Consider the following 71,791-nt stretch of genomic DNA (forward strand, 5'->3'; position numbering starts at 1 on the left):
CTCCCGTAGTGTAACAATCGTGTATTTTGACCCGCATTTGTTTAGTGACTAGGGTTCTCTTGAATTTCGGGACGAAATTCCCTTAACGGGGGAATGATGTAACAATCGTGTATTTTGACCTTTTGACTACGTGTACAATTTTACTAACAATTTAGTTAGCTATTAAATTTCAATGTGTTAATATGGGTCAATTTTGTGATTTAACTTGAGATTATGTGCTAATTGAGGTCATTAGTTAGTGCAAATCGACTTTCATTAGATGACTTTTAAGAATTTCTAGTAAAAATGAATGTGGATCCTACTCATGGGTTCTACCCAACCCATGACCCATTCAAGTCAACCCAACTCTATCCTTCTCTCTTTCACTCATTCTTTCATCCATACTTCCATCCATTCATTCATTTCTCTCATTCACTCTCCCTATCTACCATATGCAAGAACATTTAGTTCACTCCCTCTTAAAAATCCTAGTTCATCAAATGTTGTTTCAAGTGGAATAATAACAAAATCATCACCCTTATCATCATTCTAGCACCATATCAAAAAAATTCAAGTTTCAAAGTGCAAGAAAATGGTTCAATCAGGTCAAATTCGGGTTTGATTGCTTGTGGAGGTTTTAGTAAGTGTTTTCTAGCTCAAATTCATTATTTCAAGTTGTTAAACATGTATTTTAACTAAATCTAAACACTCTTGGTCCTTTTTAGCTTCAAAATCCGAAATTAGGGTTTCAAGTTCTTCAACTAGGTCAAAAATCGATTTGGAGTCAAAGGGATGTTATGAAGTGAAATTAGCAAGTGGGTTATGATCTAATGGGATGGCTATGTGTAAAAATGGATCAAAGAACTCCTCAAAACGAATTCTAAGCCAAAAACTAGAATATGGGTCAAATTTGAGTTCAAATGGGTCAAGAACGATTTAGACAAGTAAATGTGTTAAGGGATTGTTTTGAATGATAAAACATGTTTAATTATGTCTAACTATGCATGAAATTGAGTCTTGGGGTTGAGCAAATCGATTTCATGGTCTAGATGTCAAGAAATTAGGGTTTTGGGTCGAGTTTAGTGCCAAGAACCTGCTGCTGGTGTGTTTGTTCAGAACCTGGCGTAGGTTACGCCCATACTGGCATACCTTACGCCCCTCTCCATTTTCATTACGCCAAAACCCATCTGGGTTACGCCCATACTGGCATACCTTACGCCCCTTCCCAAAGTTCCATTTCCTGTTTTAGTTTCAGCTTGAGTTCTAGTGTCCTTGGATCGAATCGAACTTCAAAATGAGTCCCTTCTTGTATTCTAAAGTATCCTACTCGAGTCATAATACATGTGCAAGCCCCGTGTTCAATTCAAAAGTTCATAAGAGTTAAATGAGGACTTAATTGTATATATATTGATACGTACATGTATATCATGATAGGTTGTGATCGCTTGGCAATTTAATTGACGTTCTAGCTCACTATAAGTTCGATTATCAAGGCAACGGTGAGTTTTCGTAGCTTCCCTTACTCTTTTAAGAATCGGGCTGAAAAGTGTACTTCGCGCATGATGACATTTGTGATTTTACACGTTGTGTGATGGTTTTGTAGACGTGCAAATATGTGTTTCGTTGTATGGTTATTGTATGTGTATGTTGAGATGTTTTTAGGTTAGTTGTGTATATACGGAAGACGGTAATGCCTTTGTAAGGTTGGAGATGTGGTGGGAATGCTGCGGGTGACCCTATATATAAACATCAAAGGCCTTTCAAAAGTAGTATCATACGAAGTATATACACACGGCTTTTGGTTATGTGTGGACAATGATGGTCATGGATGATCAATTTATGTGCAATGAATGCAAATGAGAGGCAAGATGACAATACAAACGGGCACTTTTAGTGCTTGATGACATTATACGGGTACGATACGTACTTGATGACAATTATGGATGACATGAGAACAATTGAGGGACATTGTGTGCAAGTGTGAGATCATTGGTCATGTTAGATACTTAATTGATGTCTAAATTCTTGTTTCCTTATGTTTGTGTATGTGATGGATGGCATTGGTACGTGTTCTTGTACCTTCTTTCCTACGAACTCACCAACCTAGTGTTGACATTGTTTAGTACACTTTTCAGGCAACCAAGAGAACCCAAGAGTTTGATGTGCTTGCTAAATGTTGGACTTGACCATGGATCCGTGATTCATTACCCATTGAACGGACCTTGCTTAGGATCATGAGCCATCTTTTGATGTTGTCTTTTTTGTAAACTTTTGATGGTTGTATGCTCCTTATGCTTTTGTGACATTGTAAACTAATTGTTGGGTTCACGAAATCCTTTTAAATTCATATAGTCTCGTTCTACGATAATTCCATCTTGTGTCATGTTCTTCGGTGCATTTCGAGCCTAGCTCGGGGTGTTACACGTAGCCAAAGCACCTTACCGCTTAGCCCTCACCGAAATGCAAGAGTTGGCCGCCCGAATCAAAGAACTTCAAGAAAAGGGTTTTATCCGCCCTAGCCATTCACCGTGGGGTGCACCGGTCTTATTTGTCAAAAAGAAAGACGGTTCCTTCCGTATGTGCATCGATTATCGTGAACTAAACAAACTCACAGTGAAGAATCGTTATCCTCTTCCTAGGATTGATAATCTATTTGACCGACTCCAAGATGCTCATTTCTTTTCAAAAATTGATTTGCGATCGGGTTACCACCAACTACGTGTTCATGAAGATGATATTCCCAAAACGGCTTTCCGTACACGTTATGGGCACTTTGAATTCACGGTTATGCCCTACGGATTGACAAACGCACCGGCGGTGTTCATGGACTTGATGAACCGGGTGTGTTCGCCCTACTTGGATCAATATGTCATTGTTTTCATTGATGACATTCTTATTTACTCCAAGACAAAAGAAGAACATGCCGAGCATTTGAAGCTAGTTTTGGAGCAACTCCGAAAAGAGAAATTGTATGCCAAGTTCTCCAAATGTGAATTTTGGCTTGAAGAGGTCCACTTTCTTGGTCACGTGGTGAGCAAGGAAGGAATCCATGTGGACCCAAGTAAGGTGGAAGTGGTAAAGAATTGGAGACGACCCGAGACACCAACCGAGATTCGCCAATTTCTTGGTTTGGCGGGTTATTATAGACGATTCATTGAAAATTTTTCTAAGATTGCCCAACCATTGACCTTATTGACTCAAAGGGAAAGGAAGTTTGAATGGGGCGAAAAACAAGAACAAGCATTCCAATTGTTGAAAGACAAGTTGTGTGATGTACCCATTTTAAGCTTGCCCGATGGAGCCGATGATTTTGTTGTTTATTGTGATGCATCCGGGCAAGGATTGGGTTGTGTCTTAATGCAACGGGGTAAAGTAATGTCTTATGCATCTAGGCATTTGAAGGTGCATGAGAAGAATTACCCGACACATGACTTGGAGTTGGGAGCGGTTGTATTTGCTTTGAAATGTTGGAGGCATTACTTGTATGGCACTAAAAGTGTGATCTATACGATCACAAAAGCCTTCAACACATTTTCGATCAAAGTGAATTGAATATGAGGGAAAGAAGATGGCTTGAACTTTTTAGTGATTATGATTGTGTTATCCGGTATCACCCGGGTAAGGCAAATGTTGTAGCCGATGCCTTGAGTTGAAAAGAACGAATAAAGCCAAAACGAGTTAGAGCCATGAGCCTCACCGTGATAAGGAGTGTTCGTGACTCCATTATTGAAGCACAAAGAGTGGCAAATAGGCCGGAAAACTTCATCAATGAAGCATTACACGGCTTAGATGAACAATTTGATAGGAAAGAGGATGACGGGTTATACTTTGTTGAACGGTTGTGGATACCCGTTCTTGGCGGGTGGCGGTTAAAATTGATGAATGAAGCTCATAAGTCGGCCTACTCAGTTCATCCGGGTTCCGACAAGATGTACTTTGGCTTAAGAGATTTGTATTGGTGGCCGGGAATGAAGAAAGACATTGCTAGATATGTTAGTGAATGCCTCACTTGCTTACAAGTGAAAGCCGACCACAAGAAACTGCCCGGTTTGCTAGTTCAATCGGGGACACCGAAGTGGAAATGGGAAGAGATTGCCATGGACTTCATCACGAAGTTACCTAGAACGAGCCATGGTAAGGACACTATTTGGGTGATAATTGTCCGGTTGACTAAGTCGGCTCACTTTTTAGCCATCCGGGAAGGCGATAAATTTGACACCATGGCACGCTTGTACATCAAAGAGGTGGTATCCAAACATGGAGTGCCGATTTCCATCATATCCGATCGGGATGCCCGATATACTTCAAAGTTTTGGAAGGCGTTCCAAGAAGCATTGGGTAATCAACTCAACATGAGTACGATTCAAACCCTTGAAGATATGTTACGAGCTTGTGCCATCGATTTTGGTGGCAATTGGGATGCACATTTACCATTAGTTGAATTCTCTTATAATAATAGTTATCATGCTAGCATTGGTATGGCGCCATTTAAGGCATTGTATGGGAGAGATTGTAGGTCACCGGTAGCTTGGGCGGAGGTTGGTGAAAGCCAACTCATTGGGCCCGAGATTGTTATTGAAACGACGAAAGTGATCTCGCAAATTAAAGAGAAATTGAGAGTGGCCCGGGAAAGACAAATGAAGTATGCAAACGTTAGGCGACGACCACTCGAATTTGAAGTCGGTGATTAAGTATTGTTGAAAGTATCCCCGTGGAAAGGCGTAGTTCGGTTTGTGAAGCGTGGCAAGTTGGGGCTGAGATACATAGGCCCATTTAAAATCCTTGAACGAATTGGCCCGGTGGCTTATGTATTGGAACTTCCTCAAAACTTGAGTGAAGTTCATAATGTTTTCCATATTTGTAATCTTAGGAAGTGTTTGGCTGATCCAACACTTCACGTGCAACTTGAAGAAATCCGGGTCGATAAAACGTTTAAATTTGTAGAGGAGCCGATCGAAATCTTAGACCGGGAAACTAGGAAGCTTAAGAACACTCGATATACCCTCATTAAAGTGAGATGGCGAGCTAGATGTGGACCCGAGTTTACTTGGGAACGAGAGGACTCCATGAAAGCCAAGTATCCTCATTTATTCGACGAGTCTAGTTAGAATTAGAATTTCGGGACGAAATTCCTTTAACGGGGGAATGATGTAACATTCGTGAATTTTGACTTGTTTAACTTTTTAATAAACGTGAATTAAACATGCTTATTTGTTTTAGATCATTGACCCGAATGTGTTAAATGATTTATTGTTCTAGTTGATTTAAATAATTTAATTATTTGTTTATAAACTAGAAACGTGTATTTATGCTAATCGGAGCCACGTGAACGTATCGATCGGTTTAAGACGTAATACGACTTATAAGTTAACTAGAAACGTAATCGGGTGATCCATGGGTCGACCCATGAACCACCCATTTGACCCACCCTCATCCAACCACCAATCCAACCCTTCCACTTTTCATCTATTCATTCACTCCTACATCTCTCACGAAATGCACCAACTACTCATCTCTCTATCTCTCTAAATTCTTGAGTTAATTTAATGACATCCCAACTAGATTTGCAATAAATTCATCATCTTTATCATCATTTGATCATCACATCCAAAGATCATAAGTCAAAGTGCAAGAAATCATATTTAAAGCTTAAATTTTGGATTTTGAGGCTTCTTGAAAGTTTTGGTAAGTTAAGCTCAGCTCAATACTATCATTTCATGTTTATAAACTTATTTTTAACCATATAGAAGCATTGTTGAGCCAAAAATCGAGTCAAAATGTTGAATGGGTCGAATTAGGGTTTTTATGGGCAAAGTGGGTCAAAAACCGGGTTTTAACTCATTAGACATTATGAATCGAATTTATAGAGTAGGTTATGTCTAAAATTGTGTTTTTAAGCTAAAACAAACCATCTCTGGTCAGATTTCGGGTTAAAAACCCACGAAGCCCGAATTAGGGTTTTTATGTATAATATTTAGGTCAAATGAAATTTAAATGCAAGTTCTTGATCTTGAATCGAATTATAAAAGGGATTTATGTTTGTTCTGGTTCATCTCGACTGTCAACACATAAAACATGCTTTAATTCCGTCCCAAGTCGATCCCTTAGCTCGAATTTAGGGTTTGTAGCACGAAAGTCAAAGTTGACTAAAAGTCAACTGTATTGTGTTCTTCATTTTCCTGCCCATAAAATTGCCCAAATCGTCCCTGTTTTGAACCAACGTACACTACGCCAATCTGGGCGCCCTTTACGCCCCCCTTGACCCTGCACCAGCGTAAGATACGCCCCATCCAGCGTACCTTACGCCCCTCTCCTTCTTTGATTTTCACATTACGCCACCCCCTTTTTGTTTACGCCTTGTTTACGCCGAACCAGACGCCAAAAACCTCACTTTCCAAGCTGTCGTAGGTTACGCCCCCTTCCCACCGTAGCTTACGCCAAGCCAGCCATCAACTGCCGTAACTTACAGCCATCACCACCGTAGGTTACGGTGGTGTGGAACTCTTGATTTTTCAGAAATTCTTCTAGACTTCTTTCTTACTCTTGATTTGAATCTGGTCACACGTGGGGTTCTTGTAGACTATGTTGGATGTCATGTGATGTTGGGAGGCATAGGGGGAACCCAGAGCAAATTGTTGACTAAGAATGAAAAATAGTTTTTTTTGTTTCTTACAACAACAAATATATATATATATATATATATATATATATATATATATATATATATATATATATAAGTGTATTTAAAGTAGCATGTTTATATTAATACACATGCCATAAAATGTAATGATAGGTCGTGAACTTTGAAGATTTGGATATACGTAGCTCGCCGAATATTTATAAACTCAATTGTAATTTGATGTGCAAGGCAAAGGTGAGTTTCGTAGCCCCTACGCTTACTTTATTTGGGGTGGAAAGTGTACTCGTTTGTTAAATGCTTGTCTCGGTTGATACGATTGATTATGATATTGAACGAGATGATAACTACTTAATTGTTTGCTTGTGATATGTGTTATTGAAACGTTTATTACATATATATACTCACATTATGGATTGTTGAATCCACGTTATGGGTTGTTAAACTCACGTTATGGATTGTTAAATCTACGTTATGGGTATCTTTATACTCACGTTATGGGTTGTTAAACTCACGTTATGGATTGCTAAATCCACGTTATGGGTATCTTTATACTCACGTTATGGGTATCTTTATACTCACGTATTGGGTTGTTGAGCCCACGTTATTGAACGTATTAATCCTCGTATATCGTTAACAGTTGTTATCCCGACACACTTGACTTTTATTATTTAAAGCTATGAATTCACCAACTTTATGTTGACCTGTTTTAGTACACTTTTAGGTGAACAGGTGAATCAAAGACGTGTTGGATGATGATTGATTGTTTACATGCTAGGAATTGGACTTGGACTTTATCATGGATCCGTGATTTATAGTTCCCGCTTACGGGTTATGCTTAGGATCATATGTCATCTTTTGTGCTATCTTTTGTAAACGTTTGATGGTCATGCTCCTTAAGCATTTTTGTATGATCTCGGGATTGTAACTGATTGAATTGTATGGATTTCCAAATCCTTTTAATGCATTTAGAGTTGTCTCTACTTAATTTCCATGTCGTGCTGTGCTTAGTATTTAACCCTCTTAATTCCGCCTTGTCGGGGTGTTACAAATGATTATTAAGATTTTTAATTTATAATTAAATTAATAATGACATCATCAATTTCTAATTTGATAAAATTGAGAGCTATAACTGATTAATAAGATATTAGGTCATTTGTCTTTTAATATAAGTTATCTAATACCCGATTTTATATATATTTTTATTATTTATTTAGGTTTCTAGTGAAAGAAATATGATTAAAAATACATTTGTTTGCTTTAATATAACGTCATTTGTAGATATAATTTAATTTGCTTACTCACTTAAAAATAGGGATACGGTTAACACCAATTCTCTAGTTATATAGCACAAATTAAGTAGTCGTCCGGCAAAAACTATTGGACGAGTGATTGAATAATTGTTGGTCCGCCAAAATTTGAATCATTCAATTCTATAGAAAAACAACTAAAACTTGGATAAATGGTGATTAATTGACAAAAGTATAATTAAGTTATATGTTGGTGCTCAGAAACTTCCATATATGCTTTTGATACCGTCTGTTTGTGTGTTTCCATTTTATAGTTTTGATTCTTGGATTATCTACTTGTATTGTTTAGACATTTCTATTCTTAATTTCACTGATGTCTTTTATGGAGAAACTTAATGCTGCCAAATGGTCAACACTGCTTTTTAATAGGAAATAAGTTTAAAAAAAAATAATCTTCACATAGTTGACATATATAGTATACTTTATTCTATCTTTTGACATATTATCCACACCTTCAATACACTTACTTGGTAAGTATCGATTAGGTGTTTTCGTTAGTTACTATCGGTATGCATGCTTCTTGATTCCCAATCTAATACATTGTTATACTCGAAAACTTGATTGTTTTTTAAAGCGTGATATGCTAGCTCAATTGGTTGTCGAGCAGTTTTCAAGATACCTAAATCTTGATATTATCATCTTTAAAGAAAGATAAAATTTTAAATCGGTAAAAGATCCATGTTTTTGTGCATTTAGCATAAGTCCCTTGTTGAGATCCTTGGGTTGTTTCTAGCCAAACCTTCAATGTGAGACAACCTCTCATTTTATATTAATGACCAAAGGCTAACTTATCTTCTCTTCAATGCATTAACTAAAACCTCGTGTTACTTGCATTGGTTGTAAGCCTCGTGATTATTATATATATGGGCTGCTGACTACATATGTATTTTCCTTGATCAAATTTTAGTCTAACTAATTTTTGAGAGTTTTCTACTTGATCACCAAAAGAAAAAGATCGATCGAGGATGTGGGAGTTAAAGATAGCCGAAGGTGATGGCCCCTATTTGTATAGTACAAACAACTTTGTTGGTAGACAGTTTTGGGAGTTTAATCCGGACGCTGGAACTGTTGAGGAGAAACAAGAAGTCGAGAAGATTCGTCTGAACTACAAAAATAATCGAAGAAATGGAGGATTTCATGCCTGTGGTGATCTCCTCATGCGGAGGCAGGTAATAAACACGTAACTTTTCACGTTAATTAACTTTTTTCTGTGGTCGTTTCCATGCTGATAATGATCGTATAAAATGAATAGCTAATAAAGGAAAATGGGATAGATCTTATGAGCACATCTCCAATGAGAATACGAGAAGGCGAACAAGTTAGTTTTGAAGCAGTAACAACGGCAGTAAAGAAAGCTGTCAGACTACACCGTGCCATCCAAGCAAAAGACGGACACTGGCCAGCTGAAAATGCCGGCCCCATGTTTTTCACTCCTCCACTTGTAAGTATATAAATGCCGGACACTGGGACTTTTTGAAGCAAAACTCCTAGAGATTATATGAATTTATTAAAATCAAATTGAGTTTCATTCTGTTGAAGCAAAATGTGGTTTCATATGTATCATTTGGGCATCATAGACCCGTTGGTGTTCAGATATTGGATATAAGTGTGGCGGTGTGGTCTTACCTGCCTGTGCCAGTATGAAGCTGAAATAAACAAGAATTGTCAAATATATTGCTATATTTCCAGTATGATTAGCACCGTTAACATAGATGTCATTGTTTCCTTTCATTGTAGGTAATTGCTTTATACATCAGCGGTACTATTAACTCTGTATTGACAGCAGAACACAAGAAAGAGATGATAAGGTACTTTTATAATCATCAGGTTAGCAATCAAACCCTTACTTCATATATCTCTGTTTTTGCGCTGCGAAAAATGAATCACTCTGGATTTTAGAAGTTTTTCATTGAATTTCAGTAGTTCTCTCCGGAAAGCTTCAACTTTAGGAAATACTTACTCCTACTCTACTCATAAATTACACGAATGTATAGATTGGAACCCAAGACATCTGGGAAAAAAAACCCATTAATCCATGCCCACAAATTTGGGAAATAAGACTCGAACCCAGGTGGATCCTACTAAGGTTAAAGACTTTACCAATGGGCCACCAACCCCATTAGCTAGAAAATACTTTATTACTTATACATTTCGACTCTTTTTATGTTAATTTTCATATTTACTCGATGGATTGGAAAGAACTCAATTTATTTTAAATAACTCAAGTGCTCTTACATCTATGCAGAATGAAGATGGCGGATGGGGGTTTTACATCGAAGGACATAGCACGATGATTGGAAGTGCATTGAGTTATGTAGCTTTACGAATATTAGGAGAGGGAGAAGAGGACGGAGATGGTGCAATCTCGAGAGGCCGCAAATGGATACTTGACCATGGTGGTGCAAGTTCAATTCCGTCTTGGGGAAAGGTTTATCTTGCGGTAATTGTTTGCTCCATATTCCTACTTGGTGGAAAAAGATATCTAATGCAGATACGAACTTACAAATTTTTAGTTAATATTTCTAAGCTCACACACCGAACCCAACAACTAGCACACAAGATCTGAAAGGAATAACAACACGAAACCCATACAAATTTTACCTGCAATTTTGACAAGCTATATCTCCTTGCTGAAACCTCTGATGGAAGATCATTCTAGTCACTTAGTAGATCTATACTCCTTGAACCTACCGTTCAAATTTGGTAATGATCCAGCGGTTAACAAATCCGCAACATTATTTCTCCCATGGCTGCATCGCATGGCTTTAGAAAATACTGAGTGCAAGACAAAGTTTATTTATTCATACTGCAGTTTAAGGCATGGTCGACAGTAGCAAGCACTATGCATTCCCAGATTATATTCTCCAGTTCTTTCGAATATATTTTGTTATTCCCCAATTAAATTGCATTCATTTACTTATACAGGTGCTTGGAGTGTATGAATGGGAGGGTTGCAACCCATTACCACCCGAATTCTGGTTATTCCCATCAGTGTTCCCTTTTCATCCGGGTAAATATAATAATTTAAATTGTTTACTGCTACTTCCAATGAACTTCCCGTTGAATTATATTCAAAAACTACTTTGGAAACAAATTAATTTAGTCTCTTTTGAAGCTTGGTCTTGCTCACTTCTTTCTCATGCTTAATCAGCCGAGATGTGGTGCTACTGCCGGACAACCTACATGCCAATGTCGTATTTATATGGGAAAAGAATCCAAGGACCAATAACACATCTTATTTCATCATTAAGAAAGGAGATTCACCCCACTCCTTTTGAGGAAATAAATTGGAATAAACAGCGGAATAACTGTTGCAAGGTTGGTACCCTTTTAATTATCATTCTTAGCACTCCAGATATCTACGAGATTATTTTCCTTTTTATTGCAATGAAAATTAATGCATTCTTTCCATCCTCAATAGTGTTTAGTATTAGATAGTACGAGTATTTAATGTATGTAAGAGCTAAAGCATGAAAAATGAGAATTTATATGTTATATTTTGGCAGGAGGACTTCTACTATCCACATTCACTTCTTCAAGATGCATTATGGCATAGCCTTCACTATCTTTCTGAACCAGTTCTCAAATACTGGCCATTTTCTAAGCTAAGAGACAGATCTCTTGAAAGAGTTGTTGAACTGATGCGTTATGAAGCTGAGGAGACTAGATACATGACCATAGGATGCGTCGAAAAGGTATGCTAGCTTCTCCAACAAAACCAAAAAGGAAAACAGCTAATTAGATATGATACCTTAACAGAATAATGATAACTGGAATTTTCCTCTGTTTTGTACAGAGTCTACAGATGATGTGTTGGTGGGCGGAAAATCCAAATGGGGATGAATTCAAATATCACCTGGCCCGAGTACCTGATTACTTATGGATTGCAGAAGATGGAATGACAATGCATAGTTTTGGTAGTCAAGTATGGGATTGTTCTCTTGTGATTCAAGCAATTCTTGCAAGTAATATGCCTGAGGAATATGGTGATTGTCTCAAAAAAGGACACTTCTACTTAAAAGAATCACAGGTAATTTCTTTGCAGTATGCATTACTTGTTAATTATTCAAGTTTGTATAGTACCCGTATCATGCAACCAAATTATATGTAGGTAAAAGAAAATCCATCAGGAGATTTCACTCAAATGTGTCGACAGTTCACAAAAGGATCATGGACTTTCTCAGATCAAGATCAAGGGTGGACTGTCTCAGATTGTACGGCAGAAGCCCTAAAGGTAAATGTAAATAGAATTGGGATTTTCCTTATGCAAATTGATACAGTTTCGGTTCAAAACAGCAAATAAGGTATCACTTATCTCATCTTGCAGTGTCTACTCTTACTATCTCATATGCCAAAAGAAGTTTCTGGAGAGAAAGATGACACTGCCCGCCTATATGATGCAGTGAATGTGCTTCTTTACATGCAAGTAAGACATAACTGATATGTATTTTTAGAAATAAATGCTTCATTCGTCCCAATATAAGTGTCCATTTTCACAAGTAGCTTATTGATTTTACCATTCAATTCTTAATACTCTTTTTCATGAAATCAACTCAAAATTTTTTTGCAAAAAGTAAAGATAAAACCATCAGCTACTACAGTTAATTGACATAATAACTATTAGTAATTCCTAAGAATATGTATTGTTTCAAACTAGACTTCTGATTTGGGACGAAAAAGTATTAAACACACGTCCATGTAGCGTCTCTAAATTTTATTTTATTTTTTGAGCAGAGCAGTCTCTAAATTTTATTTCATTATCATTTAGATTGGCTATAATATTGTTACTCATAGTGTCATTGGGGAGCATTGATGAGAAATTAGAACATAGGTGTTTTTTTTCTTATGTTTATTCAGAGTCCTATAAGCGGCGGATTTGCTGTTTGGGAGCCACCAATTCCAAAACCATTTCTACAGTTACTTAATCCTTCAGAAATTTTTGCAGATATTGTTGTTGAAAAAGAGTAAGTGTCCAAACCATTTATTACAGCCCTTTTATCATTTACATACAGATAATGATTTAACATATTTCTGGTTATTTTAGACATGTGGAGACGACAGCTTCCATCATTGGAGTTCTAGTAGACTTTAATCGTGTCTATCCAAGACACAGAAAGGAAGAAATAAAAAATTCCATTTCAGAAGGGATACGCTATCTTGAAGAAACACAATGGAATGATGGTTCATGGTATGTAATTAAACCCGGCCACTAGTCCATCTGCCCAATTTCTAGTGATTTTATATCGTTTCTTCTTATACCTTTTAGGTACATGGTTCTTAATCTCTTTATGTGATCGACATGTTAACTTAATAGGTACGGCTACTGGGGAGTATGCTTCATCTACGGAACTTTCTTTGCCCTTAGGGGTTTAAGTTGTACCGGACAGACATATGAAAATAACAATGCAGTCCGTAAGGGTGTTAAATTCTTACTTTCAATACAGAACGAAGAAGGAGGTTGGGGTGAGAGCCACATCTCCTGCCCTACTGAGGTATGATTTATAAATAAGCTTACAAAACGCTCAATTTGTTATAGTTCTTAAGGGTATGCTACAACCCGTGTACACGGGGAAGTAGGATTGCCATACTACAAGTTGTTCCTTATCTAATGTAGCGGGACCCGGTTAAGACAGCCGACTACCCTGTTGTAAGTAGGTCCTCACATTTGGATGGTGGGGGCACGTTCTATTCGACAGTTACGATTCAAATAATATAATACTAATGTATTCCTTCTGTTTCAATTGGTCATCAAGGTGTATACACCTTTGGATGGAAACAGGACAAATTTGGTCCAAACCTCATGGGCTATGCTTGGTCTTATGTTTGGTGGACAGGTTAGTTTCCATGATATACTTTAAAGGTTTATTGAAGCTCATCCTTTTACTAATCCTACTTAATTTGAAATGACTAGGTGGATAGAGATCCAATGCCATTGCATAAAGCAGCTAAACTATTGATCAATGCCCAAATGGATAACGGAGATTTTCCTCAGCAGGTAGACTATATAATAAAATGAATCTAATAATTTAAACCTACTAATTCATCTGCTCGATTAATGTAAATTTATCAATTTTAGAACATAGTCATGTTTGACAATGATACCAGCAGTGTAACACTGATGGGGGCGGGTTAAGGTCCCCGAACCATTATAAGGTGTGTCGGGGGCTTTCTGGGGTTTTTCCTTGGAAGGCTACTCAACATTGGATGTAGCGGACCCGATTAAAACAACCGACTAATCTAATGTTGGTGGCCAGGATGGGTTTTGTTGAACGGTTGTCGTTCAGAAAAAATGAGCACAGTCATATTTAAATTCTAAGGATGCGTTTAGTTGGGGATCACACCCCTTGTTTTTCATTTTTGTTTTCCAAGAAAGCATGAAAAATAAAATACGCATTCAAATCATAATTTTCCATGAAAAAGAATACACTATTTTTCACTTTTATATGGAAAATTAGAAAATACTTTTTTATTATTTTCCACATTTATTTTTCATTTTCTAAAATATGAAAAACTCAAATTGATTTTCATAATCTAGTTTTGAACGCGTTTTAAAAAATTTTATTTGTTTTTTAAAATAAAAAACTCCTTTCATTTTCCAGAAAATTAAAAATAGAAAACCTGGAAATATTTTTTACAGCTAAACGCATCCTAAGTTTTTAATGTCTGGGCCACATGACAAGTAGAAGCAAAAACGACCTTTTCTGACACCCTTCAAATTCATCAATGGAATCCTTTTATCACGTTAAGTTAACCAATTAATTAGTTTTATTTATTTGATGACGACGCTTTATCCTATTTATGTTTTCGAATTACATGCATATTTGAAATAAAATACCTTACTAATGTGCTACCAACATCATGAATAGTTAACCAATTAGTTTCCATTAGTTGGTGTTGATTAATTTTCTTATTTATTAAATTTGCTATTTAATTTTGGAGGATAACCATTTACTCGAACTAAAATCTAATTGAAAATTTTATTCATGTTGCGACAATACGTTGTAAAAAGAGTGAATTCTTTAAAAAACTATCCTAACTATTCTCCTAATAAAATGATCATGACACTAATATAAATCAATAAATAAAATTAAAAAAATAATAATAATAATAATAAGTGCATTTCGCATGTCATGGTTTAATTATTTTATGAAGATATAATTAAAATGTTTATATATAGAAGAATAACAAAAACCACATTATAGTAGTTTTTAAAAGCTCTATTTTTTTGTTGAAATTTAAAATGTTAGATACTTTTTATTGATATATAAAATAAACGGTAGGATCCATAGTATTTAAAATTTTAATATATTTGGATACCTTTTTATGCTATTTGCCCTATTAAGTTAAGTATTTTTTTAATTTTCTTTTGTTTGTTTCAGGAAATTACTGGAGTCTACATGAAGAACTGTTTGTTACTTTATGCACAATACAAGAACATCTTTCCACTCTGGGCACTAGGGGAGTATCGCAGACGTCTTTGGTAGCAATGCCCAAACAAAAAAAGCTACAATTATGCATGGTACTCTAGCTAGGAATATGCAAATCATACGAAAGTCATACAGTGGGTATAGCAATACTTGTATAAGGTGATAGGCTTGTCATAATGTCCGAATAAGTTTAAAACAATGTAGCCCCACAGTGACAATTATGAATCCTTGTGAATGGTATATGTCTATAAAGCTCCCCATCCTGCTCTAAATACTCAATGTTCTGATTATTATTGTGTGTAGGATCGAATTGTGTGTTTAGGTGAAGTAGGTGTTGTGACAAATATGTTTTTTTTAGAGAGAAATGTGAAAAGGAGTAATTAGTTGTAATCTCAAGTGCAGATTACTCCAAAGTTGTAATCTCCGTATTACAAATGTCAGGGACAGGGGCTAATATGCCTCTTTAGAAAATTACATGATAATCCCTGAACTATAACAAATATACAATTCAACATCAAAGTTATATTTTTAATATTCTCTCTCTTCATGTGAATTGTGTATGTTCTAATTTTATTCAGGATTCAATGTCTTCGGTTTTTATTATGACGCTTGAGCTTGAATACTAAATTTTCTATATTTGAGAATATCTTTGAAGCTTCACTTTTATGTTAGAAATATTCATGAATCAATTTTCATATTAATCTTGAACGCTTGAGATCATTTTTAAGACAATTTTTATTTGGTTTTTTTTTTGAGGTTTGGGGAATTTCTTATTTATAAATGGGATATCACGAGATTCAGGTTTCTGTTCTTGATTAAAGATTTACCAACGTAAACTGTGGCTGGCATCATGAACATGGGAAATTTTTTTGGTAATGGTATTGGTAAACCTATATTTTAAGATTGGGAAAGGAAATTGTTGATGAGGTTTTAAGATGAAAATCTTTGATGATGTTTGGACATATATTTGGCCAACATAAAGTGGTAATTATATTCACTATGAATCTTTTTGCTCTTTTCAAACATAAACCACTGTAGGAGATTATCAACAATTTAAATATTTTGTACTATTTATACTTAAAGGTGTACCAAATATCCGAATCCGGAATCTAAAAGATTTGAAAACTACCCGATCCCAGATATTTAAAGGTAATCTGAAATATTTTCAGGTTTGTATATCGGATAATATTTCGAAATAATATAATAGAATAGTCGAATATCCGAGTTTACATGCATGGAATTGGACCTACTTGTTAAACTTAGGGATGAGCTAAAGACCTACAAACCCGACTTGGAATCGGTCCGAACCGACCCGTCCAAAGCACTCACAGGTCAGGGCACGGGTCAAGTTTTTATTGCATTCTCAGGTCACGGGTGGTTGGGGTCGGGCCGTTTGGGTGATGGCAAAAACCGAAAAAATGTGAAGGAAACCCACGACCCGTCCAAACCCACCCCCAAACAAAACTGGACTGACCCCAGCCTAAAAATTAAGAAGTCGGTCTTTTATAAAATTCATTATTCATATTTACATACTAATACCAATACTAATATAAATTTATCATAGTTAAATTATGTTTTTACTATTTTAATGTATTAAATTTTGTTTTTACTATTAAAAGTTTTACTATTTAATGATCTTAATCATCATTTCTAATCATAATCCTAATTATTAACATTTAATTTTGAATTTTTTTTATATAAAACAAAGATGTTTATACACTTTATACTATGTTTTATTTAATTTAATAATTATTATTTTTTTACAATGAGATTGTTTATTATATTATGTTTATTTTTTTGAAAAGTAGTGGTACTGCCATCATGTGACCACATGGGCCCACAGATGAAGGTTAGAGGTCACATGTTCAAAACTTGTCAAAGGCAAGTGGAGAAACTATATCTTGTGATCCCATGTGTGAAAATAATGACTTACCGAGCATGAGTTTTATGCGGTGTGCGCTCTAAGTACCAGTTTGATATATGGGACCAGAGGATTTCCACCCATTTATCCATCTAATGAATATATATTATAAAAAGGATTTTTATGATTTATAAGTACTTATGTTTATTAGTCATGCTTTAACATATTTGATGTATATCATATATTTATAAACTATAATTTTATTGTTTGAATCAGTCGTAATCTGACAGATTTTAATATTATCATAAATTATGAATAATAATGTAACTATCAATTATAATATTTTTTATTTATTTTCTCAATTAATCCGCACAACATGCGGGTTTAATCTAGTTGATTAAATAAATGATAATGAAAAAAAATTCTAAAAATCGTGCTGGTAGGACATGATCCTTGTTAAAGTGCTGGTTAAAACTAGCAAATCAACTAGGTCTATTTTTTTTCTTTTTATTTTTTATTAAGCTATAGTGAGGATATAATTTTCCTCGTATATATATAATTTCTTTACAGAAAGTCCTTTTCTTGTAGTGATTTATGGTTGATCGAGGATATTGCTGCTTCAATTATTTGGTCAAATATATTTTTTAAAATATTTTAAAAGTCTTAGAAGAGGATAACTATGTAGTATAAAAATAGATATAGATATTATTTCCAGGGTGTCTTTAATTGCTATATATCCCATCTTGAATGACTTATACATTTATATCTCTATTTTCACAAAGCAACGTAATGCTATCAAGATGAGTCATGATCATATACAATACTCTCTGATAAAAAGTTGTGACTTAGCTAGCGGTGCCTTCATCGCCAACCTCCACGTAAGGAAAACACATTAATGAGACGACCGTAAAGAAAATACATAAAAGTTCATTTAGCGTTCACCTTGCCTCAATGGTACTATCGATATCAAAGAAATGAAAACAAAGTTTCGATATTAATGATTTGGCACAACTATTATTTACTTTCTTAATTAATTAGAATTTGACTTGCATATAGAGTTCGACACTAGAAGTAGGGATCATGTGGAAGCTAAAGGTGGGTGAAGGGAATGGGCCCTACTTGTATAGCACCAACAACTTTGTTGGTAGACAGTTTTGGGAATTTAATCCAGATGATGGCACTAAGGAGGATATACAAGAAGTCGAAAGAGTTCGTCACGACTTCAAAAATAAACGAAGAAATGGAGGATTTCATGCATGTGGTGATCTCCTTGTACAGATGCAGGTATTTTATATAATTATTTCGAAACTCGAAAGAATTAAAAAAATATATAAAAAACGAAGAAGTAATTAAGCTGTAATAAAAACTTGTAGGGATACAATTTGACAAAATTTAAATAGTAGTATGGGATGCATGCAGATGCGTATATAACATCTATATATTTGCCCCAAAAGTTTTCTTTCTATAATAAGAATCAATACAAAAAGAAAAATGGTGATCGATCGTGACCTTAAGTATTTGCCATGAGAAAAACATCTTTGAGCATGAAATTGCTTCTATCTTTTTTCCTCTCAACTCTTTTAAAGGCTTTATGGGGATTAATAAATTAATTTTTAGGTCATTTAAAACCTTTAACAAAAATCCTTAATTTTTTTATTAATGATACATATACCAAAAATATTAGTCTTTCAGTCTCGTCTAATGGACGGATAAATTCAATACATATTGATAGTGATTTACGGATATAAAAAAGAATTAAGCAATAGAAAAAATAGTTATATTGATTATAAATTTAATAGATTGGATTTTAAATAATTTGATAATAGTAAAGTTTATTTTTAAAATGATAAAGATGAAAATAAAAATAAAAAAAAGGATAAAAAAGGAGTAGCAGAAAAGGAGGAAAAATATAATTTCACGGGTTTTAAAAAATATTCTCAACTTTCTCTCTTAGTTTTGTTTTAAGAAGTGTCAAATGTATTCCAACCTACTCTTTTAGTTATAAGATAGATAAATGCCTAAATATATATATATATATATATATATATATAGTTTATTCATTTGTTGACACATGTAATGTACATTTTCTTTTTATAAATCCTTATCATTAATTTTGTCATGCATATACACATCTTTGTCAAGCATATTTTTATGGGCTAGTGTTTTATCCACCCTGGAATGATCTGATTCCTAATTACGAAGTCAGTTCGACCATGGCATTTAAATAGTCAAACTTAAAAATCAGAATAAATAATCAATTAACAATAAGGAGAAGATGAAACTTGTGAACTTACTAACTTAGTGAGACTTCAATTTTAAATCACATGAGATGAATGTTGTCATAATTTTTATCTTTACTCCTTATAAAGAAAATAACTTTTTTTATTTTAGGTAATTCTATTTTTAAATTATCAGTTTTACATTTGACATTTTATGTTTTGTCTTTAATTAATTATAATTTACACTCTAAATCTTTATTTTAATAATTAACATTTTGACCTTTTACATCAACCTACACCATTTGACACTGTCATCACACCAATAGTACCATCACCAACACCACTAAACTGCTTTCCCCACCATTATCGTCGTATTGCGCGGCTACCATGTTCGTTTCTTAAAAGAAAATTCACGTCTAATCAATTTCAAGGACTGGATGTAACTTTTGTAGAAGACGTACAATCGAATAACGGAATAAGTGAGCCTATTTACTCTTTTTTTTTATTACAGTACTTAATATTATTATTTTGGTTAATTAATATGCATTTGTGCCTTTGTGGTGTCCTATTATTTATATATAACAAAAGAAGTAGCATTAACTACAATACCCTGTTGACGTAAGTTATTTTGTCCTTTTCTGATATTTTTTTTTCGCCATAGTATACGTTTGGAGTTTCTTATTTTTAACACTTGTTTTTAAAGCATGCTTTGGACATATATGTAATTATGCTTTTAAAATGAGACATATATGTAAATCTCTCTTTTTCTTTTGTTTTACTTTTGATCTTTTATTTTAAGACATCTAACTTTTATCATTTTTGAGTTTCTTATTTTTACCACCTAAATTTTGAGTTTTTTAACTTTAGTTTAACTTAAGTATAGTTTACTTTTAAAACTTTAACCATCAATTTATTTTTATTTTTTTTTTGCTTTTTATATCTTATTTTAAGAATTCTAACTTCTACCATCAAACTACTGGTTTTTGGCACCTATTTTTTTTTGTTTCTACCCCTTATAGAAAACTTTAAATGTCCAAACTTTTAAGTAATGTTGCATATATGTTTGTATGACGCATTGTCGATCCCGAGGCAACGCCTGAGGGTCAAAATACTAGTTTTTATCAATCTTAGTCTAGAATGCTAATCCAACAATAAAATTGGAAGCCCTAACCATTTTGGGGGCCTCGGCAATATTTTCTAGTCCGCACACTATATAGAGCCGGCCTTGAATTGGGCTGGTGATTGGAGTTGTTTGATGATACTTTTCCAAGTCTTGTCGGTTGGGTTGCCCACATAGGCTCCACACAGATTACCAAATATGTAATATATATAATTTAATTGTTATGAACCGTCACTAATATAAGAGATGGATTGATCGATATATATATATGAGAACTTGAGATCTCGAGATAGAGATCTTGGGTTTAAATCTTGTTATGAGTCCTTAGATGTCGATGTTGTTATAATCTTTTAAATCTCTATTCGGACCATACTTAAACCATTAGAAAAAAAGAGGAATTTTAAAAATTGTGATAAGTCATTTGACAAACTATTAGTTCTTTTTTATTTTACTTTGTAATTTCGATTTTAAAGTTTGGGATATGCATTAATTTCTTTGTAAGGGGTACATCCCTTATGGGTATTCCATAGTATTATTATGTCCTAATTCATTTTATAAGTAAAATTTTTAAAGGGTAACTGCCCGTAAAGGAAAAAAAAGAAAAAAAAAAAGAAAGAGATGGAGAAATGTGTGGTTTTTTGTTTTTAATTTATTTTCTAACTTATCTTTATAAAAACACTTTCCAAAAAAACAAAAAACAATAACATATTTTTTGATAATCGTACGATACAGGGTTTCGCCTTAAGGTTTTAATAAAGGGTAGTTAGTAGAGATGATAGGTCATAGAGTTTTATATAAATAAAAAAAAAAAAAAGTGAATATAGTTGTCCGACACTTAAACTTAGGTGTGGAACCCTCACATACAAAATTTTTACTATTTTTTGATTAATGAATAAATATTTGGGCCCCATAAATTTTATAGATTAAAAAATTATATGAGAGTGTTTCACACCTAAGCTTAAGTACCTAACCGACTTATGTTCTCATCCCCCTTTATTTATATGCAATCCAAATATTATGTTTATCAATTATGAAACTTTTAGGAGTTAACAATCCGATTTTATATAATGAAGTTATTAAAAGAAAGTGGAATCGATGTTACGAACATACCTCAAATAAGACTCAAGGAAGGCGAAGAAGTGACTTTGGAAGCCGTAACAGCCGTAGTTAAGAAAGCAGTGAGGCTACACCGAGCAGTCCAAGCAAAGGATGGCCATTGGCCTGCTGAAAATGCTGGTCCCATGTTTTTCACTCCTCCACTTGTAAGTATATATAATAAAGATAAAGATCAATTAAAAAGATAGAAAATTCCTAGTCAGTTCATAATTCATAAACATATCTCTAATATGCTAAATTAGTGGAGTATTATCTAAAGGATATATAACGTACTGCTCCCTTTCATTTTTCAGTTAATTGCTTTATACATTAGTGGTACTCTTAACACGGCATTGAGTGAAGAACACCGGAAAGAGATGAAACGTTACTTCTACAATCACCAAGTAAACAATCAAATCCTTCATCATAAAAAAGGATATGATCTTATTTGAAACATACTTATTTTGTTTGTAATAACACTTTAACGAAAAATGATCATCCATGTCACTTGATGATAGTTTGGTATTAGGGGACATGTAACATAAAAGTTAGGATATGTTCCTTTTAAGGGAAAACAATCTGTGTGTATATATAACTTGTCTTCGGCTATTATTGTAGGAAAAAAATTTTGTTTTGCGTTCATTGTACGTAGATTTGTCTCAAAACTGAACGAATTGTGTAAGAAATCGGTCGGATACTACCGTGACATCCTCAAACATCTGATAGGTGGTCCAATGAGAGACTACTACATCAGCATTTAGCAGATTATTTACACGATTCGTTCAATTTAACAAATTACTTATATACAACGAACCAAAACAAAGTTTTTTTCCTACAATATTAGCTAAAGACAAGTTACATACACAAACAGATTTTTTCCCCTTTCTTTAACTACAATTTCATGTAGTCTCCTTTTTTCATGTTAACATAGTGACATACACAATGATATCCTTATTAAAGTTTTAAACAAATATTACAAAAATATACAATTTTACTAATTTTTCAATGTTGGGTACAAAAATTCCATTTTTTATGAACAATTTTTTAAATCTATATTTTACATTATAGCTTAATGATTGAGCACGAGCTATATATGTTGTATGTCTCGAGTTCGAGACATTGAAAAGACATTCCAAGGATTTTCACAAATTTTTAAAATTTCAAAATGAAACTTTTTTCTTGTGGTTAATTTTTTTATAATACTCTGATATTAAAAAATCTGTAAAATTGTATACATATTTTTTTATTATTATTTTCCTTTAAAAAAAAACTAAAAGGAAAAGAAACTATAAAGATAATTCTGGTGTATTATTGTAACACCCCAACAAAGCGAAAACTTAGGGCATTAATAAATAAGCTCAGCGTGACATGAAAATTAAGTAGAGGTGATAAATGCATTCAAGGATTAAGCATTCAAGGAAAATGAATGAATGGGAGGGAGAGAACCGTAAGACTTTGGTTGGGATAGGGTTGGGTCATGGTCCATGGGTATGGGTCTAGGATATGGGTTGACCCATGGATAGCTCATTTATTTAATCAATCTAGTTACACCACAAGTTAGCAATCGACCATTACATTAACGACCATTCGGTCTCATAAAACACCTTAAATATCATGCACACAACTTGACTAAAAACGATATATATATATCTATACTATCCATATAAACAAACTACCTCCCCTAAAATTTAACACTCTACCTTTAAAATCTCTAATTTATCCTTTTAATTTATACTACCATCAAACACTTTATTCTTGAAATTCCAAAAATATCCTTAAAAAAAAACTTACGCGTGTCTCTTCCCTTCCGTGAAGTTACTCACATAGTATACCAAAAAAACACACATGCATGCATTATCGAATTTAATAATCAATCAACATAAACAACGCTCACTCTAAAACAACAACGACGGTTTGCACTTTCAGCCAGACTAAGAAACACTTGAGTTGAATCATACATTCATGTAATAACACGGTACAACTACTTAACCAACGTTTTTTTTCTTTGCTCCGCCGCATCGCACGGGTACAAGGCTAGTATATATATATATATAAATGCATATTCACCTTGAACCTAATTAAATCATATCCAAACTCGATCATATATTGAGTAAACGATCATCATTAATCAAATGTACACAAAATTAACGGGTCAACAAAAGTAAAATTTTCGAATGTTACAATTATAATGACAATTCCATAGATTTGTAATTGTTTTCATTTATTTACTTTTCTTTAAAAAAAACATTCCAATCGAATCTTGAACTGAGAGGAGATTACTTAATTGATGCAATAATATAATTTCCAATTCTGCATCAATACATACAAGTTAAGTTAAGTTGGTCTATACACAGAATGAGGACGGAGGATGGGGATTTTATATTGATGGACACAGCACGATGATCGGATCTGCATTGAGTTATGTAGCCTTACGAATACTAGGCGAGGGAGAACATGATGGAGATGGTGCGATTGCTAGAGGCCGTAAGTGGATACTTGACCATGGAGGTGCAACTGCTATTCCCTCGTGGGGAAAGGTTTATCTTTCGGTAATTATCACAACCATATGCCTTGCTATATCAAGCCTATGTATTAAATTTACACAATATACAGTTTTTTTTTTAATATTATGTGTTACAAGAAAATATGTTAAGAATGAACTAATTTAATGGTGATTAGTTGTAATTTATGTTTATCCCCGGATTCCGAGTCCGAGTTCTCGGCCGAGTTTTACCACACTAGATATTCCACACACTAGCTAAATTCCCAAGTCCTTCATTAATCTTTTAGTGATATTCCACACACTAGCTAAATTCCCAAGTCCTTCATTAATCTTTTAGTGGGGAGGGAGTCAGACTCCGCAAAGGTAATGACCAATCTGGTGTCGGACGGTAACACCGCTACTGGCGGTTTATCGAATACCAAAAATAAAAGAATGCGGGGTGTTTCACCGAAGAGAGAGAGAGAGAAGTGTGAAGTGAACTATGGGGCCTCCAACGGTAAAAAAAATCAACCGTTCACCTTTTTCGGAAAAAAAAAGTTTTTTTTAAAAATTTTCCCAAACCTTTTCGCCGTTTAAATACCTCACATTTTTTAACATTTTTAAACCACAACTCATTATAAATCCACCACACCTTTCTTTCATTTTTCTCACCAAACCGACCCTTTTATCATTGCTTGAATCAAGCGGGTAACACTTTTATCTCTGGAAATAGAGATCAAAGGTTTAATCCTCACTCCTTGCAAGGAAGGGGTCTCTTTTTCAACCTTAGGTAGAACCGGAAGTAGTCTTTCAACATTAGGTAAGGGTAAGGCTCCCATACACCATCGAAGATCATATTAGGACCCATAACACGTAGAAGATGGTATTGGGTGTTACTTACGAACTCTTTCTTTTTCTCCCCACTAGTAATTAAATTTCAATATCTAATTGTCAGTGAAAACCAAAGTAATACCTTTACAACATCTTCAACCGAAATTGAATGTGTTTCAAATTTATTTTGTTCATTTTTTGCTTTATATAGGTGCTTGGAGTGTATAAATGGGAGGGTTGTAACCCATTGCCTCCAGAATTCTGGCTCTTTCCAGCGAGGTTTCCTTTTCATCCTGGTAACTTTCTACTTCCACCTTCAAAACAGTTTTTTCTTAATGTGCAAACACAAATTTACTTCTAGCTATCTATTTTTACAATGTATATAGCTGAGATGTGGTGCTACTGTCGTACAACCTACATGCCGATGTCATATTTATATGGGAAACGTTTCCAAGGACCGATCACAAATATTGTTTTGTCGCTACGAGAAGAAATCCACTGCACCTCATTTGACAGTATTGATTGGAATGCACAAAGGAATAATTGTTGCAAGGTTAATTGGCTCTTGATACGCTTTCTGTAGACTATATATGTAGATGATACTGATCAAGCAAGTGGAATTATTCATTTCATACATTAAACTAGAATTCGGTTTGAATTTGAGATTTCGAAACCATTGCAGACCTTACAAGGTTATAGTTTCGTGTCTCCATTATATACTTAGTGGTTGGGTAAGAGCCCGTATACTTAGTGGTCGGTTTTTCATATGCAGGAGGACTTCTACTATCCACATTCATTTCTTCAAGATATGCTGTGGCATTTTCTTCACTATTTTAGTGAGCCAGTTCTCATATACTGGCCTTTTACTAAACTACGAGAGATATCTCTTAAAAGAGTTGTGGAGCTAATGCGCTATGAATCTGAAGAGACTAGATACATGACTATTGGATGTGTAGAAAAGGTAATCTTGGTATTCATAAGTTAAGAATGTACAAAACTAGATGACTAGCATGGATTTTGATATTTTCTTAAAATACATATTTATAACCCATAGTCATCTTGCCAATGGAGTTGGTGGCCCATTGGTATGGTATTTGACCTTGGGGGATTCCGGTCATTTCAGGGATCGAGTCCCACTTCCTACATTTATAGGGGTGGAATATTGGGGATTTTTAGGCATTCATGTAATTTAGAAGTATGCCTAGAATAGTTTGCCGTTCTATAAAAGAAAAAAAAAAGCCCAAAGTCATCTTATGTTTTGAACAGAGTCTCCAAATGATGTGTTGGTGGGCAGAGAATCCAAATGGGGATGAGTGGAAATATCACCTTGCCAGGCTACCAGATTACTTATGGATTGCAGAAGATGGAATGACAATGCATAGTTTTGGTAGTCAAATGTGGGATTGCGCTCTCGCAACTCAAGCAATCATCGCAAGTGATATGGAAGTGGAATATGGTGATTGTCTTCGAAAAGCAAATTTCTACATAAGAGAATCGCAGGTTCAATAATAGTAATTGATATGAATGAATCTTTATCCAAGTTTTAATTTCGTCACGTGATTATAATTAAGGCTATATATGCAGATTAAAGAAAATCCATCAGGAGATTTCACTAAAATGTGTCGACACTTCACTAAAGGATCATGGACTTTTGCAGATCAAGATCATGGATGGACTGTCTCTGACTGTACTGCTGAAGCAATAACGGTACATGTTCTTAGCAATGGGACTTTATACATGTAATTACTGTACCTTAATTTTGTATGTCGATATAAATTATGGTGTACCTTATCCTGTAGTGTTTACTCCTATTTTCACAAATGGAGAAAGAAACTGTTGGAGAGAACGCTGATGTTTCACGACTATATGAAGCAGTGAATGTTCTTCTTTACATGCAAGTAAGATGCATTATCTATGATTCTAAAAATGTTGATAACTTGTGTATATATATGTATATATGTAGTTTTCTTTCAATTTTTAACAAAACTTTATAGGTGTGAGCCAATTTTATACAAAAGTACTTATATGAACTTGACGTACTCATTCGCTTTTCTCATCTGTTGAACCAGAGTCCTGTCAGTGGTGGGTTTTCTGTTTGGGAGCCACCAGTCCCAAAACCATTTCTACAATTTCTGAATCCTTCAGAGATTTTTGCAGATATTGTTGTTGAGAAAGAGTAAATCTCCAGCACATTCGTTACTGCTCTCCCCCCAATTAAGGATCAATAGTCGTAACAATCGATCACCTAAAATAATAGTTGCGCTAACCGACATGAATTAATAAACGTGTATTTTTGGGTTATATAGGCATGTAGAGACAACTGGCTCCATTATCGTTGCTCTGGTAGAATTCAACCGGATCTACCCACGACACAGAAGCAAAGAAATCGAGGTGTCCATTTCAAAAGCAATTCGCTATCTTGAGGAAACACAACGTGATGATGGATCATGGTAAGATAATATGACTTATGACGAATAGTACTATTTCATGGCAAGCTAAAGTAGCTAATAATCAAGAAATTAGTCTAGACCTTGACGCTATTGCAGGGGTGGATGTGTTTTGGTGATACTAATAATGGTGATATTATCGGTAGTCTTTGATCGTCAATCCCATCTCTGTCTTTACATTCTGATAAGCTGAACCCGGAGTCTTTAGTTTCAATTACTCTTTCATATTCTTGTTACTGTAGTATTGATCTGTTTTTCTGTACAACTGTAGAGTGTAGACTGTAGTCCTCCTTCAATTTTAGTTAACTATATATATCTTTTGTGTTGATACCCAAAATCACCAACTCTGGTAGGTATGGCTATTGGGGAGTATGCTTTATATACGCAACATTCTTTGCCCTAAGGGCCTTAAGTTATGCTGATAAGACGTATGACAACACTGAAGTGGTTCGTAAAGGTGTGAAATTCCTACTTTTAATACAGAACGAAGAGGGTGGTTGGGGAGAAAGCCACAAGTCGTGTCCTACCGAAGTATACACACCATTGGATGGAAACCGAACAAATTTTATGCAAACTTCATGGGCAATGCTAGCTCTTATGTTTAGTGGACAGGTTTGTTTCCTATTAGTTTACAATAAAAAGCTCTATCAAGCTAAAAGTATGCGATACAATAAAGATTATCAGAGGAGTTTGTTGCCCGTTTGCCTTCTAGGTCTATGTAAAATGTTATTATTCCCATATATTAGCTAAGTACATTATTTCAAAAACATGTGTTCCTAAATTTTTTAAATAACTAGGTGGAAAGAGACCCAGAGCCTTTGCACAAAGCAGCAAAGTTGTTGATTAATGCTCAGATGGATAAAGGAGATTTCCCTCAACAGGTAAACCTTAAAATATAAGCCGAACCATGAAAGCAGACACACTCTAGATTTCCAAAATTGTAATCTTTTCGAATTGAACATATTATGATCGATCCGTTCTTTTTGGCTCCAACCCATTTGCACAGGAATATGGAGGAGCATACATGAAGAATTGCCTGTTGTTCTATGCACTACACAGGAACATTTTTCCACTGTGGGCACTTGCAGAGTACCGTAAACATGTTTGGGTAACTTAACAATATTTATTTAAGTATATATGTTATGTTTGTGTAACAATTTTCAGACTTATAAAGTTGTATAACTCTTTAAAATATGATTGACTAATAGTTACATATCTATATCTATAGTATATTATAAAGCAGATTCCCAAAATTGATTTTAAATACTTTCCTAAAATGTCCCTCCCATTTATTCAATATTTTAAAATAACTATAATACCCTTTCTCTCTCCTCAAATCTCAACCAATCCTTTTTTTTTCTCTTCCTCCATAAATCATTTATTCCCCAATTCATTCAAAATCTTTTATCTTAAAAACCGTACATCGATAAATCATAAAAATTATATGGGTATTCTTAAAATTTCATGCTCTTTCATTAGAGATGTCATTCGATATACTTTCGACGAATTTTTAAATCTAAGGGCGGAGCCCGTACAGCTAAGACATTTGGCTATCACACTCTATGACCTATCTCTTTCTATGACCTATCACACTCTATGACCTATCACCCCACCATTTAACCGCCGCAACGCACGGGTACTTGCTCTCGTGTTTATAAATGGATACAATAAATGAAATTTAAGAAAAAGAGACCAAGTATTTGATCATTTATATATAGGTGCAACCCATATCAGCTGTGTAACGACTCGGTATGTATGGCACTACAAATACTTAACAGAATGTAATAATGTAGTTTAGAGGTTAGTTACATTTACAGTTAGAGTGTTTGTTACATTAGTTTTCTTAGTTGTGTATGTATACTTGTCTCAATTTCACCTTGTAAATTAACTTCATTTCTTCAATTCAATATTCAAATATACCTAAATTATTATATTTTAGAGAAAATGTCACAAATGGTCCCTGTGGTTCTTCATATTATTAAATTGCTCCCTACACTTTTTTTTCGTTGCAAACAGTCCCTTAGTTTTTCATTCTTATTACCAGCAGTCCCTGACACTATCTTCCGTTAGTTTTAACCCGTTAGTAAGGGTATAACCGTCCATGTAACTCTATAACACTCATTCCTACTTCTTCCTTTTTTTTTTCAGATCTAACAACAAAATCTCTTTTTTCTTCCCATTCTTTATAAGATCTAATAACAAAATCAAAATATTTCACACATTTCTAAATCAATAATATATATATATATATATATATAAATCAATAATATATATATATACTATTATATAAAAATTATACTCCCATGTTGAAAAGTTTACATTGTTGGGACATGCAAAATAACCATTCTACCCTTAATGAATTAAATCACTACAAACCTTTAATATTAAATTACATCATTAGTCCCTTATATTATAAAATATCTCTATTACCCCTTTTAAATCAAACACCTCTACATCAATTACCTACACCATTTGACGTTGCCGCCACCATCACCATCTGTCGCCGCCATTACATCACCGTCATCTCCGTTGCATTGCGCGGATTGCACGGATACCATGCTCGTATATATATATAGTTGCTGCTAAGATCTAACAACAAAAGCCTTTGTTTCTTGCTGCTCCTTCGATCGCACGCACAAAGCCACAAACCACCACCCTCAATTAATTATCATCTCTTTCTTAATTAATATAACCTAGTATTAATTGTTGACCTGCTAATTAATGTGTGCCGCTTTTCCTTCTCATGGCCGCACGAAAACACCAGCAAAAACAACTTATTAAATGTGATATATGATATACGTAATTGTTGCTGCCAAAGATTGAGAATCGATTCCTCCCTTTTAATTCCACATCCATAAAAACTTTAATATATCAAACAACCATTAATTAAAAAAAAATAATAATGAACTTCAAAATAAAACTAGTATAAAAAATTAAAAATTTCCTGCAATATCTTAACCATCATAAACGCTTCAATAAACAGTATGAATTATAGCCAATTTTGATATATTAATATCCTGATTTTTTTTTTGAAAAGAAGAAAAGAATGAGAGAAAATAAATTGGAAGGGGAAGAACTAAATTGAGGGATGTTTGTGCATTTTCCGAAGGGGGTATACCAGGCGGCCGACGGGGTGATTTTTTCTAGCCGGTGGGCCTTTGGGAGGATATGGGTTTCGGTTTGGTTATTGATTTTGAAACTGATGATGATTTCTAAAGATGTAGATACTCAAATAGTTAAAACTAATGGAAGATAGTGTCAAGGACTGCTGGTGATAAGAATGAAAAATCAAGGGACTGTTTGCAACGAAAAAAAAGTGTAGGGAGCAACTTAATAATATGAAGAACCACAGGGACTATTTGTGACATTTTCTCTAAATTTTAATTGGCCTTATATATACAGTAAAACCTCTATAAATTAATAATGTTGGAACCGGGATCTTTTATTAAATTATCGAAATATTATTATATCAATAAATTAATAAATTATTAATTTAAAGAGGTTCATGTATTACTTTTAAAATTTTCATATCCAATGTACATTCACACATTAAATAACATAAGAGTCCAAAGCGAATTGTTTCAACATGATAAAATTTGTTCCATGAATTTAATCGGCTCAAGTAATTTCAACGATGTAAACTATGGAGAAGACATTCGTTAGCTTGAGAACTTGATTACGGGTATGCATTATTAGCAAAAAAACCGGATGTGAATGAGTTGCGGGATTATCCTGGTGAAAAGAATGAATGTTATGAGATTCAAAGCATTGAAAAATTTGTGATGGATACCGTTCAAAATTTAGTTGATGATGAAGTTGAGGATGATACAATAGTTTTTGAAAATTATAAGCGGCTAACAACTCTTTACAACTTTTTATTGCGACAATGTCTAAACTCTTAAGTGCAATGTAGAAATTTAAAAATATATATTCAACATAGATATAAAGTTTTAAAAAAAAAACAAGTGAATATAGATTCATTTTAGACTAAACGATATTAAAATTTTGAAATATTTAAGGAATTATTAATTTATAGTTTTGATGGGACCTATATTTTTACTTAGGGTTTCAAAAAAATTATTATCTTATTATTTTATTGATTGGTGTCCTATTTTGTACTGGTCCCAAGTTGGGACCAGACAAATTATTAGTTTTATCGAGGTTATTAATTTATCGAGTATTAATTTATATAGGTTCTACTGTAGATTGTACGAACCACTTAAAGCATTTAATGACAACCCGTAACATCACAATTCGACACTAAGATAAAATATATAAAAAAAAAGTAAGTAAACACCTAATGCCGTATTCTATATGTTTTGGGTCTCAGTATCTCAACGGTGTATGGAAGAGTTTGGGATATAGATAGCCTTATATCTACGGCTCTACCAAGATAGAGAGAGACTATTTTCAGGGTATGATAAAGAAAGGATCTCCGATCTAGATGATAGCATAGGTACTATCACAATTCGACACTAAAATAGACTTGCTATAAAACTTTAGTGTTAAAATGCAAGAGATTATACCTTTTAAGTTTTAGGGGTGCCTGGTAGAGGGTATTCAAGGGTGGGGAATGGGTTTCATAGTTATTAACTATGCTTGGTTAAAAATAAAGTAGGTAATCAATACCAATTATGGGTAATGGACTATTATAGAGTAAATTGGGGTAATGGTAATCAATACCCCTTATTTTCTGGCACTAATCTTTTCTCTCTTTACAACCATCAATTTATATTTTTTTCTCCTCCTTCATTAATGAAAAAAAATAATCACATTATGCATCAAAACAAGGTGGATTATTTTAATTAAAGATTCGAATATCACTCAAAGATATATCTGTTATTGTTATTATAGAAAAAGAAAAACATATGAAATACATATGTCATTATAGCGACAGCATCGGAGTAACAAAGAGAAGGATTGCTTTCTTTGAGGGTAAAAGAAATATGACTGTAAAAGAATGGGGTAAGCAACTCTTATGACACATTCATTCCCTCAAATGCTATTGGTGTAAAAGAATGTTGCCTGACTTTTTCTTTTTGGAGTTTATGGGTTCTTGCAATATATTGTTGTCTGGTATTCGATAAGCACACAGTTGCTATGAATTAGATAAATATTATAAGATGATGATTCAACCCTCTTATGATATAATACATTTGATGATTACGTATGAGATAGTTTGAGGTAATGCATTTGCTTTTTTTTTTTTAGTAAATTACACTTTTCATCCCTGAAGTTGGCACGTTTTGCACTTTTCGTCCCTTAAGTGAAAAAATTACAATTTTGACCTTAAAGTTGGCAGAATTTTTCAATCATCGTCCCTCGCCAAACATCGTTAAGTTTCAGCCGTTAAGTCGGACACGTGCAAAACACATGAGAGACTGAAAGTGCAAAAAATGACAAGTTCAAGGACGAAAACTGAAATTTACTTTTCTGTTGTCATCATCTTCATCTTCTCCAGTTGACTTTCGTCGGAAAATTCGCCGGAAAACTTAAAATGCCGATATCTCACTCGTTTCTTCGAATTAGACCACAAAACCACCACCAAACTTCTCAAAATTAATTTCCGCACGAATCCTAACCAAAAGATGAAGATGAAACTTGGCATTTTAAGTTTTCCAGCGAATTTTTCGACGAAAGTCAGCCGGAGAAGATAAAGATGATGACAACAGAAAAATAAATTTCAGTTTTCGTCCCTGAACTTGTCATTTTTTGCACTTTCAGTCCCTCACGTGTTTTGCACGTGTTCGACTTAATGGCTGAAACTTAACGACGTTTGACGAGGGACGATGATTGAAAAAATCTGCCAACTTTAAGGTCAAAGTTGTAATTTTTTCCCTTAAGGGACGAAAAATACAAAACGTGTCAACTTCAGAGACGAAAAGTGTAATTTACTCTTTTCTTTTAATAGTATATTTATAAAAACCAAGCAATACCAATGGAAAATGTAATCATTTATTTGTATAAACCAAGCAACACTGATGGAATAATAATATTCCTTGGTATTTGATTGCATTCTCTTTCTTATTCCTTTCTCATTCCCCTGTTATAATCAGGCATGTCTAAATTTAATAATAAAAGTTTTATTGGCAAAATACAAGAGATGAAAATTTATTAATTAGTTTCTATAATAAATATTGTGAGTTCTTTTAATTAAAAGTTTTATATGAACCAAATAAAATTTTATTAGAAATCCTTCAGGGCTTACTTTGTCGTCTCAAATCTATATTAGAACTTCGACTACTATCTAGTTAGAGTGGGGCACATGATTTCATCCACATGTCAAAATGTTAATGGAACCATTCAAGACATCATCCAACTTGTCACAAACTAAAATGCCCATTGGCCAAAAACATATCCAGATTATCCATAAAAATGCATCTTATCTTAGATAAGGTGTCAAGGCCATCACATATTATTTTCTCCATTTCATTTAAAATAGTCTACTAAAAAGGGCCAAAAACACAACTAAACAAAACAGAACAATGGCTGGACTAAGTGGTTCCTCTCTAGCTGTTTTGGAAGGAAGTCTCCAACTCAACGGCTCGACTCGCTTGACCCCAGTTGGGAATGGCCGTGTTGCTGTGTCCCGGACTGGGCTAGTTGTTAAAGCCCAACAGGGTGAAAGCGAGACTAGCCGTAGAGCCATGCTCGGGCTCATTGCCACCGGTATAGCCTCAGGTTCATTTGTTCAAGCTGTGCTTGCTGACGCTAAACCGATTAAGCTCGGCCCACCTCCCCCACTTTCCGGTGGACTTCGTAAGTGACCAAACAACTGGTTATTACACTTGAGATTTTATATTTTTCTTAGGAAAGTAAAATTTATTTACATTTAGTTTTATAAAGTTATCTAAGAGTCATTTTCGTTCCGAGATAGTTAGGGTGTTTTTGGTTTGTAGATAGAATAATGATTAGTACACCGACCTCTTTTGTTAGTCGTACACCACCAAACACGCTTTAAGTTATTACTCGTATAATGTGAAGCATCTTTGGTTGCATACAACTTAAAAAAGGAATATGGATCACCTAGGATTGCTAATGGATATGAATTTATTACAAAGAGTAGGAAGGATATGATAGATTGAAATAAAAGTATGTTTTTATTTCACAAACCCCACATAAATAGAATAGTTTAAATTTTAGGTCCTATCATGTAAACCTTTTGTTTGGTTATTTTGACAATAAGCTATTTAGTAAAACTTATAGCTGATTAAAGATGCGAAAATATATACTTGCAGCTGGTACTGATAACTCTGACGAGGCAAGAGACCTCGATTTGCCATTGAAGAATAGGTTCTTCCTCCAGCCATTGACACCAACAGAGGCTGCAGCTCGTGCCAAAGAATCTGCAAAAGAAATAGTAAACGTCAAGGAGTTCATCGACAAAAAGGCATGGCCATATGTCCAGAACGATCTTCGCTTGAAGTCTGAGTACCTTCGTTTTGACCTCAACACGATCATTGCCGCCAAGCCAAAAGAGGCAAAGAAGGAACTCAAAGACCTCACTGGAAAGCTATTCCAGAACATGGCTGATGTAAGTTTTGTCTCTCCTTGACCTACTTTTCAAAATTATCAAATTTTTTAAGATGCATTGTACATTTGCTACTTAAGCACTAATCTATTGAAACAGCAAAATAGTGATGTGTTTAACTTTTGTAACTTTGTATTTTAACTGACTTTTTTTTTTCTTTTGATTGGATTAGTTGGATCATGCTGCAAAGATCAAAAGCTCGGCTGACGCAGAGAAGAGTTACGCTGCAGCTGTATCTAGTCTTAACGATGTTCTCTCAAAGCTTGGTTAAAACAAAGTTTGTTTGTTAATGTGATGAAAATATGTTGTTATTTTTTTCAATTGACAAGAAACTTGTTGGAGTTAATATTTTGTGAATCAAATCGTAGTTAATAAATATGATAAGCCATGAAATAAATATCATGACTACTTGGCAGCTTGGCGCCACCATCAACCGCTGCAACATGACGGATTGGGTGGGTAGTGGGTAGTACCTTGCTTTCCTTACAGGCCCGGAGTTCAGATAGAATCTATCCCAACAGTGGCATATATGTCCACTACTTTCATCCGTTATGCACCATTAGTATTTCTAAACTGACACACCTGCCATCAGTGGCTCGTCACTTACTATTCTCATTTTATTCTACACACATACACATATCCAGCAAAGGATTCCACTAGCTCGTCACTTCTTCGTCGCTTAACTGACCAATCCAAATCGATGAGCCAACCATGTAAGGCGTACCAATGGTGTGCCGAAGAGCTTGTTAGCACAGATCTATGGAACCCGATACTCGTATTTATATGGACTTTTCATGGCAGTATTCAGTATTTACTTTTATGCTACGAGTACGTACAATAAATATAATATAGCTTTATCTATGGGAATGAAATCACTACTAAGAAGAACCAATTTCTCTTAGAACGTGTCAATTTAATAATTTAAATTAAGCAGATACATCGAACCAAATTAAGTGCTCTTAAGCAAACCACTTACACTCATGAAAAAAAAACAAGGGAAAGAAGCATGGCTAGCTAGGCTACTTGTTGCATAGTGACAAAAATAAACCTTAAAAGTAGTAAATTAAGCAGGGATCTGCGGTGCAGACTGGTGCACCAGTCCAGGTGGGTTCAACTTCTTTTCTTCTCTATTGACTGCGGTGGCAGAGACGTAATAGCACACTGCAAACATGGAATGGATGAAACAGGCAACGCCGCCAATAGACAGGTAACGGTGGTGTGAATATCCACATGATTTCCTTGAACTTGAATTCTCCATAACTCCTGCTACCAGCAACGAGAATCCGATAACGAGTGTAATCCTGGGGCATGTTAATATATTAGTAACAGATACTTAATTTATGCAGGCCTAATAAGGGGAAGACAGGGGAAATGGATACCATGAAAGAACGAGAGAGGAGAAAGCCAGCCGTTTGTTATAAGTCACTGTTTCAAGCTCTAATTTGGACCTTACGATATGGCAGCCGCCAAATAAGTTTGCAATGGCATGAGCAAATGCCAAGAGAAATGCGGCTGCAGAGCCCAACTTAAATGCTTTGTAACTTGGATCTCTACATTCAACAACCCACAATGTTAAACTTTGCACCTGCAATATACAACAATGAGCATATATCAGGAAAATATATCAGAGCCGTAAGAGGAGTCAAAATGGGCATAATTGACGTTTCGTAAAAGGCCAAAATGGGTTGGGTTGACCTATCATTGGCACAGTCCTGGTATTCAATAATGTTCATAAAGTCTTGGTTATACTCATAAAATGATAATATAACAATCTAGTAGGAACAACATAACGAATTTTCGAAGCATTTCAATATAATTTGAGTGGCTTTGTACCTAGTTAAGAATTTGACATGTTTTCATTTTTGTAGATTGATTTCTATATTCACATATTGTTTGGTCAAAAATGTTGCTTCTAAAGTTTTTTATTTAAGGACAAACTTCTTACAACGCCTACATTAATCTTAAATGCTACACAAGTCTATGCCAGGGATTGATTACTGGACTTACACCCCAATAGGCAAGAGCCTCTACCAAATGGGCTAACCCCAAATTGGTTGTTACTTCTAAGTGTTGTAGAAAAAGGTTATTACCTTATTTTGAGCCACCTCGGCCTCAATGCCAAGAATTCCAGCTATCAGATCCATAAGAAAGATCGAGAAACAAACTAGTGGGAGTGTGTATTGACCCCTGTCTTGACCTTTCATCTCCTTTTTTACCCTGTTGCCTAAAAAGAGAAAACGTCAAATATGCAAGAAGATATTTGATTTGAGACCAACAAGCATGGCGGGTTTTTATAGGGATCCCGGTCATGAGCAGTAAGTGATTATGAACGTAATGGTGGTGGGCAGAACGTGAAAAAATGATAGAATCTGAATAAAGTGGATTAAGGTAGAGTGACTGAGGTTTAACTGCATATAATGGCCGGGTATGTGAAAGACTAGCTGTACATTCTCATTGAGTTAAAAAAAGTCTTCTTTTGTCTTCAAAGTTTTTCTTTATATACTGTCTTTGTTTGTAAAGGTACCTTTGGTTTATTACTCTACTTTATTAGGCATATATTCCTGCCATGGTGAGTGAATAAGCAAACATCTGATCCATGTAGCCAACCAGTGGGAAAAATACAGAAATTTATATTCATCACCTTTTTTTCCTTCTAAAACACCTCCAGAATGCCCCCTTCTTATAACCCCATATTCTTCCCCTCACAAACACTTCAGACGTGTCTAAAGTTAGAAGAAACCCCTAGACGCCACCGAAAATGCACCCCGTGCTACTAGCGTCTTCGGCCATGTTGACGTCAGACGTGCATCGGACGGAGGCTAGAAGCCTAGAAGCCTTATAAGGAAGGGCCTTATTTGTAATGACGCCAGTCAATCATTATAAATCATTTTTGTCTACTAAATAAACATTGTATTATTTATGTTGAAACGAAATATGTTATTGGTATTCCTTTTATTCAGGAACGAGGAAAAGTACCTGCGTATTGCGGCGGTGAGATGGTAAGGGTGATAGGTCATAGAGTGTGATAGCCAAATTTCTTAGCCGTACGGGCTCCACTGTCGGATTTAAAAATTCGTCGAAAGTATATCGAATGATATCTAAAATGAAAGAACATGAAATATTAAGAACACTCATATAGTTTTTTGAGATAAAAGATTTTGAATGAATTAGAAAATTAAAATAATTTATGGAAGAGAGAAAAATGAGTGGTTGAGATTTGAGGAGCGGGAGAAAAATGAATAGTTAAGAGATTTTTCTAATGGTATTAGAAATAAGTGGGTATGTTAAAGTGGGAAAACATAAAATATATTGCTACTATATAGAGTTTATTTTTACACTTAGCATCACGTACCTCACACTTTTAAAACTCTTTTGCCCCTCATCTCTCTCCTATCTTCTTTTTTAATCTCTTTTTTTATTTTCTATTTTTCCTTTAGTTTTTTCTTAATAAATATTATTAATAACAAATTAGCTGGAAAAAAAAAATCTATACCAAATTTTGACGAATAATTATGTTCTCTATCATTTAATTCTGTTCTTCTTTTATCCGTAAAAGCATTATGAATATTATTTTTGAAAAAAACTTTATTAAACACATATTTTAAAGTATCTGTTCATCGTATAGGGCTAAAAACTAGTACAGTATATGTCCATCTAGTCCTGGCTAGGGATGAAAGAATCTTTAGAAAAATTGAAACCGTATAGGTAACAAATTGTTACCGTCACCAAAATATCATCCCAAAGAATTTTGCCTTCGGTTTAGAGTTTGGTATCAATTGTTTTAGTATTGTAAAAACGGATCGAATTTTGTGCATCATATGGAAGGTTTTTCTCCCTGTTTGGACAAGCTGTCATAAACATATAAACTTACATACATAACATTAATATCCATTTACATAATAACATCAATACATACGTACAAACATTTATATTATACGACAATTATGAATGGCTATTAAGGAGTTCTTTTCTCCCTTGTACACAAAAACCGGTGTCAAATCCATACTGAACGAGTACCACAATCATAATTGCAGTTCGGTATTCAATTTTAAATAAATTCGGTTTCAATACCGGTTAGTTCCATTTCACTAATGAATACCATAGTTGATAGTCCTGACGTCTTTAAAGTATAAAATGAAAAATTAGCATGTTACTTTTAATATAAACATTTATTTTAATTATGACAATAAAATTATACTCGTAGAATGTTTTATAAATGAATGAATGAAGTATTTCCTATTGGGCTAATACCTTATGGAGTACTTTGGGCTTTATAATAAAACTGGGCTCAATCAAGTAGGCTATGTCCATCAGGTTTTAGGGTCACTTGATCGACCCAGTTAAGATTAACTACATATGGCATAAGTACTTGACTAAAGTTTGACGATTAATTGTAATTGATTTTTTGAGTTATATTTTCCAATTATAATTAAAGTTAATTTATACAACTAATTGTCTATTCACCGATTTTTTTACTTGATTTTCATTTTCTCTTTCAGCTATATATAAGTTACTGTATATGTATATTTTTTTAGAGACTTAAAATCTAGAAGATTTTCAAATCTAGATAGTTGAGGTAACCAAATGTAAAGTTAATTATTTAAATCCAAAGAAATATGGCAGTGTTTCTTGTCCATATTAGGAAGAGAAAAATCTACATAATTGGTGGCTAAAAGGTGTTATAATTGGAGGCCAAAAGGTGTTTTAGAGAAATACACTGTTGTCAATAAAGAAGTTGGGTGCCTTTCGTAGTGGACTTTGAAACTGAAATAAAGAAAAATATATTGTTGATTGTTATATTGGTTGGTATGTTTGAATATTGATTGGTCCTGTCATGCTATTTAAAATGTTACTATTTTAAAAAATAAACATTTAGAAATAAGTAAAATAGAAATAAAAATGTTTTATCAACTGAAACATTATTTATTTTTCTTCTTCAGTTTTATAAGCTAGTTACTTGTTAATTTTATTATTGTTATGAATTATTATTATTTTTTTTTCTATTTATTTTCTAAGTTAACTTTAATTTAAAACCCAACCCCACAAACCGAGGGGCACCAACAAAAACAACAAATAGCTATACCCACTTGAATTTACGCCATGTTTCCCAAAAGACCATTCTTTATCATTTGACCTTTCATTTTTTCATGGAAGGGTAGACGAATGGTTAATAACCCAGTTTCGGTGTGTACATATCGGGTTCGAACTTTGGCGACGTCTTAAAAGGTTTACTCTTTCATGTATAGATGGATATAACGTTGCTAAAACTCATTCACCACATTTATATTTACATGAGTCAGAATTTTTGACATCCTAGAAAGAAACTATAAAGTGAAATACTACTTAACCACTGGACTATTAGTCTATCACCTAATGGCTCAACCTTTCTATACCATAAATGATCGAGAGACTTGATGTTTCAAAATAAATTTAACAAATTTTCACTCGGATATTAATTATTTTTTTTTTTTTTCGTTTGTGAATTTCCAAAGACACCAACATGCCATTGTAATAATACTTTGGAAAACATAATTTAGTTTTTCTCCCCAATTCGATAATTTCATGTGATAACCATAACTTATCCAAGATTACGTGTTGTAGTGTACACCCAGTCATTTTAAAATGGTGACATTGTATTCGATACAAAGTCTTTTATAAATGACATTATGTCCTTTGTAAACAGATCAATGGAAATGTGGGATCTTAATAAATACTTTAGAGGTCGAATGGAGTTGCAAACAAAAAAATTTGAATAAATTGAAATTTCCTCTATGATGGCGAAAGTTATAAAGCTTCTCCTATCATTGGGTTTAAGTTACTTCCCAAATAATTAGTATACACTTCAGTTTCTACAATTTTTATATATATATATATATATATATATATTTTTTGAACGATTACTGATAATTACCAGAGTATCATTTTGTCACCAGTGGAAATATCCGATCATATTCTAATGGGAAAAGTATCTGTATGTATGTAACTTCTGACCAATTACTATTGTATGAAAGAAACTTTAATCGGGTTCATTGTATGTAAGTAATCTGTTTAAACTGAATGAATCGTGTAAACAAGCTGAGGTGGAGGTCTCTCATTAGGCCATGTATCAATGCTTGGTGGTGCCACGTTGATTTCTTACACGATTCGTTCGATTTTAGCAGATTACTTACGTACAATGAACCCGACTAAAGTTTCTTTCGTACAATAATAGTTGGTCACAAGTTACATACACACAGATACTTTTCCCTATTCTAATACTAAGTCTTCAAGGAAATCTAATAATTTTGGGAAAATCTAATACAACTCACATGAGGCCATGACACTTAATTACAATTCGACACAAACTAAATAATTACTAATTAAGTTTACTCTATGTGTCCTTTTAGGAAGCTTGATATCTAGAAGAATATTAAATCTAGATGTTCGAGTAACCACATGTAAATAATCTAAATCCGAAAAAGTATGGTAATGTTTCTTATAATTTGTCTACATTTGGAAGAAGAAAATCCACATAATTGGGGTCAAAAGGTGTTTTGGATAAGCCTAATAAATGAAACTGGATTCTTCTCATTGTATGCAAGTGTCCATATATACTTTGACATTCCTTCCATATGCTCTCATTTACTCCTATTATATATACAAACACTCAAATTCCCATTTATTTACTCTCTTTAAAGTTCTGATAAATTGAATTTTAGTTTTTGAATATCCCACCAAACTTCAAACTTCCAAATTCTTATTCTTAAAATATGTGTAATAGTATTCAAGTAGAGATCAATGGTGAACACATTTTCTTTCTTGACAAGGTACATATTTTCTCTCTACTTGTGTTATTTTATATGAATGCTCTATATATGGTTTTATATATTTATCTGACATTAATCTTTTGATTTTAATTTAAAATGAAACACTTTTTCTTGTGTGTGTATGTGCATAACTCATCTGCTTTACATTTGACATTTTTTTTTCTAATTTCTGAAAAGGATATATATACACTTTCATTTCTCAAGTGACAATTGAATCTTCATTTGGCTGTGTGCGTGTGTTTGTTTTTTGTTGCAATGAAAAAGTCAAATGTGCTCTAAATTTGATGCTTTGTTTTGTCACATTTCCAAAATGAATTCTTGCTACTTATTCAAGTTCAAATTACTACATCTCAAATCTAATGCAATCCATCATAACAACAACCTGACTTGATATATAACCATGAATAACTTTGTGCAGAGGATTCTTGCTACTCATTCGAATCGAGTAAGAAATTCAATCATTAAACACGACGGAAAATTGGTATTCAATGATTTCCCGGGTGGCGAAGAGAGTTTCAAGCTCATTACAAGCTTTTGCTACAACAATGGCACCATTGACATAACACCTTCAAACATATTCTTGCTCCATACTAGTAGTACTTTCATGGAAATCACTACCTTGATCATTCAAACCGAGTTGTACCTCGAAAGCATCCATTGTATTACATGGACCGAATTCGTAAATGGTTTAAGACAATGCCAAATGTTATTCCCTTTCATCAAAAATTCTCCTAAGTTCAAATATTTCTTGAACACCCTTTTAAGAAACTTGGCTCTTCCTAACCATTTGTCTAGTTCTAGTTCATGTCCTTCATCCTCAAATAGTTCTACTTTTCGGGTTTCTTCTAATAGTAGTCCCGAAAGTTTAAGATCAAATAACCAATTAGATTATTGGAAGTTAGAAGATCTTTCTTTCTTAAACATTGATATATTTGAAGAACTAATGAAGTCAATGATTTTTCTACATTTTAACCACCCTAGAATTTGTTCATTCATTTTCCATTACCAAAAGCTAAAGTTTTCCTTATGTTGTTCACAAGACCAAAAGTGCAAAATTTCGGAAACTAACATCAATCTCTTGAGCTTGCTCAATGGTAGCTCGTTTTCGTGTAGACCATTACTAGATGCCTTTGGAATGTGCTTGTGTTTGAATATGAAAACACTTGAAAAGTCCAAGTTAGAGAAATTGCTTGGATCAAGATTGGATGAGTTTAAAATCAATGATTTGATCGTTCGTGGGAAGAAAAAGGTTGCATTGGATGTCGATTTGATTCTTCGATTAGTTAAAATCTTTCTATTAGAAAGACGGATCAACGGTTTCTTCATGCATCGAGTGAAGAAAGTAGGGCTCTTGATAGACTTGTTCATGTTAGAGGTGGCTCCTGATCCGTTCTTGAAACATTCTAAGTTTCTTGCATTAGCCATGGCCTTGCCGGATTATGCAAGAGATTCACATGATAGAATGTACCATGCAATCGATTTATACGTTAAGGTATGAGAATTTCATGCTATATACTAGTATTCTCTTGCAATTTTATGGAGCGATCAATCACGGCTTTTAATTTCTTTAAATTGACTTTTGCTGTTAATTATGACTTTAATTAACCCTTTTTTATTTTTCACCATCAATATATTTCTTTTAACCATATATTTCAATAATAAATCAAAAATAATAACTATAATATATCCGTATAAAGTTAAACTTTTGTCATGAAGCTATTTAAATTTTGTTTATAAAATGTGAGCATTTTTACTTATAATTTATACGATATGTAAATTTCCCTTATGTATTATCGTTTACTTCATTTCTCTATTGGATACTAAACTCTCAAAAATAAAAGTCTATATAACCCAATATATTTTCTTAATTTACTAAGTTTCCATTTCGAAATAGGCTTTTACAATTTTTTGATAACTTGACTTTATGACATGACTTTTAAAAACGTTAATGTTCTTAAAAAGAGTTGCATTAATATAGAGTTTTAATGTTATACTAATATTTTATAAACATGTGTGTTCTTATGTTACACAAAGTATAGATCGAGTGCACTTCTGTCGAAAGTCATTAAAGAAGTAAACATCTGAAATCCATGATTAATTTTTTTAAACGGATATTATTTCATTTTTATTATTACTTACACGAATGCCTTATATAGCACAGGACTCTCAAAAAGTCAAAATCCATGATTGATCTTTTTTCTTCTTATAATATTTGTATATTTTGTTTTCAATATATAGGTTCATCGGGGCCTAAGTGAAGAACAAAATAAGAAAATGTGGAGTGTTCTTGATATCAACAAGCTACATACGGCAACAACAGGAAGAAATGTTGCTAAAAACACGAAACTTCTACCTTTTGTTAGGCAAAATCAATTTAAGATATTCATCAATTATGACTATGGTGCTGAGAGATTTTCTCATCGCAAAGAAAAGACATTAGAAGATGAAAAACGAGACGCTAATATCGCAAAAAAGACGCAAAAACATATGTCAAAGAAATTAAGATCATTGGATGAATGTAGCGTTAGATCCTTGCCTCGACTATGTCATTAGAAGATGTTGAGTTCATGTCCTACAACAAATTAGTTATTTTTATACGCTTTATTTTATGCAATTTTAAAAACCGGATAAATCGTTCATGAAGAAATGATTTTTACATTTAAAAGCGTGTACAAATATAATATTATACATACTTAATAGTGAATATATTAAATTAAATTAATAAGTAAAAGAGATGGGTAGTTTGAATAAATTATTTTATTTTTTTTATGAAAATAAAAAGGGCTTTATTAGATAGTTAAGGTTATAATTATTATACAATAACTAGGTGATACCCGTGCGTTGCACCGGGCTATCTTATATCAAAGTATCAAATCTTATTTCAAAGGAAAACTTGCAAACATATTTAAACCTTATAACATAAACGGAAGGTTTTGAGTATATACACATTGTCATCACCGGATCATATATCAACAAAGCTTGGGTAATTTATTTTTAAGATAGCAGTATATTTCTTGCTCTATATTAAGATTTATAAATATATAAATCAAAATCTATAGCTAACACCAATCTTCACACTTTTGACCACCTATTACCAACCTAAATTCTTGAAAGGTCTTGTATAACATTTAAATTCCTTGAAGAACCATCGGCTGATAATTATTCTCTTCGTACCACGACTACATGATCAAATATGTATGTTAATAACTTCTTTTTTGTTTATATAAAAAAATTTATGTTAATATGGTTGTATGTAATAAAGATAGATTATCGTGACTTTTGCCTAATAGAATCCATTTGCCATCCTTTGGAAAACTATTTTCTTATATGACCCATTTATAATAGAAAACAGTCTACTTCGACCCATAAACGAACATGCAACCCCTAAAAGATACGATTTTACTGCTAAAGATAGGATTCCGAATATGAAATCTGGTCATGAAGACGACATGCTTGAATCCTGTTAAAAGAAAGAGGAAAGTAGATGCTCATGCACGGCAAATATAACTACCCAATAGCCTACAAATTACAAACTATGTAAACTAATCTAACTTATAAAAGAAACACTAAAATATAACCAAGCATCAATAGTACCTTTTAAGCGTCATATGGAATAGATAGAAAGTCAATAAGTTTATGCATTTACAAAACATCATTACACCATAAGACCAGTCTAGTTAAATAGTCGATCATATAATTCACTAAAAAGCTTACTTGCAAAGGATATCTCATTGTGACATGACAACGAAGATGGGAATACATTGTGAAAAATAAGGATATCACTATGGAAAAATACTACTTAATATGTAAGGAAGATTTGATTGGGATAAAGTCATAAAACTTACCTTAATTTAACAAAATCTTAGGACACTGCACACACGCTACACCCTAGAGAATTGAAAAGGCAAGGCATTAGAAAAACGGTAAATACAAAGTAAGGTGTAATTTCAAACTTACTTCTTTGAAATAAATATGAAAAATAATAACATGTCATAAAATATGTATTGCTAAACCTAAAGAAACCATGACCAATCATCGTTGCACCCATGGTCATCACATTTTTCCACTCCAGTTATCATTTCTTTCTTCTTATGGAAGCCGTTATTTGACCCTCCTAATATAGTAAATTTGACATAATAAAAGACCAAGCTTTGATGGTAACATACATAAAAAGCAACAATTCCCTCAAATACAAATTCAAGTCCAATTCATTAAAATGTGTCTCATCTATTTATTCATAAAAGTTAAATGTAGTTTAAAAATGACATATTGGGTTTAATTTTCAAATCGAACAAATTAAATGATCAATATTAACGACAATAATTAATGACAATAGCATAAGAAAAATAATCACTTCAATAGATTTATTATTTTACATTCAAAACGTATAGTTTTTCAAAAAGTTAACAAAATTTACGCAGACATAAACACAAGCACTTGAAAGCAAAACAAACCTAAAACACATTTGATCAATTTTTATTTTGAATATCATATTATTAAAAAACGTAAGAAAATAGTGATTAATTTTAATTAATTAATATACAATAAAATAAAAACAGTTAAAATGAAACCTAATTCCAAACATGAAAATAAGCATTATAAAATAAGAAACTAAATATAAGTATTATAATTTATTTTATTAATCGGTCAATAATAAAAAAAAGTTAAAATCTAATGTTATTTTTCTTATGAAAGGTAAAAAAATTAATATTACTTCAATACAATCTATTTTATATTTTGAAAATAAACTAATAAAATCGTATATAAACTTTTAAATTTGTAATCGGATGTGTTAAAGCTACTATAATTGTATGAGTCATATAATAATTAAAATATATATATTTTTTTTAATATGAAAGTGCTATTAATAAATGGATGTGGAGTTCAAATAGGCTGAAATAATAGTTATAATTAAAATAAAATTTATTTCAATACAATCTATTTTATATTTTGAAAATAATCTAATAAAATCGTATATAAATTTTTAAATTTGCAATCAGATGTGTTAAAGCTACTATAATTGTATGAGTCATATAATAATTAAAAAATATATTTTTTTTTTAATATGAAAGTGCTATTAATAAATGGATGTGGAGTTCAAATAGGCTGAAATAATAGTTATAATTAAAATAAAATTTATTGGAGATTGATAAACTTTAATGGTATTAGTGTATAGGTGGGAATAAACAAAAGATATGTTTAACTAATATTGGATATCCAAAGCATAAACAAAAGGCATATTGGTTCAAGTAGTTAAGGGAGTTGCATGCTATGTTGGAGGTCATGGGTTTAATCCTTGCTTCTAACATTTTTATAACTATTTCAATATAAATGCAACTTACATTTAGATGCTTACATGGAAGTTGATGTATGCAGATTAGGTGCTCACGTGGTGCTAACGTGTCACGCCATGTAGGAAAATGCTGATGTGGCGAGCTGAGAGAGCGTCACACAAGCGCTTTCTGATAGCTTTTATATATATATATATAGAGAGAGAGAGAGAGAGAGAAAGATATATTTCAAAGATCACATTTAACCTAGGTAAGACTTTTACATGTTACATACGGTCAAATGACAAATCCGAAGCCACATACACTAGTAATTTAATTATGTATTTATTTGTTATTTTGTTTATATATTGCTAGATAGATGTTTGTACGAATTTAAACATTGATAATATAATGGCAGCGGCGATGGTGGGGTGGCGGCAATGACGGGTGGTGATAATGGTGATGATTGGTGGTGGCAACGACAGGTATTGTAAATTATACAATCAATGCGACTAACAACTACTCTTAATAAATATGGTCTACAATATATATGCTTAATGAATTAAATTACAACATTTATCCTTAACTCCTAAAATAACTATATTCCATTTATACATCAATAAGCTACATTACTCGTTGTCGCAGCCATTACTACTAGAGTACCAGTCGCCGTCGCTACCACCGCATCGTCGCCGTTACCACCATCGCCACATCATCATGAAGCAAACTTACATCTAGTTATATCTATATAATACCTTATAAAAGGTGTAATGATCCGTACACCACCTAATTAAGTGGAACCCCTCCCCTAAAATCTCAAAGATGAATTGAAATACATAAAATACCCCTATCTTTTATTCATTAAATTTATACATCTCCACTTAATATATCTATAATACCATTAATTAAATAATTTACAAAATAAATCTCTCAATTCTTAAAATAACTACATTACCTCCCTTAACGTCAATTACTTTTACATTCACTACCATTACGGCCCTCACCACCACTCACCGTCACCATTGCCACCACCGCCACCATCACCGTCGCTGCTGCATTGTGCGGACATATGACTCGTAAAAAAAGAAGCATGTGTGTGTTATTTTCCCTGTCAAATCTCCTTTTCGCTATAAAAACATTTTATGACTTCCTTATTGGATTCAAGTTAATCAATAACAGAATGTTTAAGTAATAGAACGAAACTTAATTGACTATCATTCTAGCAATTTACTACGATTGATCAGTATATTGTCTTCACAAGAACGATACAAGAAATAAATACATATACTTACAATTTACTTTACGATCAGTATTTTGTCTTACGTATACATCCAAATCAAAAGAAATAGTAATGAAAAAAGTCAAAAATTTTAGGAATAAGTATGCGTGAATGTAACTAAATATGAATAAATGTATATAATGAGAAAAAAAACAAAGGCTGTGTTTATTGTAGTAATTAATTTTTAAATCATATGCATTGTATGTATTCGAATATATATGATAACTATATAAGTTCTGAAACATAAATTTTTGATTGGTCGGATACATATAATACATATAATTTAAAGGTTTATTATTACAATAAACACAATTTTAATTTTGTCACATAATATTCATCTATAGTTAAAGTTAATTACACTCATAGAGTCATAGATATTTATCCCAAAACTTTAAGATCAAAGATTTAAATTTGAATTCATAAACCCAAACCAAGAGTAGAAAAAAACTCGGAAGTCCAAGATTTGGAGTTTCAAACATCTATAAAAGAAGCTGTGAAGTCCGAGGTTTCTTGTAACATTTAATTGTGGTGACAAACAAGAGAAGACAAAAGCCCAAAACCAAATAAAACGAAGCTGTGGACTCCAAGATTTAGAGTCTCAAACATCTATAAAAGAAGCTGTGAACTCCAAGATTTCTTGTAACAGTTATTTAACATGACAAACAAAAAAAGACAAATCATGATGGTCGTGATCTATGTTTCTTGTTCTAAAATATACAAACGAGAAAAGAAGCTCGATCTTGGTCATGCTTTTCGCTAATTGGTGATTGATACATACAAATACAAATAGAAACTTAAGATTAACGTTTGAACTATACAAGAAAATATAAAGCTAATAATTTTATTCAAAAACATAACTGAAAAAAAAAAGGGGGAATAATGATACCAAAGTGTAACCAACTATGACTCAATGGTTATGTAATGTAGTGACCTTTCAAAATGGCTATCTCATGTAGTACCTTTTATTTTTGTTCTTTTAATGGATCGGGTGACCAATTGTACCATTAGCCGGTAATAAAATTAAGTGATTAAGGCACTGAAATGTAACCAAGTATGATTGAATGGTTATATAATGTAGTGACCTACGGAAATGTTAAATCAATGTAAGAACCTCTCTGTTTTGTTCAGTCGATGTAATGGTTGACCAATTCTAACAAATAAATAAGTTCTACAGTATTATCTATATTTTCTTCATATATTTTACTTATATCTATCAATGTGGAGGAGTCGTTCAAAAAACCTGGCTGCCACCGGAAACGGCCACTCTCTGGTCGCCGCCACCATTCAACAAATCCATACACACAGCATCATATCATCCCCCACCACCATATTAATTGATCTAAATATGTACCAGTATGGATCTACTTTCATCTCTACATGCGCCTTCACATTCTTATTCTAACACCAAGATCTTTTTACAAATATAGAGCCATACATACATCTAGATCTAAGAAGATAAATCCCTAGATCTAACAAGAAAAAGATAAAGATAAAGAAGAAATAAAAAAAAGGAAAAAAAAAGTGATACGGTGGTTTTTAAAGCAATGGTTTGAAATGGTTTCTGAAAGTGACTAGATCCGGCCATTAAAAAATAAGACATCAAAAGGAAAAAGGATCTGTACAAGATGATGCTTTATGTTCCATGACCGGTGCCATTCTATCTTCGTGGCTGACGACCATAGCTACGTACAATGCATTTATAATTGATACAAATATTATACTCCCTCCGTCCCATCAAAAGTGTCTACTTTTGAATTTTCAAAGTCTTTGTCTCGCAACTTTGACCTTAAATATTTTTTATTTATTATGTATAATATTTGATAAAAGTTATATGAGTTGATAGAGCTTTCGATATGTTTTCATTGAGTATAACTTTCATCAAATATTATATAATGCAATAAAAGATATTTATGGTCAAAGATACAAAGGAAAGACTTTGACAAAACAAAAATGGACACTTTTAGTGGGACGGAGGTAGTATAATTTATTGATACAAATTTTATATGATTTTTACGGCCATGATTTGAGAGGTTCTTACATCAATTTAACATTTTCACAAGATCACTACATTATATAACCATTCGCTCATAGTTGGTTACACTCCTATGCCTTGATATCTATTTTTTACATCCAACGTGACATTACCGGTTACAGATAGGATGTTACCCAGTAGGATACATTAAAAGAACAAAAAATGAAAGGTACTAACCATTTTGAAAAATCATTACATTACATAACCATTGAGTCATAGTTGGTTACACTGCAGTGTCATAATCAAAAAAAAAAAAAAAAAGAAAGAAAAACTTTAAAAAAAAACGGAACAAAATATTAAGATTGAAGTTAGGAACAACCAAAAATCATATACAGATACAATCCTCCATTTGTTTATCCGCTTTTTAATTTTCAAAGTCTTTATTTATAAAATTTGACCTTAAATATATATTTCTTGTGCTACATAAAACTTGATTAAAGGTATACTAATGAAAACACTTTTAAAACACAATAAATTCATTTAATTTTTATCAAGTATTATCAAACACAAACAAACTTATTGAAGGTTAAAGTTAGAAAAAATTTAACGTTAAAAATACAAAACATGACACTTTTAACAGAACGAAGTATTATTTTAGTAACTTTCCTAACCTTTGTTATAACTTTCATATATAAATTTATAAAATTGCATCATCACGCTCTTTTTCTGGCCATTCAATTATTTATCATCATGCTCTCTTCCTCACCCAGTTTTTAGTCCTCCTTCAAGCCTCCTAAGCGGCAACCGTGTTTGTGGGCGGAGTGGCCCAAACTGCTAGTATGTATTGCCAGTTGTCACTCCTCACTGTACATCAACATGAAAGCTTTTCATCACAATAAAAGCGCTCAAAAATTTTCATACAGAATTACAAGTTTTTTACATCGTTATTTTTATTATTTTTTAGAATAATATATTGTTTATGTTATTACTTTTAAGTTAGTTTTTAGATAAATAATCGTTTTACTACTATATTTAAGTTAAATTACATGAATGGCTAACATAGAATAATAGGAAAGTAATAATAGTAATTGATAAACGAGACTCCTATAACAAACAAGAGGGGATTTTCTCAAAGTGTTTTTAATTTGAGGAGTTAAGTTGAAAACATTTTGACTTTTTATTAAAATTAAGAGACAAAATTTACAAATAATCTTTAAATATTAATATTTGATTTTAATGTAAAAATTAAGGCTTTTTTAAGATGACTAGTCAACCAGAGAAATCTATTCCCAAAACAAACAATGGATGTTTCTCATGGAATATTTTTGTGAAAGTCGAGCCAACGCCTTTGACTTTAGTTAACAACTTTTTGGTTTTACCTTACAAAAACATAAAAGTAAATAGAGAACATTATGATTGTTCAAAAAATAAAATAAAAAAAAGAGAACATTATATTTTTGGTTACACAATTTTCAGTTATTGTCCTTAGGTGAATTAGTTACAAAAACTCTGAAGTTAGTCAATTTTTTCGCTTTACACTCCAACGTCGTCTAATGGTCCGTTAAATGAGGGGCACATTCATCATTTCATTCCCCTCCTTCTTCCATACTCGAAACCAATAACACATTCATCCTTTCACTAACTAATCATTTTCAATAAAAAAAAAACCTTATAATATATAAACACATCTCTATCCCTAACATATATACTAATATACATATAACTTTATAGGGTATTCATCCACCCTCTCACCACATTTACATGTGACATGATCCCACATGTTAGATGAGTATAATGTTGTTAAAAGTTAAAACCCTCTCACCACATTTACATATGACATGATTCGAACCTAAAAAAAATCATATTATCAAAAACTCCTGACTACTGGGCTATCCAATGACATATATTTTGACCATATTCTGACCATCTAAAATTTCAAATCACGTTTAACACTTCGACAAGTCATTTCCATTTGCCGGTATGACTGGTATTTACATGAAAAGGGTTAAAATTGAAAAGATTAAGAAATACTGGTTTCGTCAAAATAGAACAATTAACCCAAATAAATAATTTAAGGCCCGGTTACTTTTTTAACCATTAAAAACCATTAAAGAATAAAATGTTTGAATAAGCAATAGATGAAAACCAAACAGAATATAAAATGCAAGATTAGCATGTTGACAGCCATATAATATGGATTTAAAATAAAAATCTAGATAGATTCCACAATTAGTGCAACATATCAACGATAAAGACAATAAAGACTCAACATAGACTAAGAACAGAGATGACAATGCTGTAATGGGTTGGCGAACTTTGGTGTTTGTTTCTGTTTTCTTAAAATTTTATGGTATGGCAGTCGCCAAAGATCGTTTTCTGTTTGCAAAATGTGCAAAATTTGGAAACTATACACGAAGCAGTAAATATGTATATAACCTTGATCAAGCGCTTTCCTCCCTAACCCAATCAAATAAGGATATGGGTTCTTTAGATCATCAGTTGGCCTAGATGATGGTACGGATGTGGCTAAGGCTATAGCTCTATGTAAGGGTGACCTTGATCCTTACAATTGTATCCGATGTGTAGGAAATGCAGCAGGCGGACTAAGACAAGCTTGTATCAATCAAAGGGCTGCAACGATCACTTATGACACTTGTCTTGTTAGTTACTAGAATGACACTCTTTTAGAGACCATGAACAACAGATGTGCATACAAACCGGTTAATGTCTCAAACGGGGCCCAGTTCAATCAAACAGCTGTGAATTTGTTTGAAAGGTTACACGGTGAAGCTGATAAGGGTGATGAATATCGCAAATATGCCTCAGGGAATACAACCACTGGATTGAGCTCAGTTGGCGATATATATGGAAGTGTGCAATGCATGCCAAACTGAATGTGATAGTTGCTTAGTAAAAGCTGTTGATAAGCTTGTGATGAAATGTTCTCCAGGCAAAGAAGGGGGAACATTTTACAATAAACGATGTATGGTAAGTTACGACACGTCAGTTTTCTACAACTTGACATCGTATCCACAGCGGATGTTGGCACCATTACCTTCACCATCAGCGAGACCACTTTCAACACCACCGAGTTCAGGTAGGTTATGTTCACTATATATTTCCACCAATGGAAGTTTGTTAGTTTGTGTACAAGTCAACGAGTTTTTTGCAGGTAAAGAGTAAAAAGTCTCCTATGGTGTTTGTTGCCCCAATACTAGCAGCTTCAGGATTAGCTACTTTAGTATTCCTGATTTGGTTAAAGATTAGGCTAACCCGAAAAAGAAAAGGTAATTTCATTCAATAAGGAGACACTAATCGAGTATTATATATATCATCCAATTTGTATATAATTCATCTTATATTCTTGAAATAAACCAGGACACAGAAGATGCGTGTTGCTTTCAGTTAAGTGCAATACAAGATGCTACTGATAATTTCTCAGAATCAAAAAAGCTCGGTGAAAGAGGTTTTGGACCTGTTTACTCTGTAAGCAAAGCTAATATATCTATTTAATTATGGCTGTTCAATCCTGGCATTAAAAAAAATAATTAACTTACAGGGAGAGCTGCTAGACGGAAAAAAGATTGCAGTAAAACGGCTCTCGCTTAATTCTGGCCAAGGTCTTCAAGAATTCAAAACAGAAGTAAAGCTAATAATAAAACTGCAACATAAGAATCTGGTGAAGCTTTTACCAAAAATAGGGGGTGTTTGGTTCATGGAATTCTTTGGAATTCCTAACAATTGGAATCTAAATTCCATTCCTTTCCATTGTTTGGTTGAAGAATGAATGGAATTGGAATTTCAAAAATTCCATCAAATTCCTTAATGCAGGGAATTTACAATTCCTTCACTAAGATGATGGAATGTTAAACATTTCTAAGGAATTCAATTTTCCTTACCAAAATGTCCTCTAACAATTTAACACCAACATAAAAAAGCCTTCCTTTTAAATTCTAATTTGTTGTCCCATCCGATATTAACCAACATCACCATCCACCATCATTACTTTCTATATTGATTATTATTATTATTATTATTATTATACTAATTAGATGTAAAATGGTTACATAAATGAAGATGAAATCATATTAGTATTAACAAAGGTTAACTTTGTCATTTGACAAAGTTTATATATAAATTCATTTAATTGAATTTCATTAAATTCTGTCAACCGAAAACAGAAAACATTTTAAAACTTTCCGATTTCAATTCCTTCAAAAACATTCTGCGAACTGCCCATTATGTTTGTGTATGAGAATGTTTCAGGTAAAAAGTCTACAGACTGTAGATGCATATATGTGGAAGATAAATTTTTTAAGCTGAATATGAAAGTATAGAAGACTTCAGGAGCTAAAGTGAAATAACTTCAAGTATTAATCTGACATATTGTTCAGATTCTGGTATTGTTCTTGTATTCATTCGGGCTTCGGCACAATCTTTTGGCTATAAGTCTATTGTTTAATTTTTTTTTGTTATATTAGAATTTCTTTCTGTGAATCATATATTTGTACACTTACATATATCAAGAAAACATAAATAACATATCAACACATTAAGTTTGCCAGCCATATTTGGAAGGCCCGTATTTGCAATTAGATATAGATATAGATGTTTATACTTGTTATTATGCATATTTTAAAGACATACTAAATAGATTCAAAGAATATTAGATACAGTTTAATTTTAGTTCATATACATTATCATAGAAATTAAGTTTATTAAATGGACATTAATTTTTTGGAAAGACAACTGACGAATAGAACATGTCATTTACCATCCAAAGGTGAAGGCCAACTCAAACCATGGTAGAAACATCTGGTTGTCAAACACATATCAAAGATAGTTTTAACAAGAAAGAGTAACCTATAATTCTTAATATATAGCATAGAAACATCAAAATCATAAGCATTATTTAACATTACCCTATTGATGATAAGATGCGTTCTGCCCTCCAAATATGTAACTTGCACAAACTTCCCATGGATTATAATGTCTTGTTTCGGGACAGGTAGTTCTCGGATTATTACTAATACTCATTTGTTGTTGGTTTCTCATCCTAGCCAAACAAGGCCAACTTCCAAAAAGACTTTCACACAAGTCTACTACTTCTGGATCGTATTCATAGGGGGGGATTTGAACCACTCGTCTCCCGTATCCATAATCATACCCAACTCCAATTCCATTTCCATATTCTGGCCACGGATAATCATATCTGTAGCCAGGATAACCATATTCTTCCTTTTCATTTTCAACATTATCTCTTACCTCTAATGGCTCGGGCAAAGGAACCAATACTTGCTCGGGCTCGGGCTCAGGCTCAGGCTTAGGTTTGGGCTCGGGATCAGGTTGAACCACAGGCATTGGAGTATGAACAGGCTCAGGAATTAGAACCGGAACATGCATAGTCTCAGGTCTAGACTTGGGCTTTTGCTCTTTTTCAGGTTCAAGTTTAGCTTGCTCAACCATAGGGTGAGGATCGGGCCCGGGCTTTGGTTTGGGCCCGTTACCTTGTTCTATGGGTTTTGGTTTAGAACGCGGATAGCAAGTTTTATCAGAGGGTGGGAGGGGCTTTCCATAAACGGATACAATATCATAACCACCATCATAAGGAGTTGGATCATAGTCCTCAAATTCAGGCTCATTAAACCCAGAATCCATTTCCGAATTCGAGATCGAATAATTTGTGTGATACGAAATGTAGCCCATATTACACTCAACGGGTTGGTACATAACTAACTTAGGCTCCATAATCGTATGTGCAAAGTAATCAATCTCAGAATTAGTAGTCAAATACAAATTATGACCATAATCATTGCCGTAATCATAATCATTAGAACCATGATCAAGACCTATATATTTAGGCTCATGAAATTCAGAAACATTGTATGCATTATAATTTTCAAGACCATATGTTTCATAGCCAGAAAAACTTACTGAATCTTGGTAAGCTACAAGATGTTGGTTGTTTTGGTCTTGAGACCATATGTACCCATCATCAAAATAAGCCATTTTTTATCAGTCAAAGAATCATAAAATGATCAATCTATTTGTATGTATCTATATCGATATATAGAGATAGATATATTTAAGGGTTGGTTTTGATTGTGTGATGAAAGAAGGGTGTAGCTAGCTATATCAATGTTGATCATAACAGAAAAATATGCTTTCTTCAAAGCTATAATTAGTTAACGTGGTAGGGACTTCTACTTCCTTGGATGATAGAATTGTGTGATAATGGAAATTACTTTTTTGGTACTGGGAAAGGTTAGAAAAGAGACAAAGATAGTGATCGGTCATGTGATATGGTTTGGATGATAAAGTTGTAATGAGTATGCGGTGAGGAAATGCTTACCGATTACCTTTTTCATTTTTTTTAATTTCTTTTTTAATTTATTTGTTAAGACGAGTTACTAGTTAGTAGTTAACATACGAGACATCACAATGATATTCAATTGGGCAGCATGCGGAGCTCGAACTGTGCATACCTGGGATGAAACCCAAGACTTTCGAGACCCCCCAATAATCCACTCTTACAAAATATAGAAAATGAGATTCGAACTCTAGTGAATTTCCTTAAAGTTAAAGACTTTATCAATTGGCTACTAGACATTTTTTTCATGTACTTCAACATTACCGTCCTAGCATTTATCACTTCCTATTATTTCTTTTTAGATAGCGATATTCGTACCATAGTTTTTTATAATTTTATCACAAGATACTATAAAACTATGTATATTATACAACTTTTTAATGTTCAACAATGTTAAAAATAACAAAAGTTGTGGTACAACTATCATTGCTTTTGTTTTACTATTTACTTTCAAATTTAGTGTCATACTACACGTCTACACACCTCACACCACACACAATGTCATAGACAAATCCTTCAAAGATATGTCCTATTCAACGCCACATAAAATTTTTTTCCTTCGAAAACATGTCCCCTAAAAACACCTCAATGTCAAACTAACCAAGGGCTTTTTATTTAAGTCTATACTTTTAAATAATAATAATAATAATAATAATAAAATGGAAATTAAAAGATATTTATTTTAGATATAGATATTAATATATGAACATTAAACATGATACTTATATTTTATTTTTAAAAGGCACTAACTAATAAATGGCAAATATCTCTTACGCGGATGCGTCCACGTCGGTTCGACTCTTAGCAATACCTTAAAGGGTTTGCTCTCTATGTTTTAGATGGGTATAACATTGTTAAGACTCCTCACCACATTTGTATATGACATGATTTGAAACTGAAACCCCCTAAGAAGAAACTACATTGTGGAAAACCTCTCTGACTACTGGGCTAACACCACAATGGCAAAAACTTGATACCTATATACCTTACAATATTTAGCAATAAACACTAGTAAAATAAAATATAAGAAAAAAAATGGACCTCATCATTCTCTTTCACATATTCACCTATCCCTTTTCATCTTTATATTTACCTTCTTACCACCTTCTTTTTCTCTTTTCATCTTTATATCCACCTTCCTACCGCCTTCTTTGCCTATCATTTTCAACTTCCTTTTAACAACGCTCATCTTTTTTCTACTTCCAATTTTCCTTAAGTCACATTCACCTTTTCTTAAATCCCTTGATGATTAACAATTTCACATTTAAATTTAATACATTAATATATACCTGAGAATCAATGGGGGATCAAGACTTTTAGAAAGGTGGGGGCCTAATTTTTTGTTTTACTTCATCACTAAATTTTTTCAAAATCTATATAAATTACATATAAAATATTTAATATATAATATGGAATGTATGGACTAAATAATATAATTTTGCTTAATATATTGATAAAATAAAATTTTAGTTTATTCTATGATCCAGATTTAAAGTACAAGTTCTGTTATTAATAATAGTATGAAAAGAAAAGCTATATGAACTTCAGACCCATTTTTTTTAGTGAAAAGAAGTTAATATGTATAAGAATAACTTTAAAGTTTAGGGTCTAAAATGAAACTTTAACTTTATATTAAGGACTTAAAAGAGCAAATCTTAAACTTGTGTCATCTTCTTCCCTTGTAAAATCCTGCAAATAAAATTGAAATCTCAGCCGCCACCATCGATTCAAGTTTCATCCAAACATGTTTGTTCTTTCTTTATTGGTTTCTTTTCTCAAAACCCATTGATATTTCGTTCTTTATATAACTCCAGCGCCTAATAAACTAAAAAAAGAAAAATACTAACAAGAATGGGTTGAGGGTGGGGTTGTGACCACCCTCATTTACAAAAAGGTACTACACTTTATATCTAATTAAAATATATAAAAAACTGTCCTATTCCACCTTCAATAAAACATTTCATCAACCCTTTTCACCTGTTTCACCAACTCCCATTAAAAGTTTACCTACTTTACAAGGCACTTTTAGACATTTCAATTTTTCAACTACAAGAGAGACTTATGTTGCATATGTTTGCCACTTTTGAAGTTTCAGGCAAGGGGGAAAGTATGTCTTTCATGCATGGCTTATATCACCGAATTTGGACCTACTTTTGATATGATTATTTATTTATTTATTATTATTACTACTTTTTAACATCGAGTTAGTTGTTAATAATTAGCATTCGAGATACCACGGTGACATCCAATTGGGTAGTATGCAGTGCTCGAACCACGCATTCCTGGGACGAAACCTAGGACTCTCGAACCCCCCGGCTAATATTACACTCTTCCAAATGTAATAAGTGAGATTCGAACCCTCGTGGATTTCTCCAAGGTCTAAGACCTTATCGATATGATTATTTATTAGATTAGCATCACACCTAAAAGCAATGTGTAATACCCCAAGCTAGACAAGAAAAATATTATGGAAAAGATATAGCATTAACATCGAATTATCGTAGAACATGAACTATATGAATAAAAGGGATTCGGTGAATCTAACATCAACAGTCAAGTAAAAAATGCATAACGCAAAAATAAGGGGTAAATGAATCCTGGATCCATGTAAGTCCAAACCCAAGTCCTAGCACAAGCATCAATTAACCATCATGTCTTGGATTCATTTGAGTACTTGGAAAGTGTAATAAACAAGGTCAACACTAGGTTGGTTACTTCGTAGTAATGGATCACAAGAAACCATCGTCAATCATACCCTCCATGAACAAGATAGCGACAAGTAATAACTTACGATAAACCCTTATACACACATGACACGCAATATAGGTTTGCTCATAACACAACCTAGTCACACAAGAACTTATTCAAGAATCTACACAAAATAGTTAGAATATACGTAATGGTCATGTTCAAGTGATGTCAATATCAAGTAAAGTGTCATATGCTTATCAATGGAACGAAATGTACCAAATGCATGTCAATATCAAGAAATGTGTCATATGCATGTCAATGTCAACTGATGTACCAAATGCATGTCAATGTCAAGAAATGTGCCATATGTGTCTCACAACGTCGTCAAATGCAACGATACTCACGATGTCATCGACTTGGCCAATGTGGCATCTCAAAATCATCATGTATCGAAATACTTGGGGTCATGTACCAGATCATCAAGTATGGCTAGTACTTGGCATCAAGTACTTGGAAGTACTTAGCTCCATAATCGTGGTGACTAGCGTCTTAATAATAATCGTCAAGTATCTCAATACTTGAAATGCATAACAGCTCGTCAAGTGTAACAAATGCTTAAATGTCCATCTTAATCACAAGTCCAATGTCCATCAAGTCAACCAATCCAACAAGTCCATCATATCAACAATTGGACAACTACATACACTTCATACGATTCTACTTTCGAGAAATCATAGATGCTTATATATAAGTTCACCCGTAGCCTTCCCACCACATCTATAACCCTTCGAATGCATTACCGTCTTCCATGTATGCACAATTATCCAAATTACAATATATATAACCATAATGAATGTACCATCAACCAATCAATGTCACCAACAAGTCATATCATCCAACTCAATTACAATGTCCACCAAAGCTCAATAAATCAATATGAACATACATTTTAGAAACCATACTACCATAGAGGGTGTCATAGACGCTTATATATAGGGTCACCCGCAACCTTCCCACCACGTCCATAACACTTCGATGGCATTACCGTTCACCATGTATGCCCTACCAAGTTCAATCTATAATTCGTATCTAATAACAAATGCACAATCCATCAATTAAACAATATCACCAACCGAGACAATCCTACGTATGCGCAATTAAATAACATCATCAATCAAGGCTATTAAGCGTATGCACAATCAAACTATGTCAATAATTAAGATAAACATATAATTGCATAATCAAGCAATGTCAACACACAAAATTTGTACAATTTCCATCCCAAATCTCTATTGAGTAGGGAACTACGGAACTCACCTGTGTCGAGCAATAACAACCTCAAGATTAAAGGAAGTAGAAACGACATCCACGACAGCTGAAACCTATCATACACGTATCACATTAATCCTAAAGCATATCAAGCGGTAAGGTCTCATTAATATTGACCTAACCTTACTATGAAAAGCTTTATGATGTCCATTTTATAAGGCTTTGATCCAACCAAGGTGGAATCGTTACGTTTTGCTTCATAATGACTCGTTGGGACTTTACTACTGTTGCTTTATCAAAACTTTTGATTTTTTCAAACTATGTTTTGGACTCAGAGACCTATACCATTGGAAAGTAGACTCATTTACGCTTTCGTGGCTTCTTGAGTCATCGAAAATGGACTTACTGTTCAAAAGTTGTGATCGTTATGGCGTAAAGGGTGGTGTAGAAAATTAAAATCTGGCATAAAGCGAAAAGTGAAGATGCAGAGGGGCATCTCATACGCCATAGGGTGTATATGTTACGCAAGTTGCAGGTCAGCCATGCCAATAAATGCTCAAGAACATCAAACACGAACCGAAACACCCCTAAACATATCCAAATCGACCCCAAACTCATTTTTGACCAATCTGGGACCATTTTATAGCTACCAAACATGTTACTAACATATTTTGAACAAATCTCATCACCAATACTCTTTCATAACATCAATCCATAACCAAATCACACCCAAATTCATCCAGAACCCTAGTTTGACTCTAAGATCACATGTAACATTCACAAATTTTGACCATTTGACTATACACGCAATTTGACTAACTGTTAGGTCGAAAATCGACCAAGTATAATTTGTTCAGAAATATTGAAGCTCAGAGAAGATACTTGTACATAAATTCTGAGACGTCCCTCAGAATTAGTTCTCTGAAGCTTCACCTCAGATCAAGATTAACACATCTGAAGACATTCATTCTGAAGTCGAAGACTGAAGACTGAAGAAGGGAAACTTCTGAGAAGCAGAGCTCTGAGAAGATTCCATCTGATTGAAGATCTGAAGGCTCTCAGTGAAAAAGTATTTACAACACTTTTTCACTAATTACGAGGAAGCCTTTTTGTAGCCTTTAACTACCTTTACCCGGTTAATAACTTTATACCTAGTATTGTGATAGTTTTAGCAAAAGGTTGGGAATAAAGTATGTCAAGTCACATCAAAGAAACTTACATACTTTACCTCAAACAAACATGCTATGGATTTTTCCTATAAATCCATAAATACACCCAACCGTATTTGTACGACATTTTCCATGTCATCAAGACATGTTTGCCTATAAATATAAGACTTCTCATACTAGCAAACATGCTTGGAACTTTGGCATTGCAACGTGTGATATTTACTCTAAGTATTCTTACGAGTAATTCCTTGTTGTTTAGATCATTTGTATTTCTAGGTTGTTTAGATATTTTCACAAGTGTGATTATCTTTGTTCCGCAACAACCTTTGTATTTTGTTTATCACTATAAATAAAATACTTTGAAAAATACATCTCGACTCCTTGCCATAATACTTGATTATATTTAGTATTTATATAGTTTCAAGCAATTGTTCTTACTTAACTTATTTGTTCATATCCATATCTGGATCGTGATTCTTAACTAGTCTTCATCTAGATTAGAATCACTTGCCAGTCGGGTTACTTGATATAACTATTGTTATTGTTATATTCTTATTGTATCTTGTATTCGATTAACATCTTGTGTAGGTGGACTCACATTTGGTATCAGAGCCTCCCAGGTTAAATCATTAAGTTGTTATACCTGTTTGATCCTACAAGATGTCTGGAACTAAACAACCAAACCCTAATGTCAATGTCAATCAAAATCCACCTTCACCACCACTAGCACAACCCAGTGTTCACATACACTTTCCTAACAACCCTGTCCCTAAGCTCAATGGGGATAGTGACTCATTTATCACATGGAAAGCATGCATGCTCAAGTACATCGCTGGGGTTGAAAGACACTTGACCTATATTCTCATAGAAGGTCCTTATGTACCCATGAATGCATCAACTGTTGTTTTTAACCAAGATGGGACCCCTAGACTGACACCCAAAGAGAAAGATCACTGGTCAGAAGAAGACCATAGGCTGGCTGACCTTGATTCAAAATTACAAAATATGATTCTCTTTGCTGTCCCAGAAAGTTTAAAACCCACTCTTGTTTTATTTGATAATTCCAAATTAATGTGGAAAGAGTTATTAACTCAGTTTGAAGGTACAAAGGAAACCATTGTCACAAGAAAAGTTTCTTTGAACAAAAATATGAAGCCTTCTTTGCATTGCCAAATGAATCATTAACAAACACGTATTTAAGATTTACAAATTTGGTTAATCAACTGAAGCTCTTGGTGTCACTAAGGATAAAGAAATTTTGTTGGAAAAGTTTTGTGATATTTTACCTTCTAAATGGGAAAATCTGATCATGGTTTTAAGACAAGGAAAAACCCTTCACAGCCACACTCTAGCCTCGTTATATGGTGCATTTAGATATACTGAGGAAAACAAAGCTGAGAGAGCCGTGGCTGAGCAAGATGCCAAAAATCATGTTTCTACTAGTTCTGCTTTGGTTCATTATTCTGAACCCTAAGACACTGCCCTACTATCTTCTGAGAGTGATCATTCTGACTCTGTGAAGAAGATGGTAGCTGAATTAATGAAAATTGGTATTTCTGATTATGCATCACATGAATGTGATGAGGATGATGATGATGATCTTGTTGTAATGATTGCCAAAACTTTTAATCGTTTCAAATTCATATCAAAAAGAAATGGCAAACAATTTTCTTCAAACAATTCTGTTAATAAGTCCAATTTAGAATGCTTTAAATGTGGAAAGAAAGGAAATTTTATGAAAGAATGCAGATCATCACAACCATCTTCATCACAAACTGCCCCTAACCATTCTATCTTTCAATGATGATGGGTACAAAGCTAAATACAAGAAGCTGAAAGCCCACATCGCAATGATGGCACAGGAAGAATCCAACAAGAATAGCTGCATGGTGGCAGACTCAGAAAAATGGGAGGATTCTAATGTGTCTTCTGATGATGAAGAAGAGGTGAGGGACATGTGTTTCATGGCTCGTGAAGATCAAGGTCATGTTGTGAAAGCTGATGTGGAATCTGGTCGTTGGGTGGATATCATCATGAAAAAGGTTAGTGCTTTTGGTTTTGAGAAAGATGAAGAACAAAAATTGGACCTTTAAGTTCTGATAGAGGCCGATATTTCTTATGTTGAAACTGTGCGTTCAGAAAGCATTAAAATGTTTGAAATAAATACTTCTGAACTGAACGCCAGTCAGGCAAGGCTTATGGAACTAAAAGATGTCCAACTGGCTTTGAAAAGTTACCAATCTCTGGTTGCCAAACTTGATCTTGAAAAGGAAGAATTAAAGATTATTTTAGAAAAAGAACAAAAAATAATCAAATCTTGGATGAAGTCACCATTTCCTGAAGCTGCCATCAAAAATACTTTTGCAACTCAAAGAGTAGCTTATGAATCTGGTGATCTCCATTTGGCATCCATTATCACTGATTTAGATGCTTCCTAAAGAAATGGGGCCTGAAATTACTTTCAAAGAAATTGGTAAACAAAAGATTGTAACTGAACAAGCCCAGGAACAACCTGAGGGTAAATCTGAAGCACGTCAGACCAGTGCTTCAGAAAAGAAAGCTAAGACCAAGAAGCCTTCCCCTCAGTCTTCATCTAAGGTTTCTAAAAACCAGCATAAGAAATATTTTACAGTGAGGAACCTGTAAAATTAAAATAGTAAAAGGGAAAAGTGAGTATGAGGCTGTTATGCACCAAACTTGGGTGAAAAACCCCTCACATACTAATATTTTAATATTTTAAATAAATACATGGCCCCCCATGATTTTTACCTTTTAAAAAAATGTATGTGAGGGGTTTTTCACCCAATTTGGGTGCCTAACAGCCTCATTTACGAGTTTCAAGTTTACATCTATAATCTATCTTACTATTTATCATCATTCATTAATACGACAAATACATGCTATAGTAAAAAGCCCAAATACCTTTTTTTATTCTCTAATGATATTGGTTATGTATTTTTGTTTTATTATAACTATTGAGTTAGTAATTAGCATTTCGAGATATTACAATGAATCCAATTGTGTGGAGCTAAAAAAATAAATGTCAAAGTTGGTATAAAATCCTATAATTGATATTGATATGTATAAAGGGTAAATGAGTAGGAATCTCAGGTCCCATATACAGAATAGGTACCCTAGTCATTACCGCATAGACTATAGCCCGGTGACTCCCCAGAGAAATAAGCGGGGGGAATCTGCTTAGCAAGGATTCGATCCGCGCCTTTTAGCTGCCTAAAACACTTTGTTAGGGGGAGATACCACCGGGGTTTCACCCCATTGGTTGATATTGATATGTATATGTATGTGTATATACATATCTCCTAGTAGTATTAATACTTTTGAACCATACTCGCGTTATCTTAAATTTTTTGAGTTAGCATAGATAAAATCTAGATTAGAGGTGTACCCATACAACGACATTAAATATATTATGGAAGAACCCGTTATTAATATGGTGGTAAAAATCAGGAAACAGTTACCTGTTGAGCTTGTTCCATATGCCGAGATTTTGTTAGTTAATTACTGGTTGGATTATTGAAGTTCATATATATTCTCCTTAGAGGTACAACTAAGATTAGAGCTTAGAGCATTCCACATATCGGCAACCCTCTCATCATGGTTTTAGATTTTAGCAATTAAGTGTTTTTACATAGATGTTTGAAACAATTGATACTGTAAATCGCCACATATTATAAACATGGAGATCAAAAGAATCTGATAAAATATAATTGAACTTCAAATCCTAGAAACTATATGGTACAAGTTAGAAATGAACTCTAAGATGACTACACATTCATGCTTACATAGAAAATAAACTTTAACGTCCACCCAAAGTAGTCATAGTAACTTCATTAACTGTACTTGCATCGCTCGCGGCTGTGTCAAACTTTTTTGGATAACTTTCCCGACAAAATCCTGGCTCTTTAGGTTCCGGTAGCTCCATGTTATCATAGCTTAACATGGCATATACTGTTGACATTTTTGGTCGATCTTCTGGATATTGTTGAACACATAAAAGTGCAACATGGATGCATCTTATAATTTGTTCTTCAAGTGACGTCTCATGTATGGTTGGGTCTAGTATCTCTAATGGCTCATTTCGGTTCCAAAGCATCCATGTCTGAGGCAATCATACCATCCAATACTTAATAAGCACAATTGAAATTTGCTTAAATTATAAGATATAGGTCTTGTATATTAATTGATCAAGTCAATATTTTTTTATATATCTGTACAAGTTTAAATATGGACTGCTATTGTTGATGCGGTTTGATAACAATACATGTTTCTAAAGTTGTGAATATTTAAAAGTGGGCATTTATTATCCAAAGATGAAGTATAACAAATTACTCCGTACTGTATATTATTCACCGCTACCATCATGGCATTGCAATTTATATATGGAACAACATATTAATATGACTGTCTACTGTCTACAGTATTTTTTGTATCTAAAAGTATACATTTCCTTTTACTCTGTTTACAGCTGGTCTATGTTTTAAATACCACAAACGTCACATCTTGTACATCTTTTCTGCTAGACGAAAATATGACAGTTTGGTGTACAAAGCCCATGCTGAAAATTTAAGTACCTAGGACGAGCGGGGAAACATAGGTGTCTGACCACTACTGAACTCATAAACAACGTTTCCAAATTTTATGACCCTAAAAGAATGGGTCCGGAATAGGGTCGGTTTTTGCCCCATCCTTTGTTGGTATAAAACATACTAACCAGATTTTTTGTTTTCTTACACCCTAAATGCCACAAAAGAATTCACTTATTACAATACGTTAACAATGGGTTATGTGGATATGTGCTCTTAAAGTAAAATGCTTGTGAACCATAGTCAAAGAATGGACTAATTTAACTTATTACTAGAACGAAAGCCCATTTTGATACTAGTCAGAGAAGCCCATTTTGACCAGTTCTACTTATCATTTATCACTAAAACTTTTAGTAAAAAGAAGCCCATTTTTTGACCACTAGTCAGAAAAGCCCATTTTGACCAAAAAAAAAGTGTTTAAGCTCCACTCATTGACCTTTTTGACTCTTTGTTCAATCCATCTCATTTGCCTATTTTCCCACTTCTAGCTATAACTCTATAAGTATATTGATAGCAATTCGAGTAGAAATAGCTTACATATATGCAGATAAAAGTTGTTTATGGAACTTACGTGTCCTAAAAGGTTAAGGTCATGATCAGGATGATGAAATGCCCAATTCTTCTGACTGCTTATAATTTCCAAAACTATAACACCGAAGCTGTACACATCTGATTTCACTGAATAGTGACCATTCATTGCATATTCTGGAGACATATAGCCGCTGTATCCAAAGAACAAGTTATTCGACATAAAGGCATGCTAAACTTAGAGCTGAAGCTCAAGTGTTTATAGCCTCTAATATTGTGCAAATTAAAAAAATCGTGGATTATTTAAGATAATACAGTATATACTTTGTTGTATTATGTTCAAGTATTAACTAATTGTGAGCATATTGGCGAGTAGAGAGAGATTAACTTTTTGATATGTAAGTAAGGTAACTTACTATGTCCCTATTATTCTTTTGGTCATATCTTGTATTTGTCCGGTACCAAATATGCGAGCGATGCCAAAGTCTGAAATTTTTGGGTTCAACTCGCTATCTAGTAATATGTTACTGGTTTTGAGATCTCTGTGAATGATTCTCAACCTCGAGTCCTGATGAAGATAGAGTAAACCTCGTGCAATACCCTTAATGATGTGGTAGCGCTTTTTCCATGTCAGTTGTTTTCTTGCAGGTTTATCTGCACAAGCTAAGAGTCAATACAGAGCGATTTTCTCAAATAGAAAGAATACATTTACATTTGTGAAACTGCATTGGAGAAGATGATTGATGAATCAACATCCCTACAGCTTGGGACAGCTCCCCAGAAAAAATAGCAAGCCAATTAAAGAAACAGTATGCATTTTGCAAATGATTTAAATCAACTTTGAAAAATGATCAATAATTTTAGTCTCACTGAGGAAACTGTATTGCAAGATTAATATATGGGCCGGAAGAAAATTATACTTAGTGAGTAAATATGGTATTAAATATATTTATAAACTATGTTAAATCTTTGCAAAGTACTTTTGTTTCAAGGATGATCATTGTTTTTTTGTCAACTTAGACAGTAAGACTCCATAGCTTATTGGATATGCATAGTTATATGAAGAAATGATCAAAGACAACAACGATAACAATACCCAATCTCGTCAAAGGCGAGGTATGGGAGGGGTGAGATGTAAACAGTCATGCATTTACCCGGGGATAAAGAGACTGCTTCCAAGAAGACCTCTAGCTAAAGTGTGTGTCAAAAAAATAAGTGTCATGCTCATGCAATAGAAAAACTTACCATATATAAAATTGTTTAAGCTTTTATTAGGCAAATACTCGTACACTAGCATTGTTTCATCCCTTTCAATGCAGCAACCTAACAGCTTGACAAGGTTACGATGTTGCAACTTTGCAATCAAAAGAATCTCATTCTTCAGTTCTTCAACACCTTGTGTCGACTTCTCTACTAGCCTCTTAACTGCTATCGCTTGTCCATTAGCTAGTTCACCCTGTAGCATAACAAAGTGACAAAATTATTAAACAACGAACATATGATGTATATATCATACAAAATACATCTGAAAGGAGCACCTTAACTTAATCCTTTCATGTAAAATATGTAGAAAGGGTACAAAAGAATCAAGTAGAAAGGTTAAAAAAGGGCCCATAGCAGTTGATATAGTAGATTTTTATATTCGGATCTCGAATGGGCTGCAAATTAAAATAAGAGAGTTGATTATCCAAATTTAAAATGGTTTCATTCAATAATACAAATTAGTATTGTTCTTTTCTTTGTCTTCTCTCTTTGTCCCAATCTTAATCAAGAATCATTTGTTTGGTGCAATACCTTAATGCCGCCACATTATCTAATTGATTCGTTTAAGGTAATAAAAAAGACTCGCGACCCAATACTATTTGACATGTTTTGCATACTTAAATGTTTTGATCCATTACCCAACCCATACATTTTAACAGTCATGGTAAAATGTTTCTTTCCAGATCTCAGTTACTGCTGCCAAACACTTATGCAGAGAGCATTTTCGGAATCTATTCGTTTATACAGCAGTAAAAACAAGTGCCACATGATTTTTACCTTATACACTGAACCAAAGCCTCCTTGTCCGATTTTGTTTCTTTCAGAAAAGTTGTTACAGGCAAGAGAAACAGTATCAAAATCATAAAGAGGCAACTGAAATCCTGAATCTTGATTATCTTCTACATATGGAAGACTCCCACTTAATTGGGCTGTCAAAAAAATGGCATAAACATGAGGTATAATATTGTAAACAATGAAATAAAAGAAAACCAACAACTTTTTGTATGAATCCTTCAGCAAATTAAATCTATCACAGCAGAACTTAATTTGGTGCTACCTTTAGAGCTATGACGAATATGGTCTTTCCTTCTATTCCGGATCACCCACATGGCATACCAAGCAGCACCAGCACATAGAAGTAGTATTCCGGTAACTAGTACAACAGTTACTATCTTAACTGTTTTTCGTTTCCTCTTAGCACGAGAAATAGATTCTGCAAATTTCAATAAACCAATGCAATGTGATCTACATCTAATGAAAATCGGTGAATGGAAAATCTGTGGGTGTATAGCATTTTAATGAGAAACTGAAGATAACCTACTTAATTCATCGTGTGCCATTCGTATATAGATTGGTGCTGCACCACTAGGAAAATTCTTCATATCAAATAAATCACCCATCCAGACAACGCATCGAGTTCCATTCCCATAAATATTAACATTAGCATAAGCCATACAGCTACAATTTTTCAAACATTTCTCTTCACATTCATGATTTGTGTAATGTTCCCAAACAATTGGATTATCAGGAAACTTCAACGCATCGAATTTCACAAATCCATCTCCATGACCACAGTTCAGTTCTGCTTTTCTTTTACAACCACCAGAATAACTAAATAGACCCCAATCACGAGGGGACTCGGGTATAAACCCACTCATACATTTGCAAATACTTAATGAATAGCAGATCCCATAACGCCCACATTTGGCATAGTTATCGCACGGATCACTGTTGAATGTTACTAGCAGGTTCCATTCTTTACTGCTGCCAACTCTCCAAGTATAATACTGAAATAAACCTGAAGGTGAAATCACAAATCTAGACAAAATAGACTCATCCAATATATCATATTTAAAGTAAAACTCGCCGGATGTGAAGATAACCGTAGTCTGGAACAATGGATTTGCTGTCAAAGCAGTGATACCGCTAAACGAGCTCCCATCATACGGGCCCCATCTAAATAACTTTTTTGAACCACTTTGTAGAACCAACTGCGGTGCTTCTGGTGGTCCCATGTTAAACGAATACTCACCGTCTGAAGGATCTTCACTGCTCTTCCAAGACGTAAGAAACCTCTGCAATCCAGTATCTAAATTCCAACCCAGCTTCCAGTCTGGCAAAAGCGTATCAGTAGGAATATCAAAACTTTGCCAAACGACCGTTCTGTTCCCTCCATCATCTCTAATTACAAGATTACCCGAATCTAGTAACTGCAGAACAGGTGTGAAACTACCATTAGTGGGTACTTTATCGGTCAACCAAACAGTACCCAATGAACGGTTGTAAAGATATAAAACTCCATTTTCGTTTAAAGCTAGTTGTCCAAACGAATCACGAATTGGGTTGTTTCTGTTTGCCACCCAAACGACCGTGAGAGGCAGATTATGATACCAAATTCCAAGATATAAACCATTTGACGAACCATTACCAGGAGTAAAGAAACCAAACTCAAATCTTTGGTTTGGGGAAATCAAGGTGAAGCCAACAACAAAATTTTCTTTCGGTTTCAAGGTGTCAGTCGAAAGAGTTGTTTGTAAGTTTAAAGAAATGAATAAACATAGTAGTATAACAAGCAACAAATTGGTCATTTTTCGCAAAATTGAAATTATATTGTAAACATCTCTTCAAATATTCTGTTACTAGGAGAGGTAGCCAATGATACTATATGTGCCTAACATAGACAACACATCATTCAAAAATAACTTTATTGACTGTACATTAACAAACAACTAAGACATTTCATTACCATATTTGATTATTATATTATCCATGAGTGAGCTTTATACGTAGCCTACGGTCAACTAGTATGGATTGAAGACTTTTTTTAGTCACATTTTAACATAATATATACCATGTGATGTATAGCATATCTAAAACCTTGCTATCGAATTGATTTTATGGTAATAAAATCTGATCCTAACGATATATAAAAAGTTTGTCACATTTTAAATCCACTTTTTTGCCTTACAATATGTCTAAATCGAGAAATATTGAATGCTAGAGTTAAAAATGCTAGTGATCTGCTCTAAATATTCCCTCTATTTACACAAAAAAAAAAAAGTATCTATTTCCTAGAATATTAAAACAGACAACCATGTGGGCAGCTAAATAAGTGTCGATCAGTTTCCCGCTCGTCTTAACCAATAAGATGATACCGGTAAATACGTTAGTTCTAATATTTTACCGAAATATCACGCATAGTAAAAGAAAACTTATTACCACAAAAAATATTACTCGTATGTTTAATTCTTGTAATACGCCTGTTTGTGCTGAACACTTAATCACGAATATTAGATTTAATAATAATAATAATGCCACATGAAAGAAAAGAACAAAGTGGTCCTGAATCTAGAACAAGGGTACAGCAGTCTTTTAGAATATTATTTTTAAATTGATGGCAGCCATATGGTTATAATTTCAATCTAGAACAAGGGTACAGCAGTCTTTTAGAATGATACTTTTAATCGGTTCACACGAGGTTGAGGCGTTGAGCCACGTCAGCCATAGGCAATGGCAATACAATATGAACCCAATTCTAGTACCCAACTCATGGGCTCCATCTGAACTGATTGGAAGCTGTAAAGTTTGAGAAGGGTCGTTACAGAATAGTTGGCCAAAGTGAAAAGCATCA

At 33.5% G+C, this 71,791-nt stretch overlaps 8 protein-coding genes across 10 annotated transcripts in view; 5 read left to right on the forward strand and 3 right to left on the reverse strand.

Annotated features, from left to right (window-relative positions):
* Positions 1-8,832: 8,832 nt before the first annotated feature.
* LOC122580974 (dammarenediol II synthase-like) lies at positions 8,833-15,662 on the forward strand. The gene is made up of 16 exons (XM_043753119.1): positions 8,833-9,095; positions 9,179-9,367; positions 9,664-9,753; positions 10,172-10,366; positions 10,852-10,936; positions 11,078-11,244; positions 11,433-11,621; positions 11,723-11,956; positions 12,038-12,160; positions 12,254-12,352; positions 12,784-12,890; positions 12,971-13,114; positions 13,241-13,418; positions 13,680-13,760; positions 13,838-13,921; positions 15,306-15,662. Exons 1-16 carry the CDS (start codon positions 8,892-8,894, stop codon positions 15,408-15,410), a joined length of 2,274 nt encoding a protein of 757 aa, XP_043609054.1. The 5' UTR covers positions 8,833-8,891; the 3' UTR covers positions 15,411-15,662.
* An 8,229-nt stretch (positions 15,663-23,891) lies between these two features.
* On the forward strand, positions 23,892-28,647 carry LOC122580978 (dammarenediol II synthase-like). The gene is made up of 12 exons (XM_043753122.1): positions 23,892-24,197; positions 25,173-25,257; positions 25,348-25,514; positions 25,734-25,922; positions 26,228-26,461; positions 26,546-26,668; positions 26,761-26,859; positions 27,031-27,137; positions 27,268-27,411; positions 27,762-28,020; positions 28,206-28,289; positions 28,415-28,647. The coding sequence occupies exons 1-12, from the start codon at positions 24,048-24,050 to the stop codon at positions 28,523-28,525; spliced, it is 1,752 nt and encodes a 583-aa protein (XP_043609057.1). The 5' UTR covers positions 23,892-24,047; the 3' UTR covers positions 28,526-28,647.
* Positions 28,648-33,841: 5,194 nt separating this feature from the next.
* LOC122580981 (oxygen-evolving enhancer protein 3-2, chloroplastic-like) lies at positions 33,842-35,315 on the forward strand. Its single transcript, XM_043753128.1, has 3 exons — positions 33,842-34,167; positions 34,647-34,942; positions 35,112-35,315. Exons 1-3 carry the CDS (start codon positions 33,894-33,896, stop codon positions 35,208-35,210), a joined length of 669 nt encoding a protein of 222 aa, XP_043609063.1. The 5' UTR covers positions 33,842-33,893; the 3' UTR covers positions 35,211-35,315.
* A 516-nt stretch (positions 35,316-35,831) lies between these two features.
* LOC122580982 lies at positions 35,832-37,203 on the reverse strand. The gene is made up of 3 exons (XM_043753129.1): positions 37,030-37,203; positions 36,319-36,524; positions 35,832-36,240 (listed from the first exon to the last, which is right to left on the reverse strand). The coding sequence occupies exons 1-3, from the start codon at positions 37,141-37,143 to the stop codon at positions 36,003-36,005; spliced, it is 558 nt and encodes a 185-aa protein (XP_043609064.1). The 5' UTR covers positions 37,144-37,203; the 3' UTR covers positions 35,832-36,002.
* Positions 37,204-41,626: 4,423 nt separating this feature from the next.
* LOC122580979 (BTB/POZ domain-containing protein At3g22104-like) lies at positions 41,627-44,429 on the forward strand. Its single transcript, XM_043753123.1, has 3 exons — positions 41,627-41,745; positions 42,164-43,237; positions 43,984-44,429. Exons 1-3 carry the CDS (start codon positions 41,689-41,691, stop codon positions 44,296-44,298), a joined length of 1,446 nt encoding a protein of 481 aa, XP_043609058.1. The 5' UTR covers positions 41,627-41,688; the 3' UTR covers positions 44,299-44,429.
* A 6,355-nt stretch (positions 44,430-50,784) lies between these two features.
* Positions 50,785-56,528, reverse strand: LOC122580980 (protein TsetseEP). 3 transcript variants are annotated; one of them, XM_043753125.1, is made up of 2 exons: positions 55,189-56,528; positions 50,785-51,130 (listed from the first exon to the last, which is right to left on the reverse strand). In XM_043753125.1, the coding sequence occupies exon 1, from the start codon at positions 56,273-56,275 to the stop codon at positions 55,190-55,192; it is 1,086 nt and encodes a 361-aa protein (XP_043609060.1). In that variant the 5' UTR covers positions 56,276-56,528; the 3' UTR covers positions 50,785-51,130; position 55,189. The 3 variants fall into 3 exon arrangements, with proteins under 3 accessions (XP_043609060.1, XP_043609062.1, XP_043609061.1); XM_043753127.1 differs by lacking the exon at positions 50,785-51,130 and adding an exon at positions 52,444-53,377; XM_043753126.1 differs by lacking the exon at positions 50,785-51,130 and adding an exon at positions 54,981-55,081.
* On the forward strand, positions 52,960-54,053 carry LOC122583230 (G-type lectin S-receptor-like serine/threonine-protein kinase At1g11303). Its single transcript, XM_043755654.1, has 5 exons — positions 52,960-53,137; positions 53,217-53,254; positions 53,439-53,507; positions 53,645-53,752; positions 53,826-54,053. The coding sequence occupies exons 1-5, from the start codon at positions 52,960-52,962 to the stop codon at positions 54,051-54,053; spliced, it is 621 nt and encodes a 206-aa protein (XP_043611589.1).
* An 8,907-nt stretch (positions 56,529-65,435) lies between the features above and the next one.
* Positions 65,436-71,791, reverse strand: part of LOC122583231 — a 12,737-nt gene continuing 6,381 nt past the window's right edge. The window contains exons 8-14 of the mRNA XM_043755655.1: positions 69,482-70,782; positions 69,218-69,373; positions 68,938-69,089; positions 68,143-68,353; positions 67,314-67,551; positions 66,941-67,091; positions 65,436-65,885 (exon numbers count right to left, since the gene is read on the reverse strand). Coding sequence (XP_043611590.1) covers positions 65,583-65,885; positions 66,941-67,091; positions 67,314-67,551; positions 68,143-68,353; positions 68,938-69,089; positions 69,218-69,373; positions 69,482-70,782 — 2,512 coding nt within the window. The 3' untranslated portion in view covers positions 65,436-65,582. The remainder of the gene's footprint in view (positions 65,886-66,940; positions 67,092-67,313; positions 67,552-68,142; positions 68,354-68,937; positions 69,090-69,217; positions 69,374-69,481; positions 70,783-71,791) is intronic.

This window comes from Erigeron canadensis, chromosome 9 (genome assembly GCF_010389155.1).
Source record: "Erigeron canadensis isolate Cc75 chromosome 9, C_canadensis_v1, whole genome shotgun sequence".
NCBI classification, from domain to species: Eukaryota; Viridiplantae; Streptophyta; class Magnoliopsida; order Asterales; family Asteraceae; genus Erigeron; species Erigeron canadensis.

Bases quoted from the DNA above. Each gene is read 5' to 3' on its own strand.
- LOC122580982 (XM_043753129.1), bottom strand. From the start codon at position 37,143: ATGAAAGGTCAAGACAGGGGTCAATACACACTCCCACTAGTTTGTTTC. The intron at 36,525-37,029 runs GTAATAACCTTT...TGTATATTGCAG, and splicing joins CCGAGGTGGCTCAAAATAAG to GTGCAAAGTTTAACATTGTG. The intron at 36,241-36,318 runs GTATCCATTTCC...AACATGCCCCAG, and splicing joins TCCTCTCTCGTTCTTTCATG to GATTACACTCGTTATCGGAT.
- LOC122580981 (XM_043753128.1), top strand. From the start codon at position 33,894: ATGGCTGGACTAAGTGGTTCCTCTCTAGCTGTTTTGGAAGGAAGTCTC. The intron at 34,168-34,646 runs GTAAGTGACCAA...ATATACTTGCAG, and splicing joins CCCACTTTCCGGTGGACTTC to CTGGTACTGATAACTCTGAC. The intron at 34,943-35,111 runs GTAAGTTTTGTC...TGATTGGATTAG, and splicing joins TATTCCAGAACATGGCTGAT to TTGGATCATGCTGCAAAGAT.
- LOC122580978 (XM_043753122.1), top strand. From the start codon at position 24,048: ATGATCGGATCTGCATTGAGTTATGTAGCCTTACGAATACTAGGCGAG. The intron at 26,860-27,030 runs GTAAGATGCATT...CTGTTGAACCAG, and splicing joins ATGTTCTTCTTTACATGCAA to AGTCCTGTCAGTGGTGGGTT. The intron at 28,290-28,414 runs GTAAACCTTAAA...CCATTTGCACAG, and splicing joins AAGGAGATTTCCCTCAACAG to GAATATGGAGGAGCATACAT.
- LOC122580974 (XM_043753119.1), top strand. From the start codon at position 8,892: ATGTGGGAGTTAAAGATAGCCGAAGGTGATGGCCCCTATTTGTATAGT. The intron at 10,367-10,851 runs GTAATTGTTTGC...TTACTTATACAG, and splicing joins GGGGAAAGGTTTATCTTGCG to GTGCTTGGAGTGTATGAATG. The intron at 11,245-11,432 runs GTTGGTACCCTT...ATATTTTGGCAG, and splicing joins AGCGGAATAACTGTTGCAAG to GAGGACTTCTACTATCCACA.
- LOC122580980 (XM_043753125.1), bottom strand. From the start codon at position 56,275: ATGGCTTATTTTGATGATGGGTACATATGGTCTCAAGACCAAAACAAC.
- LOC122580979 (XM_043753123.1), top strand. From the start codon at position 41,689: ATGTGTAATAGTATTCAAGTAGAGATCAATGGTGAACACATTTTCTTT. The intron at 41,746-42,163 runs GTACATATTTTC...AACTTTGTGCAG, and splicing joins ACATTTTCTTTCTTGACAAG to AGGATTCTTGCTACTCATTC. The intron at 43,238-43,983 runs GTATGAGAATTT...TTCAATATATAG, and splicing joins CAATCGATTTATACGTTAAG to GTTCATCGGGGCCTAAGTGA.
- LOC122583230 (XM_043755654.1), top strand. From the start codon at position 52,960: ATGAACAACAGATGTGCATACAAACCGGTTAATGTCTCAAACGGGGCC. The intron at 53,138-53,216 runs GTGTGCAATGCA...AATGTTCTCCAG, and splicing joins AGTTGGCGATATATATGGAA to GCAAAGAAGGGGGAACATTT. The intron at 53,753-53,825 runs GTAAGCAAAGCT...ATTAACTTACAG, and splicing joins GTTTTGGACCTGTTTACTCT to GGAGAGCTGCTAGACGGAAA.